Genomic DNA, 52,023 nt, shown 5'->3' with positions numbered 1-52,023 from the left:
AGAAAAGAAGAAAAACAAAATAAAAAAGAAACCTCCTGTCCTGTGTCCTGTGTTCAGAAAAATGCCAGGGCCAGAAGGCCAGAATATACCGGGCCTTGTTGGGCCGGACCGCGACTAAAATATTGCTACACAACCAGTTCCATTTTATAATTGAAAGAGCACACTTCGAAAGTACAATTATCTTCGAATTCATTTTGTGCGCATGCTCATAACCTTGCTAATGTACTTTTGAGACATACTGGGTTACTGAGAAAAAATCGAAAAAATTCGTAAACAAATCAAGATGGCTGCCAACATCGACCTTGACAAAATTAGTGGAGAAATTGAGAATGCTCTTACAACCGATATATCTGAAGAGAATAAATCAAAGCTTTCCAAAATAAAAGACTGGTTTAAAGAGAGAAGATCAGAGGTCAAACCATGGGGTGAATTTTTTAATACCAGGAAGTTTGTAAGACCAAGTAATGCTTCCGAGGCAACATCAAGACTCGTTTCAAATGTTCGAGTTTATCAAGCAAATTACATCATGATTTGCATGTTAATGACGTTTTACTGTATGTAAGTCTTTCTTTTCAATTTAATGGAATCTTTTTTAACAATAATGCTATATTGCTGCTGTTTGAAATGGGCTCTCTTCCAGTTAAAGTCTGTATATCCAGGCGTAGTTAATCGATATAATACAGCCATGTAGCTCTTTTTGGTAACCATTTAAATTCCTCAGTAATCTAAGTTCTTTTTTTCTGCAATATTCAATTACCTCTTAATCCAAAGTGGTTGCCTTTTTATTAAATTCTAGATTTTATTATATTTAGATAGATTTTATTTTATTACCATTTTATTTTACATTCAGGAAATTGTACGTATGTACCCTCTGAATTATTGAATAGAAATAGAAATAGAAATCAATAATCTTGAGTAATCGATAAATAATCGATAAGTAATCGATGGATTAGATATCGATTAACCGATAGAATCGATAGGTAATCGATACTCAAGATTTTTTCAAAGCTCGATTATTTATCGATCAATTTTGTCATCGATTGTTTATCGATTATACTTCAATTAAATTAAGTATCAATCCAGTATGGATTTCGTGTAACTAACGCCGAAGTTCTTCGGCGTACAACTGAAACGTTTTTGGCGCATTGGCGTAAGGGTACTTACAAAGATTGTTTGATTTTCAGTTGGCGTAAAGTAATAATTCCAGCTCGGCGTGTATGACTCCATAATCCATCGATTTTTAGCTTCCGTTTGGCTAAATTTGCTTTCGCTCGCTTGCGCTCGCGTCAATTTATTAATTATGTTGGCGCATGTGCCTCTTTTCCAATCTTGCACCCTTATTGAAAAATTGAATGTTGGTACAAAAGAAATTTTGCTTGGGGTGAGGCTTGCTGCACGGAAAAATATCTTCGGTGCGAGATTTCGTGGAATCCATACTGGGTATCAATTAAAAATCGATCTGCTATCGATCACTGCTTTTGATCGATTACATATCGATCAAAAATTGATTAATCATCGATCAAATAGTTAATAGATCAACTATCGATTTGTGATCGATTATTTATCAGATTTTGGGGAGTGGTACTTTAATTGGATTAACTTTCGCCTTCGCGAGATTAAATTTCTCGAATTTTCGCCATTTTCGCAAAATTAAAAGCAACATTTTTCGCTGATCCTGATTGGGATGTACTTTTGAATTGAATCCAATCCCCTGGTAGAATAGGGCCTAGAAAAGCTACTACACTCATTTTTTTTATAAGCATGTTTTGCCTTTTTTGAGGAGCATTATTAATTCGAAAGCGGGCGTTTATTCAAAGTAATACGATCGGTATGAGATTTTGCGGATTCCAGAAATTTTCTTTACTTCATTAAATACCTTATCTTGGCCCTTTTCACGCGGGACCTTATTAGCGTTATTTTTGGGCTTGTTGGTGGAATAAGGCCCGGCGTAAAAAGGGCTGGTAATGTAGTCAATACTGTAGTCGGTCACGATTGATATATAATCGATAACGATACCTGATCGAAGATAAGTAAATAATTGATAAGTAATCAATGCATGAACGATAAGTAATTGATGATTGTTAACAATCGATACATGATTGATAAGTAATCGATAGGTTGTATGTAGTCGATATGTGATCGATAAGTAATCGATAGCTTGGAAATAATCGATCGCTGATCGATACTCAAGATTTTCTGAAGGTCTGATTACCTATCGATTCTATCGGTTAATCGATATCTAATCCATCGATTACTTATCGATTATTTATCGATTACTCAAGATTATTGATTATATCGATTAACTACGCCTGGGTATATATATGTACCTGAAAAAAGGGAAGTTCCAGACCCAATCAATCGAACTTGTCAAACCAATTTCGTACAAACGAACTAATCGAACTCCATCGAACGATTAAAGTTTGATTAAAAAAAGTAATCAAACCTAATCGAACACTCACAATTTTTGAAGCAATAGCAGTTCGATTAGTTCGGTCAGTAAAAAGTTCGATTAGTTCGATGATATTAAATCCTCATCTTCTCTCGCTTGCAAAAACTTTATTCTGGCACGTGATTGCCATTTCGACAGCTCCTCGGCTCAACAGCTTAACATTTAGGAGACCTTGACAAAAAACTTTCGAATTTTTCATCGACATTGCGCCGGTAAGCTTCAGACCCCCCCCTTGCTAGATTTTCAAAACAAACGTTACCTCCTTACCTCTTCAAAAACACAATTTTCCCTAATCATGTCCACCATCCCGTTGATCTTCCCACCTGTCATAGTTGAATTTTTGTCTATTTGCACCAATATTGAGTTTGTTCATACCCGCATTGATATATATTGTTAATCAATACAAAAGTTAAAAAGATTTGACGAAGTCACAACATTTTGAAGGTAAAGGCAGCGCGCTGGCCAATGGAAAAAAAGTTTTTTTCATCAAAGCTGATTCAAAACTATACTTTTAAAGTTGCAAATTTGTTCGCAAAGGTGAAAGCAAGTGAAATTTCATGCTTTCAGTGGAGTTTGTGGACAAAATCAGGAAGACATGAACAATAAATACTTGTTTTTTTATCGGTATGCAGTTGGACCCCCCATCCCCTAATTGGTCCAATGCCGATAAACAATTTGAAAGTTTTTTTTTGAGGATCCCTTATTGTACCCGGATATTTGCCTACATGTTTTTTTTTTATAAGCATAGCGCTTATAAGCATATGAAGGCTCAGATTTGCAGAATTCCTAAGCATAACATGAGCATATATGCCAGCCTAAAATATTTTTCAAGTGGTCATTTTTATCTGTTTAAAAAAGGTTTGGTATAGGTCAAGTAAAAAATAAGACATTCCACGGCTAGCTACATTCCACTGCTCCCAAAATCTGAACAAATTTCTACAAAATTTCTGAAATTTCATTAAAAACTTGGCTCGGGGGTGAATCATAAGTATGATTCTTAAGCATATAATAAGCATAAACTATGCCTGGATGCTTTGAGAACATACACGAGCCTGACCAAGGGCTATACACTTGCTTATAAAAAAAACAACATGTATCCAGAATAAAGTCTGAGCCCCTCTGTTGCGATTTCGCGGGCAGCTGAGTAGCGGAAATACTACGCCCTAACAAATCGCTTCTGGCACTAAAAGGATACACGAAAAGTGTGTAGTCTGTTATCGGAAGTAATTTCCTGATTAACATACGGTGGCGGAGCAGCACAAACTTGTCGAACAAAATTGGTTTATCAAACTGATCAAACCGCAACCCATTGATCAAACTTAATCAAACACTCACAATCTTTTAAAAAATCTTAGAGCTTTTTTTTTTGCTTTACAGTTTTTCTAATCTGTGTAATATTTACTGGGGAGATAAATTTTATTGCGATATAAATGAGGACATTTTATTACTTAACTTTTAGATTAACTTCACCTCTTTTGTTGATTGGACTTACTATGAGTGTTGGTGGATGTTTATACATTTCAACAAAAGGACAAGGAAAAACTATTAAGCTTTTTGGTAAGATCTCAATCTTTTAAGAACAATTAAAATTGTTATATTTGAATGAAAGTTTTGATTATCTCTATTGTTCCAAATATTTCTGATATAAAAGTGATAATCTAGTTTGTTTGTGTAGTTATACTGGGTAACGTGGTTCTTGCACTATTACATTCGTTTTGAATTTTTGCTGATTAGATTGGTCAGGCATTTGTTGGCTATGCAAGTTTCCCTCCATTGATACAACTTACTGGACTTCACGGTAATTGCTTGGAATGCAGATAATTTTAAAAGTTTAATGTGACTTGCCACAATTATCAGCCTTGCACTTGTGTTAGTTTTTGTATAATTTTTCAAATTTTTTTTTGCAGGAAAAGAGTTCAGCACAATACAACAATATGGACTAGTCTTTTTGATTTGCATGCCCTTATTCTTCTTTGCGTCAGCAGGGTCCACAGTGTTTTGGATCATAGGTAAAGTGCTTTTCATAATTTTTATCCTATTTTACCTACAAGCTCTATTGTCTGCAAAGGTTAATGACTTTTAACAGCGTTTGAGTTTCAACCCCTTTGGTTATTTGGTACAGGAGAAGTTGATATTTTGAAATTGTATTTTCATAGAGAGTTTTTTGAATAAAAAATCATTTAAAACTTTGTCTATGTAAACTCCTTACCATTTAACTAATGGTTGAAAGCTGTGTATTTTTCTAATATTCAAACTTTGATTTTGATATACCAGGTCTGATACCTCTCTCAAATGATTATCATTTTCTACAAAGTATTTAGCTTTGATTAATAAATCTTTTTAAATCATATATTATCTCCAGGTGCATCAATGGTTATTATTGGTGCTCACGCAGTGATGCTCTCAGCCTCAACAACTCCAACTCCTCTGGATATGGAAATGGAAGGAGTGGAAACAATGAAATAAATCTTCACAATTTTATTAGGTGATGGGTTAGTTTTCAAATGGAATCAATGTCACTTGTCTCTTTTTGTACCAAGCATCTAGGCAGGTGGATGGTAAACCCTATCATTCCAATCTAGTTGGTAAAAATATCTGGTAGCTGTGGATTTTTTGGTTCCTGTTTCTCATGTTTGTTGTATTTGTATTTGTATCTTTTTGGCAAAAAGTTTCTTTTTCCATCTTTGAGGCACGCATGAGACATATTGAACTTGGAGGGAAGGGCAGTACATTTTTGAAGACGGATGGGATTGTGTTGGTGAGATCCAAAAAGGGACTTACGAAGAGAAGGGTGGAGAAAGTACCCTCTTGCTTGCCTTAGTAGTAGTACCCAATCACAGGGTTATGGGTGTCCGACAGTAGCTTTTAAAATTAAATGCAGTACAGCCTCTTTATCTCGAAATGTTCTCGATTTTCCACTCGAAACAATTTGTGTACCCCATACTGCCTCATACTGTATTGCTCTAATTTGAAATATGCTCTATCTTACATGTGTTCGTAAATTATATCTCTAAATTTGTAATAAAATATATTAGTCTTGTAACAGGAAGCTGCATATGACTTTGTTCAGTTAAACAAACAATTAACTGAAAAGATTTATCAAATTTATGTTATCTTTTGTAGCGTTTGTCGCTTTATACTTGCCCAGAATTATTCATGCACAATCTTGGATCTAAGAAGTTACAGAAATCTTTACCCAATTTCTTAAACCAACTTTTTGTTTTGATTTTGTATTTAATCAGTTTTTTATACTAACATTTTCATTGTACTGGTAGTTTCATTCTCGATGATCTTTTTTTATAGTTGTATTGAGGAATTTATTTATTTGATGATGTCTGATATTTTATAGTTTTGAATCAGATGTTCGTATTTTATCTTCTTTTGCTTACAGCTCACGTGATATAATTTTTTTAAATTATGTTTGGCTTGAGACTAGGCTGCACACACCCCCTCTTATATGTTTTGATATAGGGCGCTGCGTGTATCGTGTATGAAATTCCTGTCCGAGAGTTACCCCCGTCTTTGTGTTTTTGAGTTCTAAAAACTTGATTAGCTTGTTTGTAAGTTTTATGTGAGAGACCGAATTTCATTAAATTTTAATCATGAATTTGAATGGCTAGAAGTTTATTAATCGTTGGATTTCTGAAGCTTTTTAAGAAAATTAAAAAATAAAGTTACCCCAAATTTGAAGTAACTCTCGGACGAGAATTTCATACTCGATACGCATCCCCTATATCAAAATCAATTCTGGATGTGCACGCAGTCTAGCTTGAGTCCTTGAGGCACGTACCATTTTCTTTAATGAATAACATACAGGTATTATAGATTTCACAGGTCTTGGAATGAGATCAATTCAATCAAGAAGTCGAGGAATCTTTTCAAAATATTCTCATACATTCTTCATTTATTTTCCTAACTCTACACGCCATTATAATTAAAATACTTCTATCTTATAAATAATTGTTATAATTACAAACATTTATTAACACTGTTATCAATATATTATACAATTATACTCCTTGAAAGAAAGAATTTTATGGAGAATAACTTCCCTTCCTTAGATAGTTCTGGATAGCCCCTCAGTAGTTCTTGAAACACTTATCTTCGTCGTTCTAGTATTATCGCCACAACCATTAATGTCAAAGTCGTTAAAGGATGATGCAACTTTTAAAAATGTTTTCACGGTCTCTCTGTTCAACAAATGAAACTTTGGCTTTTTGGAATTCATTCTTGTCCCTGGTCTCAATAGGTCATAAATAAGTGCTTTTAATCATGAAACATGTTTTCTTTTCTCGTTTCAGAAGTACTAACCAAAAAATACATATGTATAGAAAATCTTTCCATAAGATACCATGACAGTACAACAATAGAAAGAAAGAAAACACGAAATTCTCAAAGTTGTAATTATCATGGAGAAAAGAAGTCGTATCGTTGTCAATCTTCTATGCTATGCTGCCATCTGGGGTATTGTTTATTGTGCGCCGAAACCTACAAAACAAACCATCGTTAATAATGTATGCAATAAATTAAAAATCAATAGTATATTCCGACGAAAAACGCTCATCGAAGGTAAACTTAACCATCAATTACAAAACGTGATAAATAACAAGGAGCTGGATCATGTTGAAAAGACTCACCGTGTTCGCATCATAAACATCGTGCACCGTGAGATAAATGATTCCGTGGCTCTATTATACGGAGCTGTTCATTCTTTGGGTAGTCTGTTACGTGGTGAACATAAAACTTTACACACTTTGAAAGAAATCAGTAAGAAGCGTTTAGAGCATCTACAAACTTCAATGTTGAGTGTAGAAGAAGATTATAGAGTGTTGTTGGAAGAAGAACAAAACAGTGAAAAACATAAAGCACAACAACAAGCTGCAGGTCAGTTTGTAATTTTGAATATTTTGATTACTTTTGGTTGTTTTTCTATTCCCAACAAGTCTCAATATATGTATATTTTGTACCTAGTACGAAAATTGTACTTGATGCTTCTCTGTTTAATGCTCAGGAGTTAAGAGAAGGATCAAGGGTAAATAGAGACGCTCTCCCCTACCTTCGGATTGACAGCTATCAAAAGAGAAGCCTCCAGGTCACCTCCAACTGTGGTCGCTTTATACCATTTAAATATATCATAGGCAGCAAGAATGTGGTAAAGAAATTTTTCAACGATTTGATCGGAGATATCAGTGAAGCAGCTGATAAACTGGAAACTGATTTAGATGACGATGCATTCGAAATGGAAATTCATTCCAAGAAACATAAGAAATTTGACGTGGAAACTGTTGTCAAGGTTACTGGAGAACAAACGTCAGGTACGTCATTATTCATGATATGCACCACTGCAATGTCTTCTGACATTACATCACGGACCCAACAGCTGATTGGCTGTAAGTGACGTAAAATCAGTCAATACGTCACTCTGAACCAATCAGCTATTGGGTGGAATGGAAGACATTGCAATGGTGCATATCATGAATTACTAGTCATATCTACAATCCGGGACATAAATATAGAAACGCATACTTGTAAAACCCCCTCCCCCTCTTATACAATGTTAGGGGAAGAGGTTCAGGTCACTGGCAAGCTGTTTTAGTCAACATTGTACTAGGGGGGGGAGGAGGAAGAGGAAAAATAAATTTTCGAGGGGCTCTTTCATTCTTTTTTGTCCTCGATTGTAGTTTAACTATGTGCCGTGCTTTACTTCAACGAATGCAAAGGTATCTGTTGTTTTTTGAAGGAGAATTTTTACGCTTAATAAGTATTTGAAAGATTTTGTACAAGGTTTCTTGAGCCAATTGATACACAAAAACTTTCTAACTGAAACAAACCGACACACGAGTGCTGTGTGAGGGGTGGTACTGGCTAGAACGTTACTGACTTTGAAGGATTAAAAAACATAATAAACATAGAGTCTCTACATCACTTCAGAATCCATAGGTTGTTTTAAGAGAAGGGTATCATAGTCTCTGACTATAAGGCAAGGTTGGCCAATTGTACCTGTAATTTTGTGAAATTCTAAGAAATAATTTTTCAATGTAAAAGAGACAGCCATGCTTCATTTAGGCTTCTGGTCTGCTCATCCTCCAATGAAAAGGTTTCTTATAGAAATGTAGGAAGTATAGGGAGTGTAATGGTACACGAATTTGTGGATTTGGTCATATTTTCACCGACACAACCATCAAAACTTTACATTTTTTGGTTTTAGCTAACTGGTAAACTCTTACTTATGTATATTGGCTACCCTTTTTCATTTGCTAGCTTGATATATGTGTACAGCCTCGTTCCCTGTGTATTATCAGCTTTTTTATAGTTTTTTACCCCCACTGTTTAGGATATTGATTTTTCGAAGTATCGAACCCCCTGGATATCCTACTTTATTAGTAGAGATCCCTGGACATCCAATCTTTAAAATATGCTCAACCCCCTGGATATCCTCTCTTATAAAGATGTTTAACCCCTGGGTATCGTATTTTTTACTTGAAAAGACACTTTACCCCCCTGGATATCCGTTCCCTTGTAGATATTTAACCCCCTGGATATCGATATCTGATATCTTCAACATGGGGACACGGACTATTTCTGGAAAAGCCCATTCTCTGGCGTCCATAGGTAACGTATGATATGTGTATTGATTTTAAGTTTCAAGCATCTAAATAAACTTATTTCGAATCAATTTTTCTGTAGGAGGTGAAGAAACAAACGAGGGCGTGGTCATGTTGATTGACGCTGACTCAAATCATTTTGTCCTCTCCAAACCCAAAGATACAACCACCACACATATTGATCACAATTTGTTGAAAGAAATCATTTTCCTCACAACCTTATCCTTTCTCTTTGTTATCATTGGTAACTTGTTAAATATGCCGAGTAATTTTGCTTGTGTAGTAGCTGGAGTCATGCTGGGACCCTCCGGTGGAAATTATATTAAGGTAAAAGCTTTTATGACGATGATGAACTTATCTAATCTTTTCATTGGGTACTAATCTTGACCAGTAGATATAATGGATGTTTAAAGTCCGTTTGCCTCAAGCGTGGACTCTCTTTAGTGCTACAATGTGTGGAAACCATGTAAGCGTAAATAGACTAACCCACTTGAGAGTGGTTTTTATATGATATCAAAAAGGAACTCACATAAAGCGAATTGACTATCGATGTCATTTTATACAGTTTTATGTTCAACGTTTAAGCCTCTACCGTGCATTACTTTTCTTTTCAGAATATTGTGCAGATAGAGACGATCGGAGAGTTTGGTGTATTCTTCATGCTCTTCTCTGTTGGTTTGGAGTTTTCACTAGATAAATTGAAAAAGGTTCGTACATAATCTTCACTGTTTTCGCGTTGCTAACTCATAAATTTTAAGTTTTAAGTAAAGAATATTACACATATTGTACATATCGTGGTCCTTCTTTAAGCTCAGTGTTCACAACTCGTCTCAGACGGACTTCCGCCTCAGCAAAATATATGCGAATATACTTCCCCGCCTTTAAATTTAAAGAATAATTATTATTCAAAATAAAATATTAAAAAGATATATTTTCATCACATAAATCAAAAGAGTACGTAAGTAAGTAAGAGTAAGTGTACTCTTTTAATTTTTGTGATGAAAGATATCTTTAAATATTTTACTTGGCTCTGGTTTTCATTGACCACTCTGCAACATCAATCACAAACAATACTATATTATTCAAAATATTCAAAATCTGGGCTAGTTTAGTTTGTGTTGAGTCAATTTTCCGTCTGTGATGAAAAACTTTGCTTTGACCTTTGAACACTGTTTTAGCTGTCTAAAAGGTGCTAAATTTTTCGGTCCATACCACCCAAGTACTAGACTTAGCTGCAATTATCATTAAGGTCGCATTGCATTTTTACTCGAATAATCAATTATGGTTAATTATCCATTATAACTGAATGGAAGTGACGATTCGTTACGTCATTGGCTTTTGGTTAAGACTACCCCCTTGACAATTAACCTCGGATATTGAATACTTACTTTGCAGGTCTTACGAGAATCGTTGACTGGAGTGATTGGCATTTTCACTATTTTGGTTGTCATGGGTTTGTTTTGGGGAAGTATGCTTGGGTTTTTACCAAGACAAAGTATATTTGTGACATTATGCCTGGCTTTCTCAAGCACACCACTCATCACGAAATTGTTGCAAGGTCATACTGCAACGAGAGGTTGGTATGGTTAATTTTAGATTTCTAATCAGTCGGTATGCTCAGACTTCTAAAATAATGTCGGAATGTTTGTATTTTTAAAATACAACAACACGGAGGGAGCTTTTTAACTCCGAAACAGCGAAAGAGGAAAATTTTGAGCAATTGTACCGACGAATAAAGGAATTCGAAGGCATTTTGAAAAAAATTAGTATCTGCCGTACCGCCGTACCCAGTGCATCGCGCCTGTTTAAAAATCGATCACTTTTCAGTCAGCTTTCCTAAAACTCATTTCAGCATGACGATTGCAACATAAGAAAAAAATATTTTACTTATTTTTTCAGATGCTTCATCAGACGGTTTCGTTAATCTTCTACTTGCAATGCTGGTGATTGAAGATGCTCTCCTTGGCATTCTCATGGCAACCTTACCGCTAATCGCTGGCCATAGTTCATCGAAAAGTCATTCGTTAGCTCATGTTCCGCTAGGATCATTACACAATCGAATACACGGCGCCTTCGGTGGTATGTATTTATTCGTTCGGCGGATTTTTTCCGTCAACGAACGAAGACCTACACTAGCGGCTAAAGACCTTCAGAACTTTAACTTGCCGTTTTCCAGCGGCCAAAGACCTACGCTAGCGACCGAATATCTACATATTTGATATGCGATCGGTTTCCAGTGGCCGAAGACCTACACCGACTCTAGATGTCGAATTTGATATCTAGAGTTTATGCTTTGCTTTTAAAAAATTACCTTGAACGACACAATTTTAAAGCTTTACGAAAATGATACAGTGGAGTCTCCATAAATCGAACCTCTATAACTCGAACCTCTATAACTCGAATGTTTTTACGACTCGAACAACGTAACAAACCCTTATAAACCTTACTCTACAAATCAAAGTTTCCTTAACTCAAACAAATTTGTGTTCCTCGTGAATGTTAGAGACTACACTATACATATATTTTGCAAAGTCACTACATTTCTATGGTTAGGACATCAGTTCGATCTCACCTTTTTTATTTTGTTCTCTCTTACACACAGACACAAGTTTTAATCGTAAAATTTTCTATTATTTTTCATGCTTTTTTTTCTATATGCAGGACCCGGAGAAGCCTTATTTTTCACGCTGTTCGAATTGTGTGTCGGCTTGACTGGTATCTTTCTGATCGCTTATGTTTTATCCAAATATGTGGCTGCTCGGTTCTTCAGGTAAGCACTCGGGGAAGGGGTTTGTATATTCATGTTGCATGTTTTATTTTATAAGAACAAACTATTTAAGAACATAAAGATATTAAAAACAAGTTTAGAACATTTAACGGCTTCATTGACTCAAAAACACCTAATTTCTTAGGGAATCGCTCAAAAATACTCACAATATGGTGAAAATAAGACCAATTTGAGAACGCTTTTAGGCTTCCAACTAAAAAACTTAAGAACATCCGAAGGCTTCAAAAACTCTGGATGTTCTCCTATAAAATGGTGTATGTAAGTTTTTCTCAATCTCTTTCGTATGAACCAAAATGTAAAATAGAAATGGGTTCGATTTCCTTTTACGTTGTTTCACCCATAACAAAACTAACAAGACAAAGTGAAATTATAATCCCGCGAAAAAATATCACTATTTTTACAATCAGTACTGCAAGTAGGATTGCACGGCTTATGATCGATGAAATTTTTAATTTCAAAATAATTCAAGTTAAAATCTGTATTGTTTTATTAACTTGGTTGTAGTTTTATACAATGTGCGGCAATATGATACTACGTTTAGTTAAGATTATCACGAAACAAAAGAATAGAAGACGAAGAAGTTTGTTTTTATTGGTGATGTTATTTCAATAAAAATTATTGTTGTTTACTGGCATGGTATTTATTGCCGGCGACGTCGGAATTGACGGCGTGAGAAAAAGCCGATAACGGCCGATCTCAAACGTTGTGCTGAAATGCCTTGAAACAAAGCGGCGAAGGATACCATCTTGCTTTTGGATGATTTAGTTTTTAGTTCGAAAATCAGCTTGTTTTTCTCGTACACGATTTTGTTGGCATCTTTGAGATTTTCTTTCAACTTCGCGATCTCTTCGTTTCGTGCTCGTAGCATTTCTTCCGCATGTTTCTTCTCCAACAAAAACAACATCTCTTGGTGGAACAACTTTTTTCCCAAAGTCACTTTATGCACATCAAGTTGCCATTGCATATAAGAGATTTTCCAGTCTTTGTAAGCGATCTCGTTGCTCAGCTGTGTGATACGAGCTGGAAAATTACGAGGTGGTTTGACAGGTGCAGTTTGTGTTGATTTTGTGACCGTTTCGGTCACATCTAGAACTCGTGGTTTTCGTTGTTCGTCAAGCAATTTCAAGACATCATCAGTCAACCAAGTCATGAAGTTCTCTCCTTGGCTTGGTTTACATTCTTCTGTCTTCAATTGATGACTTTCTTTTGATTGATTTTGTTGATCAATCAACTTCAATACATCTCGCGTGAGAAAAGAAACAAATTTCTCTTCTTCACTGAATCCAATATTCTTGATCATTCTTTGACCAGGATTCCAAAAAACGAGGACACAATCCTCAATTTCAAAACAAGAAAACATATCTTCTTGTTTACACATTGTTTTCTTGTAAAATTTTTCACTTTTAAATCAATATTAATACTTTTAAAACTCAAATTACTCTCTAGAATATTGTCAAAAACACGAGCGAACTCTACATTTGACAATAACTTTTTCTAGAATAAAGTTTTTCTAGAATAAACTTTTTATTTATTTGACGTCAATTTAGACAAAAAAATTTGACGTCAATTTGAATTGGATTTCAAAAAAATTGACATCACTTTTCTTGTCGAGCATGCGTAGAACGTTTTTGAGACCCTTAATTATAAAAGGGGGGGGGGGTTAGGGGTTAAGTCGTCATTACTATTTATTGATCAAAGTGCTAACATGGCACGACAGGGAGATACTTTTGTCAACGTGTTGACATGATTCTTATATTATAGGATGAAGTTTTACCATTTATCGTTCAGTGCTTGTTATTTTTGCTAACGATACTACAGCCTTGTAAATTAGAGTCTATGCCTGTCTATGCACCACGTAAAGTATTTCTAGCTAAAGGTCTTTAGCCTCTCAGGTATTTCTTCCAAGGCTTCTGTTTAAGCCTAAAAAATGGACGCTTATCGCTCGACAAAAATAGACGATGATATCGTGCTTTCTATTCCACAGGAGTTTGAATTTCTCTGGATCACACGAATCTTTTGTATTGGGAATAATGAGCGCTGTTTTCTTCATGTTACTTGTAAGTATAGATGTTTTATTTGGAACATACATAGATATCAATCCTTTGCACAATCATTAGATAAGCTAAATCCGATCCAGTCAATTAGTTAAAGATCATTGGGAATATCGATTGTTTTAGAATAAACCTATATAAATTTGCAGATAGTTCGTTTGTGGTAATTAATCAATCAAAATCTGTTAAAACAATGAAATATTCTCATGCGGTCTATATGTTTACGCTCTCCTCCTTTTCTAAAGTAAAAAGGCTTAAAAAACTGATATTTTCCCGTATCAGCGAAATGGAAAAAGGATGCACATCGATTTATTTGAGCAATTTCACATATAAAACTTACCGAAAACATGTCTTTCTAGATAACAGAGTATTTTGGTGTATCAATGGAGCTTGGTTGTTTCATATCGGGCACCATATTCAGTACTATGGGTGAACAAACCACCAAAAAGGTATCTTAAACGAAAAAAGCTTTATTTTTTTTTGTTTTTTCCAACGATTTTAGTTTAGTGTCTAAATAGTGTCCCCGATCCAATAGCATACCGTAGTGATTCTAAAAATAGACATCAAAATTACTCATTGTCCGAGTTTTAATCCCATCATTCTTTGCATTAATTGCTTTTGCAAGTCAATTACACTTATTGGCAATACAAAAGTAATAACTTACACGCATTACGAATCAAGATCAAAAGGGTTGTGGGATTGAAATTTGGTCAAATGTTAAAAGTAATAATTATAACGTTTGCATAGCGGTGTGTTATTAGCAAAATTGGAGTCGACTCTTTTAAGATTACTAATCTCCTCAGAACCTCAGGATAAAGTTTTTTTGTACCTCTTAGGTTATTTTCACGACCGCTTGTCGGTAAGTCTGGAAGATCTAAGGTGTCTAATAAACTGGGGTGAAAATTAACAAAGTTTATAGACACGATGAAATCTTACATTTTTTGGAATCTTCTAATTGTGAATTTGATTAAAGACCATTCAATACAAATTTTCAATAATTCTTTTAGGTGTCACAAACGGTGGAACCTTTTCGTGATTTCTTTGCATCACTCTTCTTCGCTTCTATTGGTAAGAGTTTATCGCTCATCGTGCAAAACAGGCTTTTTCACGGGTCGAAATGAATCATGGGTAATCAAAACAACCGCGCTCTCATAACGACGTTGGTCTAAATTTTTGGATAGTTTTGCATCTAGCTAGACTGGAGTCGCTTATAATGCGTGTAATACAGTAGTATAAGCGTTATATGATAATACGATTATTGTTACGGGATTTAGTTTGTATAAAATTGTTCCTTCCATTACTTTTTGCTTTATTTCTACTATGTCATAATTAGTCGTCTAGCTTGCTAGACTACATCTAACCAAAGGGAAGTCGTCATGGAGGCGCAATCAGTATTGATTACCCATCATGCATTTCGACTGTGAAATGGCCAATTCCCAGTGACGAACGAACGGCCTCTCACAATTGAACAAATCTCAAACAATATTCATTTATTTATTTTCTTTGTCTTATGTACTAGGGACATGAAATTGTCGGAACTAGAACATACTCACATTTTGTAATCTGAAAAGCTGAAACCTTTCTTTAACTCATTTTTCAGGATTTCACGTGTTCCCAACTTTCGTGATTTCTGAACTTGCAATATTCATTCCGATCACGACCATGGTCATTTTAGCCAAAGTAAGTTAGATTCTATTACATCGTCGAAATCCTTTGAACAAAACCTGGAACCTGGTTCTAAACGAAGTCGTATCGTTGTACTCCCCTCCTCCAAATCAATCCCCCTGCTCCTGTTAAGACCAAAGATTTCTTATTTAAATGAACACTAAAGTGAGCTACTTTGTCACTGGCTGAAGCAAAATAATAAGCAAGACCATGATTAGGTGCTGACAATGAATTTGATCAGTTAAGACCATTCTCGTCACTTCGTTTCCCACCATACCAGTTGTTTGATCTGATTGAACAAATTTTTTTTTTTTTATGAAGATTTACAGTCTAGGCACACGAGGGCCTCTAAACCGATCTATCGTCTACAATTACAAAGATCTTGATTCGTAGCGCAATGGATGTTCCATCCATGCCTTGGTTAGTTCTTCTTTGAACGCTTTGATGCTAGTAGCGTTAACAGTCTCTTTTGGTAGCTGGTTCCATGCTGTCACACATCGATAGTAAAATGACTTGGTCTGGACACCTCTAAATCCATCGTCTGCAAAGTTTGGTATCAGTTCGTAATCGTGAGTTCGAGATGGACGCACCCTGCGAATAAACTTTCCAACTGTGGTGTCCTTATCGTAGAAGTGCAAGTGTTTGTAGATCTGAACCATGTCTCCGAAGTGTCTTCTGAATTCGAGAGAAGGCAAGTCGAGTTTTCGTAGGCGCTGCTCGTATGATAGATTACTTAACCTTCTGACCATCCTAGTGGCACGTCGTTGAACGCCCTCAATTAAGTTGATGTCCTTACGTAGTTTTGGTGACCATACAGATTGGGCATACTCGAGATTTGGCCGGACAAAGGTTGTGTACAGAGTGAAGAAAGTTTTAAGGCTAAGGTCTTCGAAACCTCTTCTGATGACTCCTAGAATGGAATTAGCTTTTTTCACTTGTTTTGATATGTGTTCTTCAAAGGATAAGTCAGAGTCTATCAGAACACCGAGATCTTTTTCAACGAAAACATGTTCAAGTTGTTCACCTCTAAGTGAATAAGGGTGCGCGTGGACAATATTCCAATATTTACCGAGAGTGAGAACGTGGCACTTATCTGGGTGAAATCTTAATAGCCAATCATTTGACCACTTTTCTAGTTTGTGTATGTCTTGTTGGATAGCCAATGAGTCCTCAATCGAGTTGACTTCTCTGAAAATCTTCGTGTCGTCAGCAAATAGGAGAATCGAAGACAGAACATTGTCAGGAAGGTCGTTGATGTAGATAACGAAGAGAAGTGGTCCCAAAACACTTCCTTGGGGAATACCACTGATAACATCGTCCGTCTTAGATCGAGTTTTGTTAACCTTAACCAATTGTTTTCTGTCAGTCAGAAAAGACTCTACCCATCTCAAGATGTTTCCAGATACTCCATATCCTTTCAGCTTTTTAAGTAGACGGCGATAGGGAACAGTATCAAAAGCTTTCGCAAAATCGAAATATATAGTGTCAACAACACTTCCGTTAGCTATACTTTCACAGCACTTGTCCAAATAATTTAGGAGTTGTGTGACGGTGGAGCGGCGACTAATGAAACCGTATTGTTTGTTGGTTAGAAGCTTTTCGTCAGTTAGATGCTTCATAATGTGCTTTCTTATAAATGATTCCATTAACTTACAGACTACTGAAGTCAAACTAACAGGTCTGTAATTTATCGCAAGGTTTTGGGCACCCTTGTTTTTATAAATTGGAGTCACATGTGCCATCTTCCAATCTTTTGGTATTGTTCCCTCAGACAAGGTCTTATTCATGATGATAGACAGGGGTTCGGCTAGATGGTCGATCAGTTTTTTTTTTTTTTTTTTTTTTTCGGTTTCTAACATTTTCGGGTGTACATCATCCGGACCGAAGGATTTACTCACGTCCAGCAATTTTATCTGTTTTCTCATCATATCTTCTGTTATGATGATGTTCTCAACTTGAATCTCCGTTCGTGTAGGAAAGTCGGGAATCGTTCCTGGGGGCTCATTGGTAAAGACGCTGCAAAACTGTTTTTGTAGGATGTTAGCCTTGTCGAGATCGTCGTGTTTAATCGATGATTTGTCATCAGGGTTTTCAAGTAGTGGTGAGACTCCGCTTGATGACTTAAGTTTAGATCTTACATGAGACCAAAATATCTTTGGCTTTTCCTTGGATTTATCACAAATGCTTTTTTCATAAGTCCTGTGGGCCTTTGACATCAAAATGATTAACTCTGTTTCTTACAATAGTGTAATTGGCACGATGACGATCTCTGTCGAGAGGTGCAGATCTTAACCACCTTCTATGGAGCGTTTTCTTTAACTTGATTTCATCTTGAAGATTCTTATCAATTGGAACTTTACCTTTTTTCCTCCAAAAATCGTTTCCAACTTCTTTCAAAGGGACAAATCGATTTCTGAGATCAATGACAACTTTCTTGAACGATTCCCAAAGATCTTCCACTGATTTATTCACGGATGAATTTTTGAAACCTTCTTTCCATTCCCTCAACGTCGGGTCATTTTTCATTAATTTGAAATTGGCCGAAGCATAGATGAACCTTGTTTGCGTAGGTTTGGAGTATGCGTAGCAAACGAAATTGAAAGCCAACGAACTATGGTCACTTTTTCCTAGTGGTCTTAGGTAGTCGAGATTCCTAATTTGGTTTTCTTCGCCTGTTAAGATCAAGTCGATGAGGGATGGGTCATCAGTTCCTCTACATCGAGTTGGTTCATTAACATGTTGATGGAGATATGCGTCTCTCAAAGCATTTAAGAATTTCTCTTCTTTGCTATCCTCCAGATGCGGGGTGGTCCAGTTTTCCCAATTGATTGTTGGAAAGTTGAAATCACCTAACAAACATTTGTGCGAATATTTCTTGTTTAATGCAATGGACTTGATCAATAAGTTTAGGTTGTTGTTGTTTTCGTTGGAGGACGTAGATCTAGTTGGGCTTCGATAAATGCATGCGACAGCGAGCAAATCTTTTCCTGATAGTTGTACTTCAATCATGCAAACTTCATTGAAAGTCACTGGAGGCTTGACATCGATTACCAAGTGTTTAATGGATATATGGACAAATATGACAATGCCACGCCCTTGATCTGTATCTAGGTTAACTTGGCTAGCGATTTTGTAGTCATCGAATTCATATTCATGTAGCTCCTTCAAGGCACCTGCTTTTGTCTTAGCTTCGCAGATTGCAATTATATGGGGCTTTTCTTCCCGGGCCATGGACTGTAATTCTTTTTTCTTAAACGATGTTAACTGATCTGGATTTGTATAAAGAATCTTCATATCTTTTATTATATGTTTTGGAGCGGCTTTTGCCCCTATTCTTTGATGATGTTTGTCTCTGTTAGGTTTTCGGAGAAGGAGACATTCTTCTCTGTTGGTGATTTCTTCATCGATGATTTTTTCTTGAGTGGCACCATCTTGATACTGAACCCGTTTTTTGAATTACCACGGACGCGATATATTCCTGATGTTGGAGATTTTGTTGCATTCAATTCTTTAGCTTCGATAGACAATTGGTGCACTTTCTTACGCAAATCAGGCGTAAGGTCTTCAGTGATGCTCACTCCAGAAAACTTTTCATTTCCTTTAAGAGCAGGTAAATTTCCGAGAAGATTGAATTTCTCGTCTTCGCTTGATAGACAGATCAAAATTGGACGTTTCCTGTCGGTTGAGGTCTTACCCAATCGAGTAACACGCTTAACTGTTACATTTGAATGTGTTTCTTTGATGAGATCGTCCACCCAGCTCTTGTCCATGGTGGTATCTTGTTCAGGTACTCCATGGACAATGACATTGGAGACACGTTTTTGTTTATTTGTTTCTTCTGCATCTTCTTCTCGTAGAGCTTCTCTAATAACCTCCTTGATGGAGGTGTTAGAGTCGTCTAATAAAGGGTCTTTAACTGCTTTAGCATAAGACTGCTTTACCACAGTCATTTGGTTTTCAACGCTCAAGAGTGTCGCTTTGATCTCGTCAATAATCGACGCTTTCATGGTTGCACCAAGCTCAGTGATCTCTTTTTGGATCTTTTGATTCATCTCGTCTACGGAACATCTCTCGATTGACTTATCTTTGAGTTTCGCATTACGCGACTTCAGTGATTGGACAGACTTGATTAATTTCTTCTCGTTACCATCGAAAACTTCGATGATTCGGTCTCGTTCCGAGATGTCGTTCTTGAGTTCAGTTACTTCGTCTTCTACTACATCACACAGTGCATAAAGGTCTTGGGGTACCTCCACGCAGTTGATACAGCAGAAGTTCCATCTTCCGTTTCTTTTTGTCTTGGTGTTCAGGAAGGCCTGAATTTGGTACGGTGGGAGCTGGGAACATCTAAAATGCACGAAGCGGTTGCATACCATACAAACAAGGATATTTTCTTCCAAACCGTAACATTTCGTCTGGGAGCATCGCAGCTCGTCAAAATTTTGACTAGGGTGATCGTCTATGGAGGTGTCGGCTGTAGTGTCCTCGTCCATCCGGAAATGTTGAGGAATAGTGGATTAGAGCTCTAGTTTAGGTGGAAAAATACAGATTTTTTTTTTTTTTTTTTTTTTTTTTTTGAATTGAAAATGAATTGAAAAATTGCCGGTTACCGAACTGTAATATTCTACTGTGGTCTACTCAGCAAATTTGGCCCATCATTTTGCTTCTACTGCTTTGGTTTGAGAAAGATAGAGCAGGTTTATCTAGTGTTTCATATGAAATATCTTGAAACTGTCTGAAATATCTAAAAGCTCTAAGTGCTAATTCAATATGAACATTTCAATATCTTTTGGTGGGTACAAGCAGACCCTTTAAAGTCAAGTTCAACCAGCATCTAAAAAAAGATCCTGTTTTTAAATAGTTTGATTAATATTCTTGTAAATTTCAGAATTTTTCCTATTTCTTTGTAGCTATTCGTAGCATCGGGTGTATTACATTTCGTTTTACCTAAAGAAGACAATACAAAATGGGTCATTGCAGCGGGATTGGCTCAAATGAGTGAATTCTCTTTCCTATTGGCCAGTCGCGCAAGACGCTTTGGTCTAATTGGTCGAGAGGTAAGTGGAATATTTTCTTTCTTTCAAGATGTGAAACTTATGTTATGCATAGAGTTCATTTGAGCTGAGGGTGGGAATATATGTATGAAATTCTATTGTTCTATATAACAAATAGATCTACTATTTTCAAGCCCAAATCTCAGCCTGGCTTGGGTTTTTTTCTACGAAATATTTTTAAATATTTTTCATCATGGCTGTACAAAGGCTCTATATTTCAGATCACAGGAATAAATCCTTCAATAAAATTTTTGGGATAATAATCAACAATCTCCTCTGCCCAATTTGTCAATCAACTCAATAGCACCAGCAGACTTCTCTTTAGCCGAGCAATCACGTAAACGTGACAGTAGGGAAGTAGGCGTGCAAAATATTCATAAGGAACTATGTTCCTTCAAGGTGGAGCTTATAGCTGATCTATAGCTCATACGTTTCATATTTTCTCTCCCATTCTTTAGGTCTTTCTCATCATTTTATCAGTCACAACATTGAGTTTGTTCTTTTCACCTTTCTTATGGAAAATGACCCACTCCAACTTTCGAAAACATTTACGACTTGTGGTTCAACGTTTCGTCAACCGGTAACCAACGCATCCTTTGGGAATGCTTTTTTTCGATATCGCAAATCGTTTAAAAAATGACAACAATTTTGGAAATTATTTATATGGTTAAATACTTTGCAAATCTCACGCATATACATTTCTCAACTTCAGTTGAGCTAGAATATATAATATTTTTCGCATTTATTGAGAGGTTTAATGCTGGTACAGCAGTCGCTTAGTTCGCTTTTCTTGTGATTCTGATATCGCTCACGCCCATCAGTAAAATCAAAAGTGTGGAGCATGTGGCTCTCGGTACGAGATTGAGAACAGATGTCTTTTTTTGTTTCTGATTCTTGTACGAGTACCATAAATATTGAGAAAAATTTCCAATAAGCCGACCGTTATAGTGACTTTTTAAGCTGACGAAATAAGCCAATGTTTTAAAAAACCAAACAGTTGAGATTGGGCGAGGTGGTCAGGAAAAAAGAGATATGGGTATGTGTAGCTGTACCTTTTTCGCCTCCGTAAGTCCCAGGAAAGATCACAAAAACTTTGTTTGGATTTTAGTTTGATTCAGGAAAGATTTCACAAATGAGTCCCAAATTGGATCCATTTATTGAAAAGTGGTACCCAGGGTAATTGAGAAGACAAATAAAACCTGGAATTCTTTATCAGGTCTTTATAATAAGAGATTTTTATCGTTGAAACTTTTTTAATGAATTTCTTAGTTTTATGTTTTAAAGGTATTTTTTAAGATATTTTTTGTTTGTTCTTTTGATGTATTTTTGGAAACAATTTCTATATATTTATTACTGAGTAGGCAAGAAATTATTTATGTACATAAATGATAAGTTCATTGGGCGAATTTTTCCATCGAATTTAAAATCTCCCACAAAAATAATTCAACAAAAGGATTTTATTTCATTTATATCATTTTGTTTACCCAAAGATCAGATTGAAGCAGTAAATAATTAAAATGCTTTAAAATACTTGAAAATCTAAAAATTCTTTTAAAAAATGGTATTACCTTATTTACAATAAAGAATATTGCATTTTAAAAACAATAATAACTTAAAATGTACAATTAATGAAATGAAAATTTTTACAAAAGAAATGTAAAACATTGATAAATATAATTTAAATATTCATATTAACCCAAGTAAAATTTGGACTAAATTCTATTGTTTAAAACTTCCCGCGGGAAGCAATTTAGGTAGACGGCAAGAATTTACAGTGGCAGTTCTTTTATGACTCGTTAGATTCTTTGCTTACCGCACTGTAAAAATCTGATCTATCTATCGAGTTTTATTGAATACACGACAGAATTTTTCAAAGTATCGGAAATCAAAAGATAACAGGCTAAAAATACTCAATCCTTCTAAAATTCTGTTAACCATAATAATTATAAAATTTCAATCACCGATTCATATTAACTGTCCGAGATAATTTAAATAGCTTCTAAAACATATAAATTTCAGGAAAAATTGAGTTCCGCCACCTTTTCTCCAAAAAGCTTTGTTTGATTTTCTCATCTTCGGCTACCCATCAGTGAGGAAGTGTTCTTTTTACCAAGCCCTGATAAAGATGAACCACTTTTCGAATTCAAACATCCAAAAGATTTGCTACTGCTACTACTTGATGAAGAAGGTTTGGAAATGGAACCACCAAATCCTGTTTTTCCGCCATTTCCTTTTTTATTCAAATCATCTCCCATGCGTTGTAATTGTGAAGCGATTTTACTGCATTTGCTCAAATCTGATTTACTGAGAGGCATCTTTCACTCTGCTGTTTCTTCTATAAATTTAAATTTGCTCCTAATGGATTGATATATACCAAAACCACTTGAAAATTGTAGTGAAATATCCAAGTAATAGACTTTGTATTACTGTATTACTTTCTCTCTCTCTGTGAGTGAGATTTAGATGAGTGATACAGTCAATGCAATATCGAGTGCCTTTTATACTGTTTTTTTCTTATGTCAACTTTGACCTCCGTCATAATCTTATATAAAAATAGATGAGGTTTTCCTGGCAAAGGTTTTTATAAGAATATTATTAAGTGGTGCAATAAAACCACAAATGTCACACTAGATTAGGATATTATGTTGAAATGATCTTACATTTAGGATTTTTGGACTTGGAAGTACTCGAGCTTTAGAAGCAGTGTACTTTTATCAATTCAGTCAAAGACATACATGTTTTTTTATTTTATAAAGTGGGAAACTATTTTTCATCATTTTACCTCATGGTACATGACTCTGTAAGACTAACGCTCTCTCTTCCACCATATTTTTGTTGGCATCCCTTAACTCGTATGACGTCAATTTTACGGACCAGAATATTGCCGAAGGGGAATCAAAATTACAAAGGTAAATTTTGTGGGATGAAAAGTCAACAGAGTGTGAGAGGTTGATCTCAATTCTAAATGAGACATTTTCAATTGCTATTTACTACAAAGCACGTATAAACTTCTTTAGCCGACCAATTCATTATTTTTAACGTGTATTGCTCGCAATTTCAGGATCCTTAATATCGATTTTATAGCCTTCATTTATCTTACTGTATTTCTCAATCAGTACTGGATTGAAACCTCAACCTACAAAAAACACAACGTTGTTTTAACATTTTTATAGGGACATTATGGACGTTGGAAACACAATATACATTGTGAAATTGTAAAATATGATCGATGCATCCATTACGCCTGGACTGTAATTCTTCTTATGGTCAATTTGACGTTTCACATTTACATTGAGTAACTTGTGGGTTCAATCTAACATGTCCCATTCTCATTTCCTGGATCAAACCCACAATCTTTACTCATTACTTCAAGTTTTGTGCCAAACAAGCGTGGGTTTGTTTGTAATCATGTTGAGATTTCATGTTATTTCGAGTACCAAATCTACCAATTCTGCACAACTCTCTCAACCAATGGAGTAAGAGCATGGCGTTCTAAAGTAACTTCAGAACGCCATGAGTAAGAGATATTTTGGCAAAAACATATTTTTGACAGTTTCAGATCAAATCTTTAACCCTATTTTTATCAGGGGGGGGGGTGTTTTCCACCAGGCTGGCACTCTTTTGCTAATTGCTCACTGAAATTTTTTTTTAACACTCTGAAAGTTTTTGACTTTTATCATAATCCTATTAGCAGCATGTATACCAAATTTTACAATTATACACCGACCAGATCAGGTTTTATGACTTTTTTTGTGCAGGCATATCATAAAATCCAGCTAAAACCCTGTAAAATCCCAAAATCTTAAATTTAGCATAACTTTTGATCTAGGCATCCAACTGATTTCAAATTTTGACAGGTTTTAGGTATCAATGATAAATTTTAAAAAATATTTTAAAAATTTTCAAAAACTGCTGACGTCATCAAAAATGACGTCATTGTTTTTTGAAAAAATTTACTCATTTTCTGCATGGATTTTAAACCTCGATTTTATTAGTATGTTAAAAACCGGCCAATATGTTAAAGATATTCTTTTTGGCTTTTAGAAATTTAAAATAGAATTGAAAAATCTCCATTCCTTCAACTTTAATTGCTATTTTATAACAATAGCGTTCAGTTTGAGGTCGTTGTTGTTATTTTCTGCCCGCGTAGTTTGATTATTCACCCGATAGTGTCATTTGGGCCCGACGCGAAGCGGAGGGCGCAAATGGCACAAGAGGGCTAATAATCAAGCTGCAAGGGCAGAATTAATGACAACAACGAACGAAAACTTTACGCTATTACTATTATTATCCATATCGGACATTCAAACGTTTTTTTCTAGCGTCAGCCAAGTCTTTTCACTTCAATGTCTTCAACAAGTTTTGAGTGCCCTTGCGAGCGGGCCGCAAATGACCAAGAAGTGTTTTTTCTGACGTTAGTTTAGTCTCTTCGCTTCAATGCAACGACTTCAATCCAATTCCGAGCGGGCTGCAAATGACGTTACTGCCCCATAACCGGGCGGTTAATGATATTTCAGCCCTCTGAAGCCTGACGCTTTAGTTTCTTCAGCGCGGTAATGACAATTTGAGTCACAAAACCTTTCATTACCGCCCGCCGATTGAATTTTTAATGGCTTACTTAATGACCGCTATATGGATAATAATATTGAATAGTACTTTTTCATTGGTCAGCGATAATTGTGAAACTTTGTGATAACGTCATCACTTTTATGATGACGTCATCAACCCAAATTTTTTTCTATGAACTCCTTTTATGGTAGAGAACATTTGTGCCAAATTTCAAGTCCATACCTTTTCTAGATCAAAAGTTATACAAGGCTGGTGGAAAACACCCCCCCCCCCTTGAGAATACAAAATCCGAAAAAGCCTGATAGTAATAGGGTTAAAGGAGAAGAAATATCGAATCCGAAAATCTAGTTTTAAGCTTTTAATTTTGATATGGAGATTTGTAGTGAGCTGGTCCCCTTCGAAAGGATCACTAAAGAGCAGCCTACACCTAAATCAGATGTTCGTTCTGTTGAAAATTGCCATCGAGTTTTTGCCAAGTGATGTTTTAGAGCCAAACAAACAAGTTTTTTAATCCAAAATGTTAAAATGTCTGCAATTTTGAAGTTTACAATTTTTAAAAATCGTTCCAAATATAGCAAAAGGATTTATTAGAACTTTATTTTTAGAATCAACATCTAGGCACTTAGCAATAAAATTCTCACAGATTGTTTCCCCTATGCACTTCTTGTTCCTACACGTAAAATCTATTTTTGAACCGGTGTTGACTTTTAGATTAAAACTACGAAAAGAAACTGCATACAAAGTCCAGTCATAAAGAAAGGAAAGATTACCGATTAGACCAGCATGCGCTTTTTTATCTAAGAATCATTATATTTTTAAGGGCTCTGACCATAGTGAATTTTTGCATTTTTGAATGCCACTTACAAAATATAAGGTTCTACTTGATGTAGCCCACAAAACTGTGGCATGTTAAACATTTTCTGTTAGGCCAATTATCCGTGAGTCGGAAAATTTAAGAATCGCAATGAAAAAATTTGATGAAAGAAGAAAATGAAGACTTTTGCGAAGAAGAGTATTTCAACTTTGAAGAGCTTAGTTTCAGCAAAGAGAAACATTTTGAAAAACATTTTTGCGGTAGATGGTGTATCTTTTATATATTATCTATATTATAAATTTTTTTAAAGCTTATTTGCTTCAAAATCTTGAAAATAGTGCCATCCCAATTTTTCATAGAGAAACAGCCATAACTTTTGATGCATTAATTTAGAAAATTTTTCCGAAAAATTTAAAACAGTTCAATTCTTTGCGGACAGTTTAAAAAAACTTCGAAGCAAAAACGTTAATTACCCATTAAAACTTAGCGCTTTTTATAAAAGAAGGTGATGCAACATATTATTAACGTCTTTTTAAAGTTCATAACGTCATTTTTGCAATTAAATTCTTAATTACTCTTAAGGGATTTGATTAAAAAACAATTTATAAAGGTAATCTTTGTTGAAAGTGTAAAAGAACCTAAAACAAAATTTTTATGTTCAAATACTAAAATCAATTTTCCGACTATGGTCAGAGCCCTTAACTCAGCGTGATCCTGTTTCAGTTTCATGAGTAAGCTACCTTTGGTTAAGCTGTCAAAGATTCAAACGTACTGCAGTCGAGAAACGAACGTTGCCAGGTGAACATTTGACCTTGAACAATCAGGTTAGATGACAACTAATTATTTTTCGTTCTGGAACGAGAAACAGACATTGAGCCATAACAGGGTGGCAGAAAATCAATTTTTGAACTATGTGTGAATATATGAATCACCGGGGTTAAATGTTTCATCTCTATCTATCATTTTATTGTAGCCTACCCACTGTTGCAATGCGGTGTTAAAAGTTTATTTCAGAGTAACCCTTTTTAATCTCCATTTCAAGGCTTTACGTTGCTAAATTCGTCGTCTATTATCCATTTCGCCCTCTTCGTCACTTACATGAATGACTGACTCATTAAACAGTTTACGTATTTTCAGACATTTATAGTTGAGTGCCAGAAATTTGATTGGTTGACTGATGACTCTATACCCGAGGCTAACCTAACCTCCAGGTTTTGGGAAATTTGATGATGTGATGTCATGTCGAACCAATTATTTTTGACCGTCGAAAAACCTCCGGGAACTTTGAGCGATGAGAAATATTGGTTGAAAGGGCTAAAACGTTTAGTTGGGGGTTTTAGGTTGAGCTATTATTTGTCAGGTAGTTGGTTTAGTGACTTTTGACCAAAAGAGGCAAGTCTCTGAAATTTTACTCTTATGTAGAGAACTTAAGAGTAGTACGTGTTGTATCGGATTTTCTTTAACTGTTCTGACCGTTTCTCAAGTTATTATTGGCTTTACTCTCGCGGTCATAAACGTGGTGCAGTGCCTTTCTCGAATAACGTCTGTAAAAAATGAGATTAAAGTGATTCATTATAATTCGATCTTCTCGACTCCGTCTTCCAAAAGTAATTTTTCAAAATTTTCCTTAATAAAATGAGGATCTCAAATATTACCATGAGCTGTTTGGTTCTTTGTATTGTAAAAAAATGCATTTCTCATATTTTCTTTTAGCTTTTAATTGGAAAATTTCTTTGGAGTCTTTGAATACATTCTCCATAATTATGTTATGCTAGGCGAAGTATTTAGGGAGAGACCTTGATATCTCTAATTTAGACAAATTTTTTCTTCTACTCGGGATCATTTTTCTCAAGAGCGCTGATATTTGCAACATTTTTCTCATAAATTGATACTTCTAAGCAATGATACTTTATGAATTGAGCAAACATTAAAGACATTTGACTGGATGCAAAATAACTGAACTTGGTAAATTTTCTCAAATGAGAAAATTTAATTTTTTTTTGAAAAATTGCAAAAATTCTGTATAAATCACGAAAAATTCTGAAAAAGAATAGCAGAGGGCATTTTGTAAAATCGCTCGATTGTTTTGTTAGAAGCACTTGTTATACATTTTTGGAAACTTCAACCTTAGAGAAATCGAAATTACGATGTTTCCAATTTTTTTTTCGGACACTTTGGTGTGGTTTTCGGACAAATATGACGGTCTCAGGCAAAAATCATAGGGTTAAAATATATGAAAATTTTAGCTTGAGAAAACGGAGACCTGTTGTATACTTTTGGAAAGCTCTCAAAAAATTAGGATTAGAGATATATTGCAAGTATAGGTGATTCGAGTACCTAACTCGAGATATTGAGCTTCAAAAAGCGCAAAAACTGGACAAAACAGCTGCTTCTGGCTGAAAAACACGGTTTTCAAGGATTGATATCTCGAGTTAGGTACAGAAATCACCTATACTTGCAATATATCTCTAATCTTAATTTTTTGAGAGCTTTCCAAAAATATACAACAGGTCTCCGTTTTCTCAAGCTAAATTTTCATTAATTTTTGACCCTATCATGATTTTTGCCTGTCCGAAAATCACACCACATTGTCCGAAAAGAAATTGGAAACATCGTAATTTCGATTTCTCTAAGGTTGAAGTTTCCAAAAATGTATAGCAAGTGCTTCTAACAAAACAATCGAGCGATTTCAAAAAATCGAACAAAATTCCCCCTACTAGAATTCATGAAATTTTGAAAGTTGCTAATTTTAGTACCAATTTACTAAAAAAATTCTCAAATTTTATTCTGGATATCACCTTTTTGGTATTTTAGTACTCTACACGCTTTTTTTTATAAGAATATCTTCTATAAGAATATCAGGGTGAAAATTGGCCAAATCGTAAGAATACCCTAAGAATACCCTCTAGGGTGAATTTCACAGAATTTGATAAGAATACAGTCATTTTGTATTTGGTTAACTAAAAAACTGCTTCCTTTGTTAGAGATAAATTGAAGCTTTGAGGAAGAAATGTAATTTTAACCCAAATGTTCACTCAAAAGTCCAAAACTCTCAAATTGATAATCTCTCATGTTTGTAAAAAAGTCAAATCTAAAAAAGTAAGAAAATGTTAAGAATATTTCACCCTCAATTTTGGCACTTTCTTACGAATACTTGACCTTCATCCAAAATACACTATTCTTATAAAAAAAAGCGTGTATGGTGCTAAAAGGGCTTTTAAGTCTTTATTAGGTATACCACCACCTCACTAAACATCATGATGTCCCGGATAATTCAGTTTTCCAGTTTGTCATTAATCCCATAAAATTTAGTTCCTTTTGCAAAATTTGGACTGAACTTTAATTAGCTGTCGGTTTCGTCAATGAACAAGCAAATATTGATTCTTTCAACTGATTCGTTCCGTGTTTTTTAGATATGAGAGTGCTGGTGAATTTACCATTACATAATGTTATCTCAAGGTTACATAGCTTAGCAATGTTTTGGTTGTTGACTAGAATCCCACTTGAATCAATATCAGTATATTGATATATAAGTCTGTTTTTTTTCAAAGCATATGGTATGCAATGCGGTAAATTTTCCTCTTATGTAGAAAATTCAAGAATAGCACGTGTTATATCAGATTTTCCCAACTGTTCTGTTTTGTATCTCTTTGGTATCTACAAGATGGTCTTAGGTACCAGAAACCAGAGAGTTGATAGAACATTAAACTCATATTGATATTAGTCCTAGAGTTATAATGTTCCCAAATTGGAAAATAATCGAAAAACCATGTGATGACATGGTCAATCACTGTGATTACGTTGAGGATATACAAAACGTAAAACAAGCAAGAGAGTTAAGGCTTGGGGACACGAGAATTTATTTCTCGCTTTGGTGCAATGCAACATGTTCCATCCTACCAACACAAGAAAAAAGTTCGTGTCCCATGGTTTTTTTATTGTTTCACGGGACAAAAAGTGAGGGAAATACCCAAAAGACACGCTGATTTTGTCCCTGGGACAATGGATCAATCAATTTTGCCCCATTGTCCCAGGGACAAAAGTGAGAGAAGCACAGATGTTATTAAAAGAAAAATAGATGGAGACACGAAAAATAGCGTTTCAGGTTGGTGGGATGGAGCATGTTGCATTGTGTGTCCCCAAGCCTTTACCCTGAAATTAAGCTTTATACATTATTGGTACAATCCAAAAATCATCAACCTAGTTGTGATTCATACAAAGTACAGGATTGAAGCTTGTCTGCCACCCTTATCATGTCTGCTATCTCTGCGTTACCAGATATATTGGTAAAACTGTTATGACCATTAATTGTATTATCTTTTTGTTAGTAAAGAGAGGTAGTGAATCACTCAATCCAATAGACGATATCGCGTTTAGATAAATGCAATGCATTCTGGTTTCTCGGGGACCCTCAAGGGAATTATAATCTATTCCAGATCATTATATAATCGACATTATAATTCCTTTGAGAGTCCCCGAGAAACCAGAATGCTTTGCATTTATCTAAACGCGATATCGTCTATTAGCACAAGGTCAAAATTTCGCTCCCAGGTTTTCCTGTGTACGCATTAGAGTGCCAGTAGCGTAGACAGCAGGGGCGCAAAATTTGTGTAAGAAAGCAGATTTTTATGACACTGTATTATCTATTCATATGTAAAAATATAAGTACGGTGTCATACAAATCTGCTCTCCTACACGAAATTTCCGCCCTTCCTGTCAATGCTACTGCTGACCTTCCTTTAGTTTAGTCTTGAAATAAGTGATGCGACGGAAAAATAATGGAGTTTTGAAAAAAATAATGAAAAAGTTTATGTATACTTTAATCGTAGAAATTTTAGCGAGACTAATTTTAGCGCATATCAGCGAGTCAGGAAAATCTTGATTTTTTTTTTGGATTTATTTTAGCGAATCACGATTTCGAAACATTTCGCGTGAATAAATTTTAGCGAATACTTGTATTCAGGCCATACTCACTAGAAAATCTACAAAATAAGTAGATGTATAAATTTTCTTAATTCTACGGACGTCTGTAGAATTACGGCACTCTTTAATATCGACATATAATGTAGAATATAGAATTCAACTAATTTTGTAGATATTCTAGAACGATTTCACTTTGTGCGTGCTCGAGACTCGAGCTCCTAACCCCTGACCCAAGGACTTTTGTAGTGACGAGTAAACAGTCTAACTGACGAGTTAGGCTAACTGTGTAGATCGTTATTTACCCGGTATTCTTCGCCCTTACTTGTCAGCGCTAAATTACTCATTGTGGTGTATAAAATATAGACTTTGTTGTGTAGCATTCTACTAATTTGCCGTAATTCTACAGATATCTGTAGAAATATGAAATCTACATATTTTGTAGAATAATAATTCTACCCGTAAATCTACAGACATCTGTAGAAATTTTAAATTTTAAATTTACACCATCTACGTATTCTGTAGAATTATATGTGATAATGTGTTGTTGTATACATTATTGACTGAATTCGTTTTCTAGCATTTCTTTGCACTGAAACCCTTCCTATTGATAAAAACGTATCAAGGCAATATAACCAGAAATTTCGCGCGGATAAATTTTAGCGATCTGTCAATTCGGCGTGTATTTTAGTCTCGCTATAAATGTCTACGATTAAAGTAATAGTATTTCAGAGTGTAATGGAAATAGTTTACTAATCCAATGTGGAATGTGGCATAGCTGGGTGCCCTTAAAATATATAGATTTTCAGCCCAAAACAGTTCCAAATTTTCAGAAAAACTAAAGGAAACCTTGACATTAGATTCGACTTAGCATACTCATTTTTATTTTTATACTTAGTTGATTTAAGATATAGTCAATTCCAATATTTTTACTTGTTAAATGTTGGATATTTGTCGTTTTTTTTTATATGAGCATCCAGGATTTTTGAAGCCTTTGGATGTTCTTAACTTTTTTAGTTTAAAGCCTAAAAATGTTCTTAACATGGCCTAACATGTTCTTATTTTGGTTTAGTTTCTGAACATTTACTTAAGAAATCGGGTGTTTTAGAGTCTGCAAAGCCTTGAAATGTTCTCAACTTGTTCTTAACATTTTGGCCATCAAAGTCTTATGTTCTTATATAGTCTGTTCTTGAAAAAACGTGCATAACAAGTTGTTTTTGCCAAAACGACTCCATAAACTTGGCCACGTTTGGAGTTGAACTTGAATTTGCTGTTTTGGAAAAGAATTTGTATTTGCAATTGCAATTTGAGCTACTTAGATGTCTTTGCTGAACATAAATATTCTACCTACGCTTGGCTTGAATTTAAAGAGATTGTAATTTTTTTTCATCAACCAAAACACCAAAAACTGACTGTTGACACGTAGTTTCAAACAATGACGTACAAAAAGGTTTTAATGACTAAAAAAGATATCCTAGAGGTTATTGAGGACATTGAGTTTGAACTCTCCGAAGATTGTGAAACTCTTGGATGGTTGGTTAACGTTTTACAAGTGAGAATAAAATAAAATCCATCGTACGATTTCGAAAAGAATTTCCGGTGAAAACAAAAGAAGCGTTAAATTCAATCCATCATTCCGAAAGCGGCGTGAATCTTCAGGCTTTTCTTTAAAAAATTTTCTTACTTGAGAAATGTTTTCTGGCTAAAACTCAATGGTTTAGGCATTAGTACAGGTGCGCCTAGCACTGAATTGTATATGGCTTGTTATCTTGTTATTTGGTGACGATTCTTTCATAACCCTGCAGGAGTGCATCGCGCCTGTTTAAAAATCGATCACTTTTCAGTCAGCTTTCCTAAAACTCATTTTAGCATGACGATCGCAACATAAGAAAAAAATATTTTACTTATATTTTCAGATGCTTCATCAGACAGTTTCGTTAATCTTCTACTTGCAATGCTGGTGATTGAAGATGCTCTCCTTGGCATTCTCATGGCAACCTTACCGTTAATCGCTGGCCATAGTTCATCGAAAAGTCATTCGTTAGCTCATGTTCCGTTAGGATCATTACACAATCGAATACACGGCGCCTTCGGTGGTATGTATTTATTCGTTCGGCGGATTTTTTCCGTCAACGAACGAAGACCTACACTAGCGGCTAAAGACCTTCAGAACTTTAACTTGCGGTTTTCCAGCGGCCAAAGACCTACGCTAGCGACCGAATATCTACTTATTTGATATGCGATCGGTTTCCAGCGGCCGAAGACCTACACAGACTCTAGATGTCGAATTTGATATCTAGAGTTTATGCTTTGCTATTAAAAAATTACCTTGAACGACACAATTTCAAAGCTTTACGAAAATGATACAGTGGAGTCTCCATAACTCGAACCTCTATAACTCGAATGTTTTTACGACTCGAACAAATTATCTTTTTCCTTCACGTAAAAAACCCTTATAAACCTTACTCTATAAATCAAAGTTTCCTAAACTCAAACAAATTTGTGTTCCTCGTGAGTGTTGGAGACTACGCTATACATATATTTTGCAAAGTCACTACATTTCTATGATTAGGACATCAGTTCGATCTCACCTTTTTTATTTTGTTCTTTCTTACACACAGAAGTTTTAATTTCTTTTCATGCTTTTTTTTCTATATGCAGGACCCGGAGAAGCCTTATTTTTCACTTTATTCGAATTATGTGTCGGCTTGACTGGTATCTTTCTGATCGCTTATGTTTTATCCAAATATGTGGCTGCTCGTTTCTTCAGGTAAGCACTCGGGGAAGGGGTTTGTATATTAATTTTGCATGTTTTATTTTATAAGAACAAACTATTTAAGAACATAAACAAGTTTAGAACATTTAACGGCTTCATTGACTCAAAAACACCTAATTTCTTAGGGAATCGCTCAAAAATACTCACAATATGGTGAAAATAAGACCAATTTGAGAACGCTTTTAGGCTTCCAACTAAAAAAGTTAAGAACATCCGAAGGCTTCAAAAACTCTGGATGTTCTCCTATAAAAACGTGTATGTAAGTTTTTCTCAATCTCTTTCGTATGAACCAAAATGTAAAATAGAAATGGGTTCGATTTCCTTTTACGTTGTTTCACCCATAACAAAACTAACAAGACAAAGTGAAATTATAATCCCGCGAAAAAATATCACTATTTTTACAATCAGTACTGCAAGTAGGATTGCACGGCTTATGATCGATGAAATTTTTAATTTCAAAATAATTCAAGTTAAAATCTGTATTGTTTTATTAACTTGGTTGTAGTTTTATACAATGTGCGGCAATATGATACTACGTTTAGTTAAGATTATCACGAAACAAAAGAATAGAAGACGAAGAAGTTTGTTTTTATTGGTGATGTTATTTCAATAAAAATTATTGTTGTTTGCTGGCATGGTATTTATTGCCGGCGACGTCGGAATTGACGGCGTGAGAAAAAGCTGATAACGGCCGATCTCAAACGTTGTGCTGAAATGCCTTGAAACAAAGCGGCGAAGGATACCATCTTGCTTTTGGATGATTTAGTTTTTAGTTCGAAAATCAGCTTGTTTTTCTCGTACACGATTTCGTTGGCATCTTTGAGATTTTCTTTCAACCTCGCGATCTCTTCGTTTCGTGTTCGTAGCATTTCTTCCGCATGTTTCTTCTCCAACAAAAACAACATCTCTTGGTGGACCAACTTTTTTCCTAAAGTCACTTTCTGCACATCAAGTTGCCATTGCATATCAGAGATTTTCCAGTCTTTGTAAGCGATCTCGTTGCTCAGCTGTGTGATACGAGCTGGAAAATTACGAGGTGGTTTGACAGGTGCAGTTTGTGTTGATTTTGTGACCGTTTCGGTCACATCTAGAACTCGGGGTTTTCGTTTTTCGTCGAGCAATTTCAAGACATCATCAGTCAACCAAGTTATGAAGTTTTTGGCTCCTTGGCTTGGTTTACATTCTTCTGTCTTCAATTGATGACTTTCTTTCGATTGATTTTGTTGGTCGATCGACTTCAATACATCTCGCGTAAGAAACGAAACAAATTTCTCTTCTTCACTGAATTCAATATTCTTGATCATTGATTGACCAGGATTCCAAAGAACGAGGACACAATCCTCAATTTCAAAACAAGAAAACATATCTTCTTGTTTACACATTATTTTCTTGTAAAATTTTTCACTTTTAAATCAATATTAATACTTTTTAAACTCAAATTACTCTCTAGAATATTGTCAAAAACACGAGCGAACTCTCCCTTTGACAAGAACTTTTTCTAGAATAAAGTTTTTCTAGAATAAACTTTTTATTTATTTGACGTCAATTTAGACAAAAACATTTGACGTAAATTTGAATTTCAAAAAAATTGACTTCACTTTTCTTGTTGAGCATGCGTAGAACGTTCTTGAAACCTTAATTATAAAAGGGGGGTTGGGGGGTCTTACTATTTATTGTTTAAAGAGCTGACATGACACGATAGGGAGATACTTTTGTCGACGCGTTGACATGATTCTTATAATGATTATATGATGAAGTTTTATCATTTATTGTCCAGTGCTTGTTATCACAGCCTTGTATAGTAGTCTATGTACCACGTAAGGTACTGCTAGTATATACAGCAGGTACAGCTAAAGTATATTTCTTCCAAGGCTTCTGTTTAATCCTTAAAAAATACACCCTTATGAATCCACAGAAATTGACGGTATTGCTCTTTCTTTTCCACAGGAGTTTGAATTTCTCTGGATCACGCGAATCTTTTGTATTGGGAATAATGAGTGCTGTTTTCTTCATGTTACTTGTAAGTATAGATGTTTTATTTTGAACATCCTCAGATATCAATCCTTTACACACTAGAAGATCTTAGTGAATATCGATTGTTTTAGAATGAACCTATTTAAATTTACAATTCGTTGGTTTATGGTCATTAATCAATCAAAGTCTGTTTAAACAATGAAATATTCTCATGCGGTCTATAATCTTTTCTGTTTACGCTCTCCTCCTGTTCTAAAGTAAAAAGGCTTAAAAAACTGATACTTGTTCCCGTATCAGCGAAATGGAAAAAGGATGCACATCGATTCATTTGAGCAATTTCACATATAAAACTTACCGAAAGCATGTCTTTCTAGATAACAGAGTATTTTGGTGTATCAATGGAGCTTGGTTGTTTCATATCGGGCACCATATTCAGTACTATGGGTGAACAAACCACCAAAAAGGTATCCTAAACGAAAAAAACTTTTTTTGTTTTGTTTTTTCCAACGATTTTAGTTTAGTGTCTAAATAGTGTCCCCGATCCAATAGCATACCGTAGTGATTCTAAAAATAGACATCAAAATTACTGATTGTCCGAGTTTTAATCCCATCATCCTTTGCATTAATTGCTTTTGCAAGTCAATTACACTTATTAGCAATACAAAAGTAATAACTTACACGCATTACGAATCAAGATCTAAAGGGTTGTGGGATTGAAATTTGGTCAAATGTTAAAAGTAATAATTATAACGTTTGCATAGCGGTGTGTTATTAGCAAAATTGGAGTCGACTCTTTTAAGATTACTAATCTCCTCAGAACCTCAGGATAAAGTTTTTTTGTACCTCTTAGTAGGTTATTTCACGACCGCTTGTCGGTAAGTCTGGAAGATCTAAGGTGTCTAATAAACTGGGGTGAAAATTAACAAAGTTTATAGACACGAAGAAATCTTACATTTTTTGGAATCTTCCAATTGTGAATTTGATTAAAGACCGTTCAATACAAATTTTCAATAATTCTTTTAGGTGTCACAAACGGTGGAACCTTTTCGTGATTTCTTTGCATCACTCTTCTTCGCTTCTATTGGTAAGAGTTTATCGCTCATCGTGCAAAACAGGCTTTTTCACGGGTCGAAATGAATCATGGGTAATCAAAACAACCGCGCTCTCATAACGAGGTTAGTCTAAATTTTTGGATGGTTTTGCATCTAGCTAGACTGGAGTCGCTTATAATGCGTGTAATACAGTAGTATAGGCGTTATATGATAATACGATTATTGTTACGGGATTTAGTTTGTACTAAAATTGTTCCCTCCATTACTTTTTGCTTTATTTCTACTATGTCATAATTAGTCGTCTAGCTTGCTAGACTACATCTAGCCAAAGGAAAGTCGTCATGGAGGCGCAATCAGTATTTATTACCCATCATGCATTTCGACTGTGAAATGGCCAATTCCCAGTGACGAACGAACGGCCTTTCACAATTGAACAAATCTCAAACAATATTCATTTATTTATTTTCTTTGTCTTACGTACTAGGGAAATGAAATTGTCGGAACTAGAACATACTCACATTTAGTAATCTGAAAAACTGAAACCTTTCTTTAACTCATTTTTCAGGATTTCACGTATTCCCAACTTTTGTGATTTCTGAACTTGCAATATTCATTCCGATCACGACCATGGTCATTTTAGCCAAAGTAAGTTAGATTCTATTACATCGTCGAAATCAAAGGAACCTGGTTCTAAACGAAGTCCTATCGTTGTACTCTTCTCCTCCAAATCAATCCCCCTGCTCCTGTTAAGACCAAAGATTTCTTATTTAAATGAACACTAAAGTGAGCTACTTTGTCACTGGCTGAATCAAAATAATAAGCAAGACCATGATTAGGTGCTGACAATGAATTTGATCAGTTAAGACCATTCTCGTCACTTCGTCTCCCACCATACCAGTTGTTTGATCTGAGTGAACAAATTGCCGGTTACCGAACTGTAATATTCTACTGTGGTCTACTCAGCAAATTTGGCCCATCATTTTGCGCTTCTACTGCTTTGGTTTGAGAAAGATAGAGCAGGTCTATCTAGTGTTTCATATGAAATATCTTGAAACTGTCTGAAATATCTAAAAGCTCTATGTGCTAATTGAATATGAACATTTCAATATCTTTTGATGGGTGCAAACAGACCCTTTAAAGTCAAGTTCAACCAGCATTTTGCAAATTCTAAATTCAGACCCTGTTCTGAAATAGTCTGATTAATATTGTTGTAAATTTCAGAATTTTTCCTATTTCTTTGTAGCTATTCGTAGCATCGGGTGTATTACATTTCGTTTTACCTAAAGAAGACAATACAAAATGGGTCATTGCAGCGGGATTGGCTCAAATGAGTGAATTCTCTTTCCTATTGGCCAGTCGCGCAAGACGCTTTGGTCTGATTGGTCGAGAGGTAAGTGGGATATTTTTGTCTTTGAAGATGTGAAACGTATGTTAATCACATAGAGTTCATTTGAGCTGAGGGTGGGAATATATATGCTTCTATTGTTCTATAACATGATAGATCTATTATTTTCAAGCCCTAAATCTCGGCTTGATTATTTTCAAGCCCAAATCTCAGCGTGCCCAATTTTTTATTTCTGCTAAATACTTTTAAATACAAAGGCTATTCTGTTTCTATCAGATCATTTGTCACAGGAATATATCTTTCGAAAAAAATATTGGGATAATTTTCTATAGAAATAATCAAAATCCTCCTTTGTCCAGTTTTCTCAATGAACTCAAATAACACCAGCAGACTTCTCCTTAGCCTAGTCATCACGTGGCAGTGGGGAAGTAGGTGTGCAAAATATTCATAAGGAAGTATGTTCCTTCAAGGTGGAGCTTATAGCTGATCCATAGCTCATACGTTTCATATTTTCTCTCCCATTCTTTAGGTCTTTCTCATAATTTTATCGGTCACAACATTGAGTTTGTTCTTTTCACCTTTCTTATGGAAAATGACCCACTCCAACTTTCGAAAACATTTACGACTTGTGGTTCAACGTTTCGTCAACCGGTAACCAACGCATCCTTTGGGAATGCTTTTTTTCGATATCGCAAATCGTTTAAAAAATGACAACAATTTTGAAAATTATTTATATGCTTAAATACTTTGCAAATTTCACGCATATACATTTCTCAACTTCAGTTGAGCTAGAATATATAATATTTTTAGCATTTATTGAGAGGTTTAGTGCTGGTACAACAGTTCGTTTTTCTTGTGATATCGCTCACGCCCATCAGTAAAATCAAAAGTGTGGAGCATGTGGCTCTCAGTACGAGATTGAGAACGATGTTTTTGTTCTGATTCTTGTACCATAAATATTGAGAAAAATTTCCAATAAGCCGACCGTTATAGTGACTTTTTAAGCTGACGAAATAAGCCAATGTTTTAAAAAACCAGACAGTTGAGATTGGGCGAGGTGGTCAGGAAAAAAGAGATATGGGTATGTGTAGCTGTACCTTTTTCGCCTCCGTAAGTCCCAGGAAGGATCACAAAAATTTTGTTTGGATTTTAGTTTGATTTAGGAAAGATTTCACAAATGAGTCCCAAATAGGATCCATTTATTGAAAAGTGGTACCCAGAGTAATTGAAAAGCCAAATAAAACCTATTTAACCTGGATTTCAAATTGGGTCTTTAAAATAAGAGATTTTTATCGTTGAAACTTTTTTAATGAATTTCATAGTTTTTTGTTTTTGTTTTTTTTTATGTATTTTTGGAAACAATTTCTATATATTTATTACTGAGTAGGCAAGAAATTATTTATGTACAGAAATGATAAGTTCATTGGACGAATTTTTCCCATCAAATTTAGAAATCTCCCAAGGGAGGACAAACATAATTCAACAAAAGGATTTTATTCATTTATATCATTTTGTTTACCCAAAGATCAGATTGAAGCAGTAAATAATTTAAATGCTTTAAAATACTTGAAAATCTAAAAATTCTTTTAAAAAATGGTATTACCTTATTTACAATAAAAAATATTGCATTAAAAAAAATAATAACTTAAAATGTACAATTAATGAAATGAAAATTTTTACAAAAGAAATGTAACTTAAAAACATTGATAAATATAATTTAAATATTCATATTAACCCAAGTAAAATTTGGACTAAATTCTATTGTTTAAAACTTCCCGCAGGAAGCAATTTGGGTAGACGGCAAGAATTTACAGTGGCAGTTCTTTTTTGACTCGTTAGATTCTTTGCTTACCGCACTGTAAAAATCTGATCTATCTATCGAGTTTTATTGAATACACGACAGAATTTTTCAAAGTATCGGAAATCAAAAGATAATAGGCTAAAAATACTCAATCCTTCTAAAATTCTGTTAACCATAATAATTATAAAATTTCAATCACCGATTCATATTAACTGTCCGAGATAATTTAAATAGCTTCTAAAACATATAAATTTCAGGAAAAATTGAGTTCCGCCACCTTTTCTCCAAAAAGCTTTGTTTGATTTTCTCATCTTCGGCTACCCATCAGTGAGGAAGTGTTCTTTTTACCAAGCCCTGATAAAGATGAACCACTTTTCGAATTCAAACATCCAAAAGATTTGCTACTGCTACTACTTGATGAAGAAGGTTTGGAAATGGAACCACCAAATCCTGTTTTTCCGCCATTTCCTTTTTTATTCAAATCATCTCCCATACGTTGTAATTGTGAAGCGATTTTACTGCATTTGCTCAAATCTGATTTACTGAGAGGCATCTTTCACTCTGCTGTTTCTTCTATAAATTTAAATTTGCTGGATTGATATATACCAAAACCACTTGAAAATTGTAGCGAAATATCCAAGTAATAGACTTTGTATTACTGTATTACTTTCTTTCTCTCTGTGAGTGAGATTTAGATGAGTGATACAGTCAATGCAATATCGAGTGCCTTTTATACTGTTTTTTTCTTATGTCAACTTTGACCTCCGTCATAATCTTATATAAAAATAGATGAGGTTTTCCTGGCAAAGGTTTTTATAAGAATATCATTAAGTGGTGCAATAAAACCACAAATGTCACTAGATTAGATTAGGATATTATGTTGAAATGATCTTACATTTAGGATTTTTGGACTTGGAAGTACTCGAGCTTTAGAAGCAGTGTACTTTTATCAATTCAGTCAAAGACATACATGTTTTTTTATTTTATAAAGTGAGAAACTATTTTTCATCATTTTACCTCATGGTACATGACTCTGTAAGACTAACGCTCTCTCTTCCACCATATTTTTGTTGGCATCCCTTAACTCGTATGACGTCAATTTTACGGACCAGAATATTACCGAAGGGGAATCAAAATTACAAAGGTAAATTTTGTGGGATGAAAAGTCAACAGAGTGTGAGAGGTTGATCTCAATTCTAAATAAGACATTTTCAATTGCTATTTACTACAAAGCACGTATAAACTTCTTTAGCCGACCAATTCATTATTTTTAACGTGTATTGCTCGCAATTTCAGGATCCTTAATATCGATTTTATAGCCTTCATTTATCTTACTGTATTTCTCAATCAGTACTGGATTGAAACCTCAACGTCTACAAAAAAACACAATGTTGTTTTAACATTTTTATAGGGTTACATTATGGACGTTGGAAACACAATATACATTGTGAAATTGTAAAATATGATCTATGCATCCATTACACCTGGACTGTAATTCTTCTTATGGTCAATTTGACGTTTCACATTTACATTGAGTAACTTGTGGGTTCAATCTAACATGTCCAATTCTCATTTCCTGGATCAAACCCACAATCTTTACTCATTACTTCAAGTTTTGTGCCAAACAAGCGTGGGTTTGTTTGTAATCATGTTGAAATTTCATGTTATTTCGAGTACCAAATCTACCAATTCTGCACAACTCTCTCAACCAATGGAGTAAGAGCATGGCGTTCTAAAGTAACTTCAGAACGCCATGAGTAAGAGATATTTTGGCAAAAACAATATTTTTGACAGTTTCAGATCAAATCTTTAACCCTATTTTTATCAGGGGGTGTTTTCCACCAGGCTGGCACTCTTTTGCTAATTGCTCACTGAAATTTTTTTTTAACACTCTGAAAGTTTTTGACTTTTATCATAATCCTATTAGCAGCATGTATACCAAATTTTACAATTATACACCGACCAGATCAGGTTTTATGACTTTTTTGTGCAGGCATATCATAAAATCCAGCTAAAACCCTGTAAAATCCCAAAATCTTAAATTTAGCATAACTTTTGATCTAGGCATCCAACTGATTTCAAATTTTGACAGGTTTTAGGTATCAATGATAAATTTTAAAAAATATTTTAAAAATTTTCAAAAACTGCTGACGTCATCAAAAATGACGTCATTGTTTTTTGAAAAAATTTACTCATTTTCTGCATGGATTTTAAACCTCGATTTTATTAGTATGTTAAAAACCGGCCAATATGTTAAAGATATTCTTTTTGGCTTTTAGAAATTTAAAATAGAATTGAAAAATCTCCATTCCTTCAACTTTAATTGCTATTTTATTGAATAGTACTTTTTCATTGGTCAGCGATAATTGTGAAACTTTGTGATAACGTCATCACTTTTATGATGACGTCATCAACCCAAATTTTTTTCTATGAACTCCTTTTATGGTAGAGAACATTTGTGCCAAATTTCAAGTCCATACCTTTTCTAGATCAAAAGTTATACAAGGCTGGTGGAAAACACCCCCCCCCCTTGAGAATACAAAATCCGAAAAAGCCTGATAATAATAGGGTTAAAGGAGAAGAAATATCGAATCCGAAAATCTAGTTTTAAGCTTTTAATTTTGATATGGAGATTTGTAGTGAGCTGGTCCCCTTCGTAAGGATCACTAAAGAGCAGCCTACACCTAAATCAGATGTTCGTTTTGTTGAAAATTGCCATCAAGTTTTTGTCAAGTGATGTTTTAGAGCCAAACAAACAAGTTTTTTAATCCAAAATGTTAAAATGTCTGCAATTTTGAAGTTTACAATTTTTAAAAATCGTTCCAAATATAGCAAAAGGATTTATTAGAACTTTATTTTTAGAATCAACATCTAGGCACTTAGCAATAATTTCTCACAGATTGTTTCCCCTATGCACTTCTTGTTCCTACACATAAAATCTATTTTTGAACCGGTGTTGACATTTGGATTAAAACTACGAAAAGAGACTGTACACAAAGTCCAGTCATAATGATAATTGCGCTCACGGTGATGCTCTAAAGAAGGAAACATTACCGATTAGACCAACATGCGCTTTTTATTTAAGAATCATTATATTTTTAACTCAGCGTGATCCTGTTTCAGTTTCATGAGTAAGCTACCTTTGGTTAAGCTGTCAAAGATTCAAACATACTGGAGTCGAGAAACGAACGTTGCCAGGCGAACGTTTGACCTTGTACAGTCAGGTTAGATGACAACTAATCATTTCTCATTCTAGAACGAGAAACAGACATTGAGCCATAACAGGGTGGCACAAAATCGTCATTTTTGTACTTTGTGTGAACCTATGAATCACTGGGGTTAAATGTTTCATCTCTATCCATCATTTTATTGTAGTCTGCCCACTGTTGCAATGGGGTGTTAAAAGTTTATTTCAGAATAACCCTTTTTAATCTCCATTTCAAGGCAAGCTTTACGTTGCTAAATTTGTCGTCTATTAGTCTGGAGATCCATTTCGCCCTTCATCGTGACTTACATGAATGACTGACTCATTAAACAGTTAACGTATTTTCAGACATTTTTATGGTTGAGTGCCAGAAATTTGATTGATTGACTGATTGATTGATGACTCAATAACTGAAGCTACCCTCCAGGCTCCGAGATAAAACAGCTTTTCCTTGTACCTTTCTTCGACCATTGAAAAATCCCTTAATGACGAGGAAATATCACAAAAATTGAGTGACTCAGACAAAGGTAACAAGAAAGATTTTTCAGCCTTTTTGAAATAACATAAGTTTTGGGTTGCCTTAGTTGAACGGGCTAAAACTTTAAGATAGAGGCTTGAGCTATTTTAGGGTCTAAAATTTATAGTAGATATTTGTTGATTTAGGTAGGTAGTTGATTTAGTGACCTTTGACCGAAACAGACAAGTCCCCAAAATTTTCCTCTTATGTAGAGAATTTAAGAATAGCACGTGTTATATCAGATTTTCCCAACTGTTCTGACCGTTACTCGAGTTATTGTTGGCTTTCCTCTCTGTCATAAACGTGGTGTGCAATACCTTCCTCGAAAAACCGTTTGCAAAAAATGAGAGATTGAAGTGATTCATAATAATCCAATCTTCTCCGGCTTCAAAAATAGGCTTTCCAAATCCTCCTTAATAAAACGAGGACCTCAAATATTACCATGAGCTTTTTGGTTCTTTGCATTGTAAGAAAAATATATTTCTCATACTTTCTTTTAGCTTTTTATTGGAAAATTGCTTTTGAGTCTTTGTATATACTCATAGATAATTCTGTTATGCTCGGCGAAGCATCGCATTTAGGGAGAGACCTTGAGATTTCTTAATTAGCCCCCTTTTTTGTTACAAGTTAAAGATTCGATGTTTTAGATTATTATTTTTCCCGGCCAAAGTCCTAGTATCTCAGAACAACAAAGGTTTTTCTCGGGAACACGAACATTAAAAATGAGATAACTGAGTTTTCCAGTTTGTCATTAATCCCTTGAAATTTACCTTAAGGGAATTTTTTTTGGCGGGAACTAATTTTGGCGAGCGGCGAAAATCTTAAAATATTTTAATTTTGGCGGGAACTTATTTTGGCGAATAGTGAATTTTTTAAATTTTGACGGGAACTAATTTTGGTGAATGCCAGCGTAAATCTTTTATATTTTGCCTTATTTTGAGCAATTTTGATGTATTTCAGGGGCTATTTAGGCAAGGGAACAAAAAATTTAATTTTGGCGGGAACTTAATTTGGCGAGTGAACAAAATATCTAATTTTGGCGGGAACTAATTTTGGCGAATTTTGCCTAAATTCGCCAAATTCGCCAAAATTAGTTCCCGCCACAATAAGTTCCCTTAAGGTAGTTCCTTTTTCAAAATTTGGAATGAAACTTATAATTAGCTATCGGTTTCGTCAATGCACAAGTAAATATTGATTCTCTCAACTGAGCCGTTCCGTGTTTTTAGATATGAGTGCTGGTGAATTTACCATTACATAATGTTATCTCAAGGTTACGTAACTTAGCAATGTTTTGGTTGTTGACTAGAATCCCACTTGAATCAATATATTATATAAGCCTGTTTCTTTTTTAAAGCATATGATATGCGGTAAAACCCTCTGGTACTTATAAAATGGTCTTAGGTACCAGAAGCCAGAGAGTTGGTAGAAGGTTCAACTCATAATGATATCAGTACTAGAATTAAAATGTTCCCATTGGAAAACATTCGAAAAAAACATGTGATCGCCATGCCTGGGGGAAAGGTAAACGACCTACCGTACGGGTCACACTTGTGGTCGTTTTTGAATCAAGTGCCCCTTCCCCGGGTTACCATAGACAATCACCGTGAATTCATTGAGGACATACAAAACGTAAAACAAGCGAGAGAGTTACCCTGAATTTAAGCTTTTAGCACATTATTGCTACAATGCAAAAATCCTAGTTGTGATTCATACAAAGTACAAAATTGAAGCTTGTCTACCACCCTTATTATGTTTTTGCCAAAACGACTCCATAAACTTGGATTTGCTGTTTTGGAACAAAATTTATTTGCAATTGCAATTTTAGCTACTTAGTTTGTTGGACATAAATATTGTACCTACGCTTGGCTTGAATTTGAGGATTGTGCAAGTGCAATTCCGATTTTATAAATAAAATACGTATACCAGTATTAGATCGTTGGCTTCGATTTTATTTATAAAATTGGGATTGCACTGTGGGCCCTTCGGGCCCTTGCACAATCCTCAATTTCATTGCATAAAATCTCCGCCAGATCTAATACTGATATACGCCCTTTCAGGCCTTGAGTCTGAAAGTCATCTCTCAAGACCTCTTTTCAAAGCGGTTTCCCAAGAATGGCGGTATCAAACTTAGGGATTTCCTGAGACATTTCCTTCTTATAATGCCGTTCAAACACAGTAGAATTGGCCCAATATCCCCTTTTCAAAATTTCCTTTAGAGGAATTCCAAGAGAACTGGCCTTAGAGGTTGCGGCAGATCTAGTAGAATGGCCTTTAAATGTTGCAGTATCTACACCAGATTGTGACAAGCACTCGAGGACCCATCCAGAAACAGTTGAGGATTTAACCGGACCATGTGGATTAATGAAATGATTAATTGCCCTTTCTCCCTTCTCCATGAAGCACTTCTTTCCAAGTACAAATCAATGTGGCGGCATACACACAGATTCAAATCACTTTCAAAATGGTGAAATTCTATTGGGGGTCTAAGTTTACCCACTTTTGCAGTTTTTGTGGGTTTCCCAAAGTGAAAAGTATACTTTGAATGATGTTTAACAAGGAAGCGTTGATCTAAATATGTAATCTCATGAGCCCTGGCCGCTGAAGTCAAGGCTAATTGCATAGTCACACCCCTGCCTCTGTGTCCCAGTCGGTGTTAAGTACCCAATGGGGTGAGAATGAAAAAAACTGAAATTCACTGGGGTGAAAAATCTTCTTTCAAATATTGAGTGGGGTGGCGAAAATTTCCTTGAAATTCACTGAAGTGTGAGAAAGAATTTTTTGCATGAGCTAAATTTTGGTTAGTCTGTTAGACAAAAACCGCTTAATTCTATCGTGTTTTAACGATGGAAGGTACTGGCTAACTTTTGGTTTAGTTCTAGTCAAAATCTGCTTCTTACATGCTACTAAAGTAGAAATATCATCTTGATCTGGTGGATCTTCTCTTACAGTACTGTAACAGGAAATGTAATGAGGTCTGGGGGAAGGGGGCTATAGAGGCTATAGAGTATGGTTATATCAAATTTTTTAAACTCTGGGACCTAGTAATGTTTAGTCAACATGGTTAAAGTAGCAGGTACGTTAAAATAAGGGCTTTTCGAGTGGGGTATGTGTAAGCTTTTTATCATTTTCAATGGGGTGTTTTTTTACTACAACATTCCAGTGAGGTGAGTGATTTGTCCAGTGGGGCTGAAAAATGAGCCATTTTTGGAAAAAAAATTCACTGGGGTGGCCAGTGGGGTGGATCCCACTGGGTCACAGAGGCAGGGGTGTATAGTCAATTTCAAAGTCAACAGTTTATCTGGCACATTCTCAGAATGCGAAGGTATTGTACTAAGATAACTCACGACCTTCTCAACATCCCAAATGAAAGTGTATCTGGGCTGTGGAAACCTTTTGTTGTGAATCCCTGCCATCAATGAAGAAACTAGAGGGTGTTTCCCAACCCTTACCCCATCAATTGGGTCATGATAAGCTGAGATAGCAGATCTGTAACCAGCAATGGTATTGAACTCCTTGCCCTCATCGAAGCAGTCAGGAAATCAATGACAAAATTTAGAGGAGATCGAATAGGATCAACCTGCCTTTTATCACACCAGCCACTCCACTTACTCCAGGCCGATTGGTAATGAGCGACTGTCCCGTCCCTTCTTGCAGCTGCGATGAGAGAGGAAGCTTTCTTAGAAATGCCTTGCTTCGATTCTATCCCTGAAACTGTCCAGACCACTAATTGAAGACTTTGATTCAGCAGAAGTGGATGCCATTTCCCTTTTGGGTTTGACAACAGATTTCACCTTTGCGGGAGTAATATTGGGTTTTGGATTGATAACTGAAGGAGCTGGGGAAACCATGACTGGGTTTGCCTAACAGGAGTTACTATTAGAATGGTTGGTCTGTTTGAAAGTACCGTTTATAAAACTTTCCCGATGAGGCAAAATGGAGGAAATGCATACCCCGTTATTTGTGTCGAGCTCGCCTGGAAGGCATCCTGCCCACCGATCTATACAAACACTGGATCGCGGAATTCCGTGTTTGAAAGTGACGTCGGGCGAGAGCAAAAGTCTACCATCTTTGGGACCCCTTTTTGAGACCGCGCAAAATGTAAACATTGAGTTTTGGTAGGATTTTGGTTGGTATTTGAGGTGTACTGGTTGCTTTTGTTATAGAATTCTGATGTTTTCAAGCCTTAGAATGGCTATTTTATTTTGTAGAGCAAGCCTAGCTATATTGAAAAAGTTTTATTTTAGTCAACTTTATTTCAAAGAGCTTGTTTGTCAATATTCTTTCATTCTTTTTGAATGGACTGCACTGGCTGGGTGGACAGGTGGAATATCGCCATATGGCATGGGGTGGAGTAGCTAGTGCTATCAGGCTATTACCACTACTACACAGGTAGAACCTATGCTTGACTGGATGCACCTTAAAAGTAATTTTCAGAGGATGTCGACATAATATAGTTGTTTATTGTTATTCACAGCGTTAAATTTCAACATGACCTTGTCGTTCAAGTTTTCAGGCCTTCTTATGAGTTCTTCCTTAAAATGATTGGAACAAATCCTTGAATGTGGTGTTGGTTCCCAGCCTTCTCTTCTCATTGCCCTTACCCATTTATGCCACTTCTCAGGTTCTTTGACAGCACTTGGAAAGCTGGTGTAAAACAAAGTATACTATCATTAAAACCCATTTTATTTTTCAGGGAGCTTCTGGCTTTATTTTAGGGCTAATCCCAGCAGGTCACCTCTCACTTCAAAGGGGAAGGGGGCTCTAACCTTCTCTGTATTTATTGTAATAATTGAGAATCAGTCTTCTTGGTATACATCACAAATTACCAACTTGGCTGCCCACCCCTTCACTGTTTTTTCTTTTCCTACACCCAATTGCAGAACAAGGAGCACCATTCTTCTTTCCCATTATTTTTTCTTTGCTTTTTGCTTGACTTTCGTTTTCGTTTTCGTTTCCAGTTTGTTTTGGTTTGTTTTGATTTTTTTGGTTTGTTTACAAAAATGCTATCCCCATACCTCTGCGCTACTAAGCAAAAATGTAAACAAAGGGGTCCCAAAGATGGTGGATGGTTGAAAATTTCCCGGCTTCAAAAAAGGCCCGTTCCGTACGGGAAATCCCCCATCCATTGTTTGTATATATCGGTGATCCTGCCCCTTGCTGTAAGGGTCTATCTTCCATGAAAAATATAGAGGGACCTGGTGAGACAATCTGGAAGCAAACAGGTCTGTGTCCGGGGATCCTCTTAGCAGACATATTTTCCTGAATATGTGAGGGTCTAATTTCCATTCGCTTGAATCCTTCACACTCCGAGATTGCCCGTCTGCTTCCACATTGAGTACTCCAGAGAGGTACTCCACAGTAGTCGTGATCGGATGGTCGATTAAATAATCCCAGATCTCCTTGTTCAAATCTATTAAGGCTTGACTCTTTGCCCCCCCCCCCCCCATCTTTTTCAAGTAAGCTAGGGCTGTGATGTTGTCCATTTGCAAATGTATCGACTGGATATTTGGGAACTCCCTGTGAAAGCAACGAATCGCCAGTTTTGCTGCTTTCAGTTCCAGAACATCGATATGCATTTCTGCCTCCCGAGATGACCACGGGCCCCCTGTTTCCTGACCCTTGCAAAATGCTCCCCAGCCTTCCTTGGAAGCATCCGAAGCTATTATTAACTGAGGAGGGGCTGCTATTAAAGAACGCCCATTGGAAAGTTCTAAGTTCTGAATCCACCAATCCAACTCCTCCTTCACTTCTTCCGTCAGGACAACTAATGCCTCGAAGTTGTTGCGACAGGCTAACTCCTGTATCTGGAACCTCTGAAGGGCCCTGTAACGAAGGGGGGCTGGCAGAACTGCCACAGCTGAAGAAGAAAGGCGTCCCAACAAACTGGTTAACTCCCTCAACGAAACCTTTGGGGATACTAGTAGTTTTTGGCACTGAGCAACTAGTTTGGCTACCTTGTCCTGGGGAAGGCTCACTATCATATCTAGAGAACTCTTTAATTCATGGAAAACCCCAATTGTTGAAGTACAAATATGAGGGTGACCCTGGCCATCAGGAGTTCCTCTATCGATGAGGCCATCAATAAGCAGCCGTCCAAATAGATAATTAGGCGAACGTTCAGCCGTCTTAACAAAGCTATAGGAATCTTCATCAATTTGGTAAAAATCCTTGGCGCAGAACCCAGGCCAAAACAAAGACATATTTTCCCTTTCCAACGAAAACTTACATATTTCCGAGAAAGGTTGTGAAGTGGGACGCTGAAATATGCGTCTCGCAAGTCTAATTTGATCATAAAATCTCCCTTTACCAACAGTTCTTTCAGTAGCCCCAAAGTTTCCATTTTGAAGTGAAGATAGGGAACATATTTGTTTAGATTTTTCAGATTGATGACTGGCCTGTGACCTGAATCTGATTTTGGTACCAGAAAGATTGAACTTAGGAAGCGGTTTGGAGAAGGGGATTGTACTTTTGTATTTCACCCTTTTCTAGCATTTTCTGGATCTCTGCTTCTATCAACAACAACTCTTCCTCCCATTTCATGGGAGGTTGATGGGGAAATTTATTCTGAACAGGTACGGATGTGAATGGTATCTTGAAAACATTCACCACTTGCAGAATTGCGGGGTCCTGAGTTAGGACTGCCCAGTTCTGGCTGAAAAATTTCAATTTCCCGGCAGGAAGTAAGTTTGGAATTAACTGCTGGGGAAATAAATCTTTTACTGAGGGATGAACATGGGACAAAAGATGTTGATTTCCCAAGTCTAGAAGACAGGTTATTGTCAGTTGAGGGTTTTCTGGTTTTGGACAAACTAATTTTTGAAAGGAATGAGGTCTTACCTCTAAATGAGAACTGCCCCCTGCTTCTTCCTCCTCTAAGCAAGGAGCCCCTGTGATTGGGCTGGTTGGAACTGGCAGCGGTAGCAGATGAGGATTGTGTCTTTGCCGGCTTTTTCAGGGCGGTGAAGAATGCCTCTGATTTTTTCAGAGCTTTGGAATCCTTGATTAGTTTAGTTTCGAAGGTTTCACCAAATAGACTGGAATTGGATTGATCATTCATGTCTTTCGATTGATTCCGTAATATTTCTTTAATTTGTGCTGAGGATTCAATAAGTGTACTCAAGACGTTTTCTCTACGGTAATACATCATGGAGCGCGACACTTGGCCAAGAAGCATGATAGCCTGTTCGAAGCATTGTGCTATTTCCCGGCCTTCTTCTAATTCCTCTTCACTACAGTTCTCTTTCTCTTCTTCGAAAGCTGCCCAGATTTTTGAGATTAGGCCATAAACAGCTTGTATTTTATCGTTCAAATGTTTTAAAGTCTTCTCAAACTTCAATGTTTGATATCTTGAATTATCTTGCAATAATGTCTTCATATAAGAGTCCAATTCTGGCACCTTTTTCAGGTTAGCTGGGACAGGATGTTCACTATAGACATGCTCTTTCAAGTCTTTTACTTGGACATGAGTGGCAATGTATTTCTCTATGTACAACTTCATAGGTTCAGTCAACTCCCATGAAGCAGCTTCATTCTCGTTATTAAGCTTAAATCGTCTACGTTTGGGTGGTGCTTGTCGAGTCTCATCACCGGATTCATTAGCATCGGTCTCAGAGCTCCTTTTTGTTGATCTAAGACATAAACGTTTAAACATTATGCTTAAATCGACCGCAATTTATAAATAGCAGTCAGTTTCTAAATATAATCTCTTACCTTACACTGAATGTAAGAAGAGATAAAGTAGGATTTAAAAACCACAAAATTATTTAAAATACTTACTCAGACTCCATCTTGTTTGCGTGAAATTGCTAAAAAGGTCTTGAGAGATGACTTTCAGACTTTCAATGACTAAAAAAGACCCCTAGGTCTAGGCCATTCAGTTTGAACTCTCCGAAGATTGTAAAACTCTTGGATGGTTGGTTAACGTTTTACAAGTGAGAATAAAATAAAATCCATCGTACAATTTCGAAAAAAATTTCCGGTGAAAACAAAAGAAGCGTTAAATTCAATCCGCCATTCCGAAAGCGGCGTGAATCTTAAGGCTTTTCTTTAAAGATTTTTCTTACTTGAGAAAGGTTTTTTGGCTAAAACTCAATGGTTTAGGCATTGATACAGGTGCGCCTAGCACTGAATTGTATATGGCTTGTTATCTTGTTATTTGGTGACGATTCTTTCATAACCCTGAAGGAGAAAGTAATAAGACTTAAAGAAAATGATAAAGAATTATCCCAAGTCATTGATTGATGAAGAAATAGAGAGCCCGATGATTCATTTTCAAAAAATTAGTGACGTTTAGAATTATATCAGCTCAGTTGCAAGGATAAATATTTGTTTGCAATTGACGATACCGAGAGCTATTTCTATTCTATTCTAAATTTTGAAACAGGAACTAAATTTTATGGAATTAATGACAAATATGGAAAGTCAGTTTTCTGTTGTCT

At 35.6% G+C, this 52,023-nt stretch overlaps 2 protein-coding genes across 3 annotated transcripts; both read left to right on the top strand.

Annotated features, from left to right (window-relative positions):
• Positions 1-239: 239 nt before the first annotated feature.
• Positions 240-6,110, top strand: LOC136822962 (prenylated Rab acceptor protein 1-like). The gene is made up of 4 exons (XM_067079264.1): positions 240-558; positions 3,909-4,006; positions 4,357-4,458; positions 4,812-6,110. The coding sequence occupies exons 1-4, from the start codon at positions 284-286 to the stop codon at positions 4,913-4,915; spliced, it is 579 nt and encodes a 192-aa protein (XP_066935365.1). The 5' UTR covers positions 240-283; the 3' UTR covers positions 4,916-6,110.
• A 639-nt stretch (positions 6,111-6,749) lies between these two features.
• On the top strand, positions 6,750-38,900 carry LOC136822948 (transmembrane and coiled-coil domain-containing protein 3-like). Of its 2 annotated transcripts, none has more exons than XM_067079250.1 (13): positions 6,750-7,333; positions 7,588-7,764; positions 9,137-9,381; positions 9,669-9,761; positions 10,450-10,630; positions 32,832-33,011; positions 33,577-33,685; positions 35,639-35,711; positions 36,040-36,129; positions 36,689-36,749; positions 37,283-37,362; positions 37,961-38,107; positions 38,592-38,900. In XM_067079250.1, the coding sequence occupies exons 1-13, from the start codon at positions 6,859-6,861 to the stop codon at positions 38,715-38,717; spliced, it is 2,037 nt and encodes a 678-aa protein (XP_066935351.1). In that variant the 5' UTR covers positions 6,750-6,858; the 3' UTR covers positions 38,718-38,900. The 2 variants fall into 2 exon arrangements, with proteins under 2 accessions (XP_066935351.1, XP_066935350.1); XM_067079249.1 differs by lacking the exons at positions 32,832-33,011; positions 33,577-33,685; positions 35,639-35,711; ... (3 more) ...; positions 37,961-38,107; positions 38,592-38,900 and adding exons at positions 10,954-11,133; positions 11,716-11,824; positions 13,827-13,899; ... (3 more) ...; positions 20,469-20,615; positions 21,071-21,865.
• The last annotated feature ends 13,123 nt before the right edge of the window (positions 38,901-52,023 follow it).

Source organism: Clytia hemisphaerica, unplaced genomic scaffold (genome assembly GCF_902728285.1).
Source record: "Clytia hemisphaerica strain Z4C2 unplaced genomic scaffold, Clytia hemisphaerica genome assembly, whole genome shotgun sequence".
Classification (NCBI taxonomy): domain Eukaryota; kingdom Metazoa; phylum Cnidaria; class Hydrozoa; order Leptothecata; family Clytiidae; genus Clytia; species Clytia hemisphaerica.
Note: the sequence above shows the minus strand (reverse complement) of the source record. Positions and strands in the feature narration are given on the sequence as shown.

What these genes read in the sequence shown, in the direction of transcription:
- LOC136822948 (XM_067079250.1), top strand. Translation starts at nt 6,859, where the DNA reads ATGGAGAAAAGAAGTCGTATCGTTGTCAATCTTCTATGCTATGCTGCC. An exon ending in CACTAGATAAATTGAAAAAG is followed by an intron (nt 9,762 to 10,449) that starts GTTCGTACATAA and finishes CTTACTTTGCAG; the next exon opens with GTCTTACGAGAATCGTTGAC. An exon ending in CCATGGTCATTTTAGCCAAA is followed by an intron (nt 37,363 to 37,960) that starts GTAAGTTAGATT and finishes ATTTCTTTGTAG; the next exon opens with CTATTCGTAGCATCGGGTGT.
- LOC136822962 (XM_067079264.1), top strand. Translation starts at nt 284, where the DNA reads ATGGCTGCCAACATCGACCTTGACAAAATTAGTGGAGAAATTGAGAAT. An exon ending in TTAATGACGTTTTACTGTAT is followed by an intron (nt 559 to 3,908) that starts GTAAGTCTTTCT and finishes CTTAACTTTTAG; the next exon opens with ATTAACTTCACCTCTTTTGT. An exon ending in CACAGTGTTTTGGATCATAG is followed by an intron (nt 4,459 to 4,811) that starts GTAAAGTGCTTT and finishes TATTATCTCCAG; the next exon opens with GTGCATCAATGGTTATTATT.